The 52,500-nt window shown below is 38.9% G+C and overlaps 1 non-coding gene across 1 annotated transcript; it reads right to left on the reverse strand.

Annotated features, from left to right (window-relative positions):
• Positions 1-39,942: 39,942 nt before the first annotated feature.
• LOC128247156 (U6 spliceosomal RNA) lies at positions 39,943-40,049 on the reverse strand. The gene has a single exon (XR_008263568.2). It is a non-coding gene; the product is annotated as a U6 spliceosomal RNA (small nuclear RNA).
• Positions 40,050-52,500: the final 12,451 nt, after the last annotated feature.

Here is a 52,500-nt window from a genome sequence, read left to right on the forward strand (position 1 = left end):
CTGGGGTAAAATAAACAAAACCCAGTATACCTAACAGGAGTACCCATCTGATAAGGGCACACCAGGCACATGCATCACAACCATATGTGCACGATATGGTGAGCTCATATCAAGATAAACAGTACATGACCTCGCAAGTGGGGCCCAGTTAGAATTTTTTTCAGGTCGAGTAGTTCATCCTGCTCAAAAGGTCCCTGAATAAGGGTTATTTAAGGATGTTGAATGAAACACCCATGTTGCCAAAGGCAAATTATTCAAACCCCAAAGAATTCCTCTCAACTATGATGCTCCCCCACTACTTTTGCTCATGATCAGAGATGCACATATCGTCAGCCACCAAGGGACATGCTCAACTGGTTATGGTCAAACAATTGACAGGAAAATCTGTGGTATTAAGCAGAATATTTGCTGTAGCTCATCTTTTATACCAAAACAAAACATATACATGATAATACTTCCAATCGGTAAAATCAGAAGCCATGAGAGCCAGTGCCTGGCACTGCATCAGGGCATTATTATTATTATTATTATTATTATTATTATTGGCAACAAAACGGGAGAATTCCTGCTTTTGTTTGTCGGGGAGTGGTGGCTTTGCTAAGAAAGGACCCAAACAAGGGGGACATTATAGGGAACTTTAGGCCCATCACTCTGCTCAACACAGAGTTGAAGATCTTGGCCAAGGTGCTAGCCAAGAGATTGGCGCCTGTCGTGGGCAAACTGATCGGCAAGGCGCAGACATGCGCTGTGCCGACTAGGTCTATCCACGACAACCTCCATCTCATGCGCTACATCATAGAGAGAGTGGGTAACGAAGCTGGCGCGGGTGGGGCTTTGATCAATTTAGATCAGTCTAAAGCCTTCGATAGGGTCGACCATCGATACCTGGCAGCTGTTCTCAAGGCAGCTGGTTTCGGTCCGGTCTTCCGCGGGTGGATAGCTGCTCTATACAGCGGCATCTGCTCGGTGAACGGCCATCTATCGGAACCGTTCAACATCTCGCGTTCGGTTCGCCAAGGGTGTCCTCTCTCCTCCCTTCTGTATGTATTGACTCTCGAGCCATTACTGCGGAAGTTGGAGGCTTTGAGGGGCGTCCCCCCGTGATCTGGGATGTGGAAGGAGCGTGTCTGCCTATGCCGACGACGTCACCGTGATGGTGTCGAGCCACAGGCATATTGACCTGATTGGCGAGACACTAAACGAGTATGAAGCGGTGACAGGTGCGAAAATTAACGCGGAAAAGTCAATGGGCTTGCAACTAGGCACCTGGAGGGGCAAGTCCATGCCGTCCAACAGCGTCGTAGGGCGCTGGACAGACGGACCCGTTAAACTGCTCGGGGTCTGGTTCGGTCCGGACCTCCAGTTGGAGAAAAACTGGGAAGAAGTGACGAACAGGGTGGCCAACGAGCGGAGGTAGCGAATGCGTACATCGCATCCGTCATCTATTACCGTTTGACCGTCGTCCCTTGTCCCGACCGCTGGTTAACCAAGATGGTACGCTTGCTCTTCAACTTTTTGTGGAAGGGTCAGGTACCACTGGTCAGGCGCTCCATCTGCTGTCAACAGCCGCTGAACGGAGGCCTTGGCATGCCGTGGTTGCTGATGCGCAAACATGCGCTCAGGCTACGACATCTCAGGCGCTTCCTGGACGGTGAACAGGTGTGGTCGCCTTTCGTCAGACGCGATTTTCCGCAGCTCGTTTCTTTAACAGAGCTGCAATCCTGGATCAAACGTAGACCGAGAAAGGGCGCTTGGCACCTCGAGTGCCGCCAAGCTCTCACCGCCCTCAGTCAGGCCGGCAGTGCGATCGGTAGTAGATCCACTCTAGCTTTCTATAGAGGGTTAGTGGGAGAAAAGTGCGACGACGTTCTCGGGGAAACTCTAGGCGTCGAGGATAATCAGCTAAACAGTCTGTTCAGGAGAACTTTCGGGCCGGGGACCATGGATAATTTCCAAAGGTCCCTCGCCTGGCAGTGCTACCGAGGTGCGCTACCTGTTCGAGATAAACTCTACCGACATGGAAGTGCCGTCAACCGGGCCTGCCCGAGGTGCGCTCAGGACGACGAAACCGTTCTGCACGCACTCGTCCAGTGCCCGAGCATTGCTGACCTGTGGGTCTATATCGAACAGCTACTGTCACGTGTAGGACGGATCCGGCTATCAGCTGGATCCATCGTGAGAATTGACCCGCCGACCTCCTTTAACCAGGAGGGCAAGGCAATTTTCCTATGCCTAGTGGCTGTAGCGAAAGAGGTGATATGGTGGACCCGTTTGAAAGGGTTAAAGACAGACACTTTCCTCTTTGGCCAAGGCCTCATCAACTTTTTCAAGTTCCACTTGAAAAGGAAGATGAGAGTAGAGAGGGAAGTGCTGTCTCATAGCAAATTCGTTGAAAGATGGGTGACTGTTGGAAGAATGGCCAGTATAAACGGACCAATTCTGAGAATACACCTGTAGAAAAAAAAAAAGGTAATGTAGAAGGAGAAAGGGCTCTATACCCCTTTCTTATTTTTTCTGACCAGGCTCCCGTGGTTTTATGGGTTTTTCCACGTGTAACCTTGCCTTTTTCGAAGCGCCTCCCCCTTTGGGAGTTCTACTTATTTATTTATCTATTTATTTATTATATCTTTCTCCGTTTTCTTCCTGTTTAGACGAACTTTCCTACAAAACCTTTTGTAACCTTCGTCCTGTCTTTGTACTTATATGTTTTTTATTGATATTAGCCCTTGTGGCCAATAAAACGAATTAATTATTATTATTATTATTATTATTATTATTATTATTATTATTATTATTATTATTGTTGTTGTTGTTGTTGTTGTTGTTATTATTAATGTGAGTGTGTGAGTGAGAGAGATGAGAGAGAGAGAGAGAGAGAGAGAGAGAGAGAGAGAGAGAGAGAGAGTTACAAAAGAAAATTTAAACCATATTTTTATTCTTAGATGACTGAATTCCTTTAGTTACTCTGCTGATTCTAATCATGGAGTTATATCCCTTGTGTTACTTGTGTTGGATAATATAATGAATTACTTCCCCTCGTTGTGTGATTTGATCGTTTGAAAACTAACTTCTCTAATCCATATTATATAACTATATATATTAATTAAATTATAATCTAAGCAGTTTATTATAAGTAGTGAATATACAGGACAGAACACCATAGAAAATGAATGAAATAGCTTAAAAAATGATAAAGTATATGAAGCTTATTAACAACAATATAGAAGATTTATAGAAAATGTATAATAATTCAAAATATATTAAACTAAAAAATATATATTTACTTATTTAGCTAGTATCAATAAAGACTGATACCTGGTATTAGCTAAAGGAATATTTATGTTATAGGACATTATAATTTTACACTATTTTTTAAAAACTAGGTGTTATATTATAGGTTTAAGAAGTTATTATTGTTACTCCATACATGATATTTATAGTTACTTAGGGGTACTTAATTAGAAGGGCTACTTATATAAAGGCCCTTGTAAATACTAAGATCAGGAGGGTAGAGCTCTTTAAGAAAGGGATAAATCAAGTAATTTCTAAAGGTCATTTCAAACAATATTGTCATATTGTATAAAGTTAAACTTTAGGGTAGTCAAGAAGATTATAAAGAATGATATTATAACAAAAGGATAAAACTTCTTTGAATACTTTTGAGTATCTACCAAAATTTTACCACAATAGAGGGAGGAAAAGAAAATTACATAGAAACAGTTTAATATTTATACTTATTAGTTATCTAAATATTAACTTATTAGATGGTATCTATGGAGATTGATCAATTGGAATTTAACTGGTATCTAATAAAGGATCACTGAGGCAAAAGAACATGTTCACTATATACTAATTTAATTAAATTGAATTATTTTAAGTTGTGGAGGTACCGGTATTGTCTTATATAAGCTAAGTATGAATTAATAGGAGTACAAAGATTAGATTTATTAGAGACTATTATAAAATAATAAAATGATCAGTTAGAGTAGAGAGCACCATAGGAAAGGAATAAAGATAGCCTAATCACTAAAACCATTATAAAGTATATATACCTAATTAACTTCAATAGAGAAGATTTATAGAAAATGTATAATAATTTAAGTATTATGAACTAAAAGTTGTTTATTAACTTATTTCGCTTATTACAATCAAGACTGATACCTGGTATTGGTTAAAAGAATATTGTTGTTAAAAGGACATGCTAATTATATACTAATATTATATTAAGAGGTATAATATAGGTTTTAAAAGTTATTAGTGTTAGTCCATACATGGTATTATAGTTTCTTAGGGGTACTTAATTAGAAGGGCTGCTTGTATAAAGGCCAATATTAACACTAAGATCAGGAGGTTGGAACACCTTAAGAAAGGGATAAAAAACTTAATTACTAAAACTATTTTAAACAATATATCCATATTGTATAAAGTTAAAATTTAGGGTTATCAAGAAGATTTAGCATTGAAGTGAATGAACAAATTTACTATAAATTAATTAAATTATAATCTAAGCAGTTTAATTCTAAGTTGTGAAGATACCCATATTGTTTTATATAAGCTAAGTATGAATTTATAAGGGGTACAAAAATTTGTGTCATACATGTATATTTTTGTAGATACTATATACAGATACGTACTCATATATATATCGTCATCATCATCATCATCATCGTTTAACATCCACTTTCCATGCTGGCATGGATTGGACAGTTTGACTGGGGACTGGTGAGCCAGATGGCTGCACAAGGCTCCAATCTGATCTGGCAGAGTTTCTACAGCTGGATGCCCTTCCTAATGCCAACCACTCTGAGGGTGTAGTGGGTGCTTTTACTTGCCACAGGCATGAGGAGCAGTCAGTTGGTACTGGCAACAGCCATGCTCAAATGGTGTTTTTTACGTGTCACCTGCACAGCAGCCAGTCCAGTGGCACTGGCAATGTTCTCGCTTGAATGTTGTTTTTCGCATACCACCAGCACAAGTGCCAGTAATGTGAAGTTGGTAATGATCATGCTCGAATGGTGCTTTTTACGTGCCACCGGCATGGGGGCCAGTCAGCGGCTCTGGCAATGATCACACTCAGATGGTGCTCTTAGCACTCCACTAGCACAGATGCCAGTCATGCAGTGCTGTCATTGAATTTGATTTCAATTTCACTTGCCTCAACAGGTCTTTGCAAGCAGAGTTTAGTGTCCAATGAAAGAGAGGTATGCCTAAGTGGGCTGGTTACACCCCTGGCATAGGCCACGGGTTATGGTCTCACTTGGCTTGCTGGGTCTTCTCAAGCACAGCATATTTCCAAAGGTCCTGGTTACTAGTCATTGCTTTGGTGAGGTCTAATGTTCGAAGGTTGTGCTTCACCACATCATCCCAGGTCTTCCTGGGTCTACCTCTTCTACATTTTCCCTCAACTGCTAGGGTGTGACACTTTTTCACACAGCTATCCTCATCCATTCGCACTACACGACCATACAAGTGCAGTCATTTCTCTTGCACACCACATCTGATGCTTCTTAGGTCCAACTTTTCTCTCAAGGCACTTATACTCTGTTGAGTATGCACACTGACATTACACATCCTGTGGAGCATACTGGCTTCGTTCCTTGCAAGCTTACGCATGTCCTTAGCAGTCACAGTTGATGCTTCACTGCCATGTAGCATGGCTGTTCATACACATGCATCATACAGTCTACTTTTTACTCTGAGCGAGAAGCCCTTTGTCACCAGCAGAGCTACACTTTCAGAGCACCCACCCTTGCTACTGACTTGGTCACCCAGATAGCGGAAGCTATCAACTACATCTAGTTTTTCTCCCTGGAATGTGGCAGAAGTTGTTCTCTGCACATTTTCAGTGTTTATTGCTCCTGAGCATCTACCACATACAAAAACTATCTTCCTAGTTAGCCTTCCTTTGATATTACTGCACCTCTTATGTGTCTATAGCTTACACTGAGTACATCATATAGAGTTTCTACCTATGCCTTTTCTACAGATCGAGCAGAGCCATCTACCTGAAGGGGTTTGTGGTTTGTCTGCCTTCCTACTTATTAGAACTTTGGTTTTAGCTAGGTTGACTATAAGGCCCTTTGATTCTAATTCTTGCTTCCACACCTGAAACTTCTCCTCTAGTTCTGATAGTGCCTCAGCAATTAGAGCAAGGTTATCAACATAGAGGAGCTCCCAGGGGCATCCTGTCTTGAATTCTTCTGTTATTGCCTGGAGGACTATGATAAATAGGAGGGGGTTGAGGGCTGAACCTTGGTGGACCCCTACCTCTACCCGGAATTCTTCACTGGTCAACGAAAGCCAGGTACAGAGGTTTATCTTTGGCTAGGCATTTCTCCTGCAGCTGTCTTACCAGGAATATAGCATCAGTGGTGCTTTTCCCTAGCATGAACCCAAACTGCATCTCATCTAAACTGACTCTCTCCCTAATTAGTTGGGCTATGACCCTCTCCGTGACCTGAGTACGTATCTGTATATAGTATATACAAAAATATACATGTATGACACATGTATGTATGTATGTATCTATGTATGTATGTATCTATCTATCTATCTATCTATCTATATATATATATATATATATATATATATATATATATATATATATATATATATATATGTATGTATATATATCTTCTTATTGTTGCAGCTGTTTCTCGTATTCCAAGATATCAATTTCTCCCTGCCAAAGGATATATCGGCAAGAAGGAATATGTTTGGCCTAGATTTGTTTGCGATGAATTCCAACTTGCCAGGGGGTGACCCACTCACTTTAGTTTCAGGACAAATCTCTGTGGTGTATGTAGAATGAAGCTGACTTGGTTGTCATTTCGTGTGGCATACTCATACCCAGACCGTCTAGTGCTGTTGTTTATTTATGTGTTTGCTCCATCGTTGGGCTCCTTAAAATGGGTCGCGTTCAGTCTGGGTTCTCTTTTTCAACCTTACAGTCTCCTATCAAGGCAGCCTACATACATACATACATACATACATGCATACATGCATGTCTAGACATGGAACTATATGCATCAGAATACATACATAAAACAAAACATACAAATCTGCACATGTGCTGTCTCCAAATACTGCAAATATGCACAACTACATGCAAAATATCCCTTTGATGTTGTTGAGATTCCAATGAAGGAGTCTTGGATCTAGGTTAGAAACCAACTCTTTCGCTATTGGCAAGAAATCTTAAATAAAACTGAACAATGACATACATGCATATACATATGTATCCCTATGTATATACATCATCATCATCATCATCATCATCATTTAATGCCCGCTTTCCATGCTAGCATGGGTTGGACGATTTGACTGAGGACTGGTGAACCAGATGGCTACACCAGGCTCCAATCTGATTTGGCAGATTTTCTACAGCTGGATGCCCTTCCTAATGCCAACCACTCCAAGAGTGTAGTGGGTGCTTTTACATGCTGCACTCACATATTCATATGTGTGTGTGTGTGTGAATACACACATACAAACACACACACACACGCGCGCACACTAGTTTAATAAGATTTGGGTAAAACCCTTGTAAAATGCTATGCCAAGGTCGTCCGCAATTATTGGCTACTCGATGTCATCATACAGTGGAAATGCTATGAAATTCCTGATGTGGATATACATCAGGAATTCCATACTATCCGTAGAGTTTATATAAATAGATAAATGCATATATAGATACATAGATACATCGATACATACATATATGTGTGTATGTATAACTATCTATCTATCTATCTAATTATCCGAGTCTATCGTAAATATTGTCGCGCCTCCTTCCTTGAAACGGGAAGGAAGAGCCATTTTCATCGTACTTGTGGCTATGGCGAAAGAATGTGTATGGTGTTCGCGTCTAAAAGGTCTAGAGACAAACACTTTCCTCTCTGGTGAATCTCTCATCAACTTCTGGTACTTATTTTATCAACTCCAAAAGAATGAAAGGCAAAACCAACCTCGGCAGAATTTGAATAACCAACTAAATATTGACTTATTAACACTAATTAAGACCCTCTTCGGTCTTGAATGACCAAGGGATTGCACCTAGAAAGTTACCCTCCGAGGTACAAGTCCGAGCAAGGTTGTTTATAGAAGACCAGCAGTCGCCCATGCATACCAGCCTCCTCCCTCCACGCCACAAATGTGATCCAAGGGAAAGGCAAAGGCCGATACAGCTTGGTACTCAGCACTGGATAAACCATTAAGCAAAATAAGCACGTGCTTAGGGCGTCAAGGAAGGGAGGGTGCACCACAGAAATAGTTAAGGCGGCTAGCTGGCAGAAACGTTAGCACGCCGGGTGAAATGTTTAGTGGTATTTCGTCTGCCGTTACGTTCTGAGTTCAAATTCCGCCGAGGTCGACTTTGCCTTTCATCCTTTCGGGGTCGATAAATTAAGTACCAGTTACGCACTGGGGTCGATGCAATCGACTAGATCCCTTTGTCTGTCCTTGTTTGTCCCCTCTATGTTTAGCCCCTTGTGGGCAATAGAGAAATAAAAAATAGTAAACGGTTTACGGCACAAAAGAAATCACTTTAAACTTACGAAAATGATATTCGGGATGCCTTTATCTCTACTAAGTATAGATGCAGATGTTATCTAAGATTAACTTTGAGAATCTGATCAAAGACTTAGCGATTCAAAAAAAAAATAGGAGGAAACTTTTCAATTATAAATAAAATGGAAATATACAAAAATAAGCATTATTTTCCCTCTTACTGTTTTGTTTTGTTTTGAAAAATAAAAGTTTATTTTATGGTTTGTTATTGTTTATATTTTGAATTACTTAATCTTTTATGGGGGCAGCAACATCTTTTAAGTGCTTAGGGCCTCGATGGGTCTTAATCCGGCCCTGTTAGCATCAGTGACGTCGCAACTTATTTCTACATCCGAGTGAAATAGAGCAACGTGAAACAGAGTGTTTTGCTGAAGAACACAACACACAACCAGGTCCTGAAACCGAACTCACTTCCTCGTGATTGTGAGCCCGCTGCTTTAACTCTGGAGCCATGCGCCTTCACTGTATTAACACAACTCGTTTTATTATCGCAGTTAAGAAGGAGTCTCTTCATGGCCTCTTGAATTGCTACAAATATATAACAACCTAATCTCTCTTCAAAAATAAAACATAAACATGATCGTCAGGAAGCGATTTTTATCATAGATTCGATCGATCAAAGCTGACTTAGGATAAATGACAAAGCAATGACGATCACCACTTAGACGACATCGAGTATTCTTGAAAATTACTTGAAGATTCAAGTGTTGAGTGTAGAACAGATGATGTGAGTGTGTGTGACTCAGCAAGGTTAACGAGAGAAATATGCATCGAGTGGGTCCGAATAGAAGTGGTTTGCAAATAGCTAGTTCATAGCATCGAGTACTAACGTATAGAGATGTGACAAGATAATACCTCTTAGTTTGAGGTGCAACGTCATTCGGTACTTCGCTCCAGTTAAACTAACGAACTAGATAGCTAACTAACTAACTAACTAACTAAATAAATAAATAAATAATGGAACTGCGACAACATAAATAATTCCAACCTACGGCAAAATATCCTGATTCCTTGGATTTCACACAAATCCTTTGTCTCACCACTCTTTAACCAAAATGAACCAAGATAAAAGTTCCGGATTTGCTATAAGCTTTGGTCCCTAACTTTGTACTCCATGTATTCAACAAAACCCTTACTACCTACATGTAGTCGTCACGTACAAAAATTAACCATGGAGTCCAAATGATCAACTAGCTAGAAATATCAACGAAATTGCACTTTGCATTCTTAAATAAGGGAAACAGCATTGTTGTGTCTGATATCGAAAGACATGGCTGGAATACCTTGACAGTATGTTCTCTCAATTAGCTTCGATCATGCTGATTCAGCATGCAACCAGTCCCAATAGCACCCCTCCTATCCATCTGAAACAGTGCTCTCTACGTTTGCCCTTATCTTGGCCAAATTATTCAACTTCAGTCCCAGTTGCAAATTATCAACTACGAAATTAAAGTTAATTGGTAATTTTAATCCGAGAATGCAGTGAGTAGGGGGTTCTGGTCTTTGGTTAGTAGGCGAAACAACGCTGGACATGTTTCGGTTTTATCAGTAAAGCAAAGTTTTAATTGTATTCACCGGCCCTTGTTATGACTGTAGCAGCAACCGGTTTCTAAGACTTAATTACCGAACTGGTAACCGATGTCACAGCATCAAAAGAGTATAAAAAGAAAAGGAAATAATGAGATCTAACGGTCAATCGATGCTAAAGAGTCAAAGTTAATCTACACGAATACAGCAAACACCTAACACTCCAAACTAAACAGGCTCCTAAGATCTGACCAATAACAGGCTTCTGAAGCAGTAACAGTAGACTTGTATCAGGGACTTGGTAGTACGTATACAGTGAAAATTTCGACGCCTCATGAAAAAAATTTTAATTTAGAGTGAATTTTACAACTTCATGAGTTACTAAATGGATTTGCTTCATGTAGTTGCTTAGGTTTCAACGCGCAGTCTCAGATCAAAGTCATTTGCTAAACAAGCAAACTTCCGAAATGTAAAAAGAACAAAACCTGATAACGACACCTCCGTAGGTGTCACCTTACCGGCTAACAAAGATCAGATTTTCCGTCTCAGAACGAAAATTCTATTCTCGGTAAAATCAATTCTAAATCCGTTGATATTTTCAGTATCATCTCTATTTTTCTTCTAGAGTCGCCAACAATTGTCACACACTTTTAGTTTCTTTTCTCCAACTAAAAGTCCAAATATTAAATCATTTAATATTACTTTAGATCCAGAAGGCAGCAAGCTAGCAGGATCGTTAGTACGCTGGGCAAAATGCTTAGCGGCATTTCCTCTATCTTTACGTTCTGAGTTCAAATTCCGCCGAGATTGAATTTGCTTTTTCATCCCTTCGGGTCAATAAATTAGGTACCAGTGAAACGCTGGGATTGATGTAATCGACTTGTCCCCTCCCCTAAAAGTTCAGGCCTCGTGCCTATCGCAGAAAGGATTATTATTATTTTCATTTTCATCTTCTTTCAATTCTATTTCCATTTCTTGCCGAGAGTCTTCCTGATACCAAGGGCAGAGAAACGCATTGTATACATTGGTAGGATCCCCTAAAATTTCAGGTCGTGTGCCTATCGTAGAAAGGATTACTATCAAAGGCGGCGAGCTGGCAGAATCGTTAGCACGCCGGGCGAAATGCTTAGCGGTATTTCGTCTGCCGTTACGTTCTGAGTTAAAATTCCGCCGTGGTCGACTTTGCCTTTCATCCTTTCGGGGTCGATAAATTAAGTACCAGTTGCGTACTAGGGTCGAACTAATCGACTGGCCCCCTCCCCCCACATTTCGGGCCTTGTGCTTTAGCATCCACTCGTTAAATGTTTCAAGATATTGTGCCCATCCAGTTGTGGTGGTTTTGTAAGAGATTTCAAATAGGATCAAGCCTCGACCTCCTTGAGCTGTGGGTAGGTAAAGACGATCTGCGCCTGCGTTTGGGTGGTGTATCTTATTGCAAGTCAGCAGTTTACGGATTTTCCTGTCAATCTTCCTTATTTCGCTCATATTCCAATTCAACACATTGGAACTAAATAACAACTAGAACTGCTAAGGAATTTATAGCTAACACTTTGTTACATGCATTTTCATTGTATGTCTTTTCATCACTCCAGATATTTTTCCAAAAATTTTCAACTTCTTCCACGGGAGGAGGGGTGGGGGTCTTCAACGGTTATCTTCTCCTTCCCTATTTCTCTGTAGAATGTTTTCGCATTGGATGTGAACAGTTTATTTTGATTGTAAAACCTGTTTCTCTTCTCAAATCTCCGTGTTCTTTGAGCTTTTGCTTGCACTTTTGTTGCAGTGTTTCTTTTGCTGAAAGCAGTTCTTCTCTCTGTGAGAATCTATGTTTTCTCTTCATCTTTCTTCCTTTTCTGGATTTTATATCGTTTCCACAGATTAGTTCATTCAATATCGATATTTCACCTCTCATTATTTGAATCTCTTTTTCAACTTTACTTTTCTAGTTTGGATTTCTTCTTGGGTTTGTATTTCTTTGTTTTCAATTGTCTTAGCAGTTGCGTAAATAATTTTGTTTAGTTCAATGAGATCTGGTTTTAGTTCTTGTATAATTTCTTTTGTTACATAGGTTCCAATTTTAATTTGTTTTCTATTTTGGACTACATTTGAGAATTTATGAAGTGTTTCCCTATCATGCATATGGGCGTGCCTTACAACTGAAAGCATATTCAGTATTTTCTGCTTCATTTCTATCATGGACTCTCAATGTTCTTCAGTAAATGTCTAGTCTTCAAATATTGTTTCTTTACCACTTTTCTCGCTATCTTTATCAGGTTCATTACAATTTATTTCTTCAGACATTTCCGTGTTCTGGTCAGATGGCAGTCTTTCAGTTGAGACTTGTGTAGAGTTGCTCTCTTCGTCTGGTTTTTCATTTCCTTCTGTCTTATATTTAGGTCATTTTCCGCTACGTGCTTGATCGTGGTTATTTCACTATCTGTGAGTCTTTTATTTCTGAGGATATCTCTCCTAACATTTGCTAACTTGTTTTCGTCCAAATATAGCCTGCTGTCTTGATTTTGTATTCTCCATAGTTGATAAGAGTGTGCGGAGTGTTTCTCTTCAGTTGGTCTGCCTAATGCATAGTAATAGGCGTATATTACTTCTGTATACTCTTCTCAGGTTCATTTGATCCTCTTACATTTTCTTTCTGTGATGGGTGTGGTGGTGGACTTGGGGGCTCGAATTGGGGTATTTCCCGTTCAAGCGACCATCTAGATTCGTATCTAGAGAAAAGTTTGTGCCAGTTGATGACTTTTCGACCCCAGGCTGGCTCTCTCCTGGAGCACACGCTTCCAGATTAACCATAAGACAAGCGATTTGGTGTACTATTGTAGTTTTCCCTTTTGTTTCGTAAGACATAATTGTGCTACATTAAAATTATTAGTATTGAGCCCTGTGTGGAAGATGTAGAGACGGTTGTTGTTAGTTACCGTCAATAGTGCCTTGATCTGTACCGTTGTGGCTAACATTTGTAGCCATGGCGACAGTATAACCGTTATTTAGTTAAGCCTGCCATCTTTGCTCCTATTATTGTGTGGTATTGTTAAATGCAGTTTAGTTTCGACTTTTGCCTTGTACTTGAGATAATCATAAATATGTGAGGGCTGGAGGACATAGTGGGAGGAAGAGAAGCAGCTTGGTGAATAGACCAAATTCTACAGGTCTATAAATAACTTCGGCAGATGGTGAGAAGGAGATCAACAATGGGGGGCTTTGCATTCCTGTGCACTCAGGGAACAAAAGAAGTGTCACACACTTGCGGTCAGCTGAGGTCAAGTGTGTTTACTACAACTAGCAATCAACGAGAGCGCTAACCTTGGCCTTGGAAAAAACCATTTCACCCTGTTCTGTTTTTATTGCTGATAGTAAAAAATAATAATATATATACACTGATATTTACATCGTTGAATTTTTGAATTTTTTGAATTTTTCTCTTCTTTTTATAGGTTTTGCTGTGGTTTACAGTTTTCGTAATTGTGCAGTTTGTATATATTAGCTGGTGCTTATCTCCTTAATTTTTATCGTGCGTTTAATAGTGTTGCTGCAATAAAAGGTAGTTAGGGAGAAAAGAAGGGTAAGATTGTAACAGAAAATAGTAGATATCAAAGTGACACTGGGGTAAAATATACGAAGCCCAATACACCCATCATGACTAAGGGTGCACCAAGCACATGCATCACAACTATATGTGCGCGACATGGTGATCTCATATCAAGATAAAGAGCACATGACCTTGTAGGTGGGGGCCCAGTTAGAATTTTCTTCAGGTCAAATAGCCCATCTCTCTCAAATGGTCCTTGAATAAGGGTTGTTTAAGGATGTTGAACGAAACACGTATGTTTCCTGAGGTGAATTATTCAAACTCAAAAAACCCCCCTCTCAACACATGGCTGTGATGCTCCCCCACTACTGCTCGTGATTAGAGATGCACATCGTCAGCCGCTAAGAGACATGCTAAACTGGTTAAGGTCAAACAACTGACAAGCAAATCTGTGGTATTGAGCAGAATATTTGCTGTAGCTCATCTTTTTATACCAAAACAAAACAATGTACACGATAACACTTCCAATCAGTTAAGATCAAAAGCCATGAAAGCCACTGCCTGGTACTGCATCAGGGCATTTATTATTATTATTATTATTATTATTATTATTATTAGTAGTAGTAGTAGTAGTAGTAGTAGTAGTAGTAGTAGTAGTAGTAGTATCAGCTTAGACATTCATCCTTTCCAAGTCGCTAAAATAAGTACCATTTCAGCACTGAGGTCAATGCAATCGACTTATCCCCACCTCTGAAGTTGCTGGCCTTGTGCCAAAATTTCAATCCCATATTACTTTGCGTCCGTTCAGTCAGTAATTACCCATCTACACAGAACGTTAAGATATTTTACGATTGCTTCTGTATTTAAGTACAGTGTGACCCAACTTGTAAACTAAAGAAGAATATTAGATGAAACATAATTCAGATTATCATCTCTTGACACAGCTGACACAGCTTAAAACAAAACAAACAAAACAAGTAATGAGAAGTGATTATACCAATTTATTTCAAATTTAGATCAAACGAGTACATACAAATAGATATGATTGTGTCCTCCTCTTTTACCTCACTCTGTCCCTTTCTCTCTTTCTCGTCCCTCCCAGATTCTTCGATCCCTCTGTCCCCTACCTCTATCCTCTCCTTCTACGTGACTGGCGCTCCACTAAGCCTGACCTTTCCTTCTTGGTTCGACTACCATCCGTGAAGCATCTCTTATATTCCTTCCCATGACTTTCATTTCTTATGTTCCCGCCGTAAGGCTTTACTTCCACACACGCCAGCTTTATTTAATTCGTCCTTAGTCGAAAGACACCTGTTGTTAATGTCTTGTTGTTTGTATGTGTAATTGTGTACCATTTCTCCGTTTTTTTTTCTTTTGCGTCCTTGTTTTCGTACACATTCGCTTGCTTTCTTGCAAGGAGTCTTATGCTCTTAGCTTAAATTTCCTTGGGTCAAAATCCCTAGTGCGTACTATATACGAAGTTTAAAATGAAAAATATTTTCTAAATAATATCCGAGTCTCTATTTGCTGTCCGGCAATGTGTATTCAGACGCATTTTGTGATGTCTGGCGGGAAAATACCTTAAGCTAAGCCTGAAAGCAATGAAGTCATAAAAGAATCATTCATAACTTGCAGTAAGCAACATTTATTAGAATAAAAGTATTCAGAACACAGAATAGCATGTAACAAAAACAATTTACATTCCCATATAACAGTGAAGAACATCACCATTATTGTATTACACATGCGCGGAAGTGTTTGTACGACTAGGTGCTGCTGGCTTAATTACGTACGAATTGTGCTTAATAGTTTAGCGCTAAATAGTTCATCCTTCTGTTTGTATTGACAGTTTGCATCGTTACCGTGGCAAACAATAGACACTTAATTAAATACCGGTATTAAATGTTTGGGATCTTTTTTAAAACGGGGGCCACATTTTTCATTAATGTTTTACGTAGTGTTTTTGGTAGCGAAAGACTTTCAAACTTCGTATACTTATCTATTTTGTGTTATAGAACAGAAAAATATTTTTGTATTCGAATTTATTTCATGTAAAAAATTGTCTTATTTCGATAATTTCAACCAATCACTGACAAGTATTCAGTTGTTTACATTTACTCCTTTGGCTCACTAAGCGATGTAAAGCGTATTTAATCTCCATACCTTCGTTTTATTTGCTTTTTTCATTTTAAATTTGCTTTAACCCTAACCCTAACCCTAACCCTAACCCTAACCCTAGGGTTAGGGTTAGGGTTAGAGTTAGGGTTAGGGTTAGGGTTAATTGTTTCAGAATCGTTTGTTTATGTAGTCGGCACTTAATGTATATCGGCTGAATGGACGTCAGTGATTGGTTGAAATTACAGAAATACGACAACTTTAACATGGAATAATTCATGGATTTCTTTTTTTTTTAAGAAGACTAAGAGAAAAAGATGTTTTATATGACACATTCTACCAGTGTTCCAAGTTTCAAAGTGTTTCGTTAATGAAAAATGTGGCCCCCGTTTTAAAAAAGATCCAATGTTTGAACTACTGTGGGTCTTTACTAGGGTTTTTTTTATAAGCACAGCAATCTATGTTTCCGATTAACCTAGGAACAGAAAACCAAATTGGTTATTGTGGAAGTCGTTGCACTTTAACGATCATACAACATTTAAGTTTGCAAGCGATGCAAAATAGAGCTACTGAAGTGTTTTGGGAATAAATTACGGATAATGACTACAGTTGTTTTACATGAAAGCGAAATTTCTGGTCAGAATCAGCCACATAAATGGTGTAAAGAAATTGAAGGAAGGCATTGAAACTTTCCCTCTGCAATTTAATTTTATTCAACAGCAAAGGGAGCTATTTTTTCGGAGAGAAGTATGATTGGTACGTTCAAAAATGGCGATATAATACCTACTTAAAAAAGTAGAGTTAAAGGAATGTATTTGCTACATGCTTACAGTGTACGACCACTGTAAAATTGACTTCAGATAACGGGAAATGAAGACATGAAGCGTTTGACTTCAGTTCATGAATATTGTTTAGAATCTTTAGCAGTTCGCAGTGAAAAGATGTCGCGTTGAAAGGCAGACAGATAATTGTGAAGTTACATACTCAAAATAACCAGTATGAGTCTTATTGTGAGCAAAGTGTTTACTTAGAGTTGTCTCCCTGCATATAACGACAGTCACTAATGAACTATCATGAAGGATTGAAAAGGATCATGTCCGCCGGTAACACACAATGAAAATTGGAGAATGATTGCATTGTACTCGAGTTTTTAGCCATTCAGACCGAAGTCAGAATGTTGCCCAGCCCACAACACGAGGATGTAAACTCTTGTGGACCATCCTGCGCCGTCCCACGTTGGTGTGTCGAAACAGCTGCTAAATAGTTGGACACAACAACCTCCTAAGCAGCCCGAATGCAGATATGAGCAGCATATGGGAACCGGTATTAAGGAAGGATAGAAAAATATTAGGTTTATAAGCCCTAAAATTCACTCCATAATTGCCCACGGGCATATTGGCGTAGTGGTTAAGAGCGCGGGCTACTGATTCCAAGTTCGATTCGAAGCAGTGGCAAGACAATAATAAAAATAATAATAATAATAATAACATCGAAAAATACCTTAGGAATGAGAACCCAGTTTCGAAATTTCCCCCAAGGCATCTGAAGAAGGCTGGAGGGTATATCAGCCGAAACGTTGTGTTAACAACAAACAAGATGAGGACAAATATCCGTCGAATGTGTAAATAATGTATAATAATTTAAATGAAATAAATAGACACCTTTAATTTTCAAAATTTCTGATCTAAGTTTCTTAATATGTTTTCAGCGGTGTCTTTTTCATTCCAGGTGCTATTATATTAAACATTTGCGAAGAGTAACCATACCACGCACAAAAATTTAAACGGAACTGTCAGATTTTCAAAGAGATCGTATTGTTGGGCAATCTGAGGCTGGTTTTAATCAGCGAAAAATTGCCGAAAAACTTCAAATTCCTCTTGCTACTGTTAATAGAATTATAGTGCAATTCAAAAGCCAAGAATAAGAATCGACAGATTCTCGTCTCGGCCGACCTGGGCCCTCGGAAAGGAAGCTTCACTGTTTGAAGAGAATCGTGAAAAACGAACCCCGTTCGAAAGCTTCTGACATTTCAAAACAACTAGAAGTTAGTCCAAGAACGTGTGTTACATATCTGCATAAGCTTGGTTATTATGGACGAGCAGCTAGAAGAAAACCTCGCCTTCAGCCAATTAATATCATGAAAAGAAAGAAATGGGCTAAGGAGATGTCAGAAAAATCTAGTTCAATTTGGGATAGAGTGATTTTCTCAGATGAATCCAGATTTGCATTATTTTCAGACAGTGGACGTGTTTGGGTCCGGAGGCTTCCCAGTCAAGAATTTGATTTAAAATGACTCCAACCAACTGTGAAACATGGCGGTATCTCTGTAATGGTATGGGGAGCTGTCACCAGCAATTGTCGTTCTGAGCTGATCGAATGCGTTGGAACAATAAACTCTGTAAAATACATCGAAATACTTAAGCAAAGACTACTTTCGATGTATTCACACGGTAACATAACGAAAAATGAGTTTTTATTCATGGAAGATGGGGCTCCATGCCACACAGCGAAAAGGAATCAACAATGGCTGACTGAAAATGGGATCAAAAAGCTTCCTTGGCCGAGTCGATCTCCTGACATGAACCCAATTGAAAATCTTTGGAGCATACTAGACAGAGATATACGAAAAACTCGACAGAAACCGAAATCTAAAGATGAATCGGTCAATCAATCGATCGATTAGTTAATTGCTTAAATAGTTAACCATTAACCAGTATTATTAGTCGACAAATAATAATAAAAGAAGTGAAATGCTGTCAGTACGTGTGCTTATTAAAGACTCTCCTGTGATACAACATAACTGTTTGCAGTATTTTTAAAAATCTAACCCCGAATTGCTGGTTTGATGGAGTAATTTATCTATTGGCATAAATACTGATCATTCTTTTGTTATGAGTACATAAAATGGCCGACAGAAGTTTTTTTTTAAAAATCATCACAATCGTAATAATTAAAAATAAACTGAACGCACCTTATTTTTTCATGAAATTTCGACTATTGTATTTATAAATTTTCTTACTGTTAAAACCCCGGAACTAAAATGTTATATAGCAGGAAAATCCCAATGACATAATTATATAATTACATTTTAATCATCAATTTACAGATGCTGAAGCAAAATGGTTGGATAACGAGAAAGTCCGATGATATGTTTGTAAATTGTTTTTATGAAAAACTAGAAACTAAGATGAAATGGTTGTATGGCATAGTTATGTTTAACATATTTGTTAACAGCTGTGAATGTATTGTTTGTATACATCTCTGGTTCTCAATGATGATCGGCAATAATTCGATCAGATGTAAACCACAAGGAAATATGTAAGACGGGGGCGCTCTACTATCCAAAGAATCCGGTGGCTTCCTCAATAACAACTGCGATGGTATTTGATACCGCATAAGTTTCAACTCATGGATTTCATTTCATTTCTTCCAATCTGTCTTATGACTGCCGCATCACCACATTGCACACACACACACACATACACACACACAATGGCTCTACTGTTTGTGATTACCAGAATTAATCGATGCGTACATAAATGTGTGCGAGTTGTGTGTATGTGTGTGCATGTGTGTGCATGTGGATAAAAATGTACTCATGGTTGTGCATATCACTGTGGAGCACAAGTGTGTATGATTCATTGCTGTTTCAATCCTAAAACGTTTCACAAATTTTCACTGTTCTTTTAATTGATTGTATCTGGAGAAAGCGAATCAGTCTGCTCTTCTCTTGGAGAATTCAAGCATTTCTTGATTTCTATACAGATCTGTTGTTACGCAACCCATTGCATCTAAGATAATAGAAACAAATGAAAATGTATAGCTTGGATAAAAGAGTAGTCTTCCATAGATGCTCCTCTTTTGCCCAATTTTTTAAGAGCTTTTCGCAACCGCTGGCCATCTGATCTCTACAATGGTGGACATTTGCTCCCTGTCCCATACAGCTATATCTGGCCTGTTATGTTTATACCAGGTGGCTGTTTTTATTGAAGTACTGCACTAGAATTCTTTATTTTTTAAGATGTATATATGTATGTTTGAAATATTTTGCCCGGATTGATAATCCCTTACCTATAACTATATATGTGTGTGTGTTTGTGAGTGTGTGGAGAGAGAGAGAGAGAGAGAGAGAGAGAGAGAGAGAGAGAGAGAGAGAGAGAGAGAGAGAGAAAAGAGAGAGAAGAGAAAGAGAGAAAGTGATAGAAAGAGAGAGAGAGAAAGAGAACAGGAGAGAGAGGGAGAGAGAGAGAGGGGAGAGAGGGGAGAGAGAGAGAGAGAGAGAGAGAGAGAGAGAGAGAGAGAGAAAGAGAGGGAAAAAGAGAGAGAGATAGAGATACTACATACACATATATGAAATTGTCAAACCAGTTAGCTATTTCTTTTGTCCCGATACGAACCTGTTTATTTGTTGCCGCTAACAAATAAATAAGGGACTCTGAAATGCGAGGTATTCGGGTACGAGACCCATAAAAGAAAGTATATAGTCTAATGCTGTGTTTGATGAGACAAGTACTTTTTAAAGTGTCAAGCTCTTTTATTTGCACATGTTTCACGATTGACAACATCCTGTGACTAATCACTACACATCGTTGGATTGAAAGTCAATCCCGCCCATGCAAGAAACCCAATTGTACAACCAATAGAATCAGTTATGATGTGAATGTCTTGTAAGGAGTCATTCCTTTCAATCAGCCTTCATATCCAATTCTCTTTAACAATTAATACAGGTGCATTTCTTCCATATATAAACAATTTAGAAATAAATATTTCAATATCATTTTATTACCGATTATGTATTCGTTCACTTTCTGTATTTTTTATTTACTTTATATATCCTTGGAGGTGCAATGGCCCAGTGGTTAGGGCAGCGGACTCGCGGTCATAGGATCGCGGTTTCGATTCCCAGACCGGGCGTTGTGAGTGTTTATTGAGCGAAAACACTTAAAGCTCCACGAGGCTCCGGCAGGGGATGGTGGCGAACCCTGCTGTACTCTGTCACCACAACTTTCTCTCACTCTTACTTCCTGTTTCTGTTGTGCCTGTAATTCAAAGGGTCAGCCTTGTCACACTGTGTCACGCTGAATATCCCCAAGAACTACGTTAAGGGTACACGTGTCTGTGGAGTGCTCAGCCACTTGCACGTTAATTTCACGAGGAGGCTGTTCCGTTGATTGGATCAACTGGAACCCTCGACGTCGTAAGCGATGGAATGCCAACAACAACATATATTCATAGCGAAATAATACCCAAATTCTTTCAACTCCGCCGCGGATATAAACATATATTGCGCTATTATGAATACTATTAAGGAATTTAACAAAACAATTGGAAATGCCATAATCATGACGAAATAATCAATAAGGAAAGTTGTATCGTAGACGTAAAGAACACAGTTTTGTCTTCATAGTTTGTTTCAGGCAGTGTGATAAATCTATGTAATTAACACAGACATGTAAGGTAAAGTAGCTGCTTCAGTTACCTAGAAATTTCATACGAGGCACTAGATTTATAGAGTGAGACATGTCTAACAACCATGTATTTTCCAAAAATTTCGAAGGCATAAATGAATGGAAACTGACGTTGTGCGATCAGTTTATGAAGGATTTTATAGAAGGTAAAAGTAATCTTCTGCGGTATTTAAACAGAGAATCAAGAGGAATACGACTAAAAACATGTTAATTTGCCTCATAAACGATCTAACATGAGACATCTAAATAATTACTTGATCTGCTAGAAAGAAATAGCGGCCAAATCTCCTTCAAATCATCGATTCTTTAAAATCTTACTGTTTTAGAAATAAAATGACATATTGGGTAACACTGTTTTCTGGTAGGTAATGTTAGAAAAATTCAAATCAGAGTGGTCACTGCTGGAATACTCTGATCATGGATTGTTCGATCAGGTTTGATCTAGTAAACAATTACAATACCTTCCCTATTTATTAAGAGAAACTAGAACTGAAATCTTCGTGTTGGGGCAGAAGACATATATTTATGATGAAGTGTATAGTTGAACTGAAAAGTTCCTGGTTTTAAGGGGTGTCCCGAAAGACCTGGTTGGAGGCCCAAACCTTCCGAGTTTTACAGGGCTTAGAAAAACTGACCGCTGCAATAAGTTTGACAGGTGACTACATAAATTTCCGAGTACTAACGTCAAATCAAAGGAAAAAATCACGTAGGAAAATCTAAGTTAGGGTTTCGATTCTTGACTATGAATCCAAGAAACGATCTCTTACGCACATATGTATATAAACATGTGTGTGTGTGTATGTGTGTGTGTGTGTGTGTGTGTGTGTATGAATTTACATGTCGAAACTCGTCTGGTAAACACTACAAAGCACTTAGTCGGAACTGTATCGAATTTTAAATGACTCACGCAATAGAATAATGGAATAATCTGCTGTAGTGGAAAGTTGACTGATAAATAACTTATCAAAAATTTGAACGGTAAGGTGTTTTGAAACTGTCATTAAATGTATTGTTGTCTGTGGCATGACAGAAGTGTTAAACCCAACGTAAATTTCCAAGTGTGCTTATCATATGACGTACGTAGCTGAATGAATCGGCAGCTTAGGTTCTCCTGCTTTCACAGAATAATTCCTATTTTTCCCGTTTATCTTTTGTTACATTCACCTTCCCAGAGACACTCGAGAAACTGAGTTCTTCAAAAACCAAACAATGTGATCTCCGGATAATTATTTTATATTCAACTTAAACCGAAGAATACGTTAGCCCGTACTCCCCATCCGTTTCTCTTGTCTTTTTATTTTCATTTCTTAATTGTATTAAACTTTAAACCTGATATAGGCAACCTTTTTTCTCAAGAAGTGACCCTCATGACGACATGACTCGTCATCAGGCAAGTCGCACTCCTGAACGAAAAATCAAGGTAATTTTTCGTTAGGCGTGTCATTCAAAAACTCCCACGATAGCTTTAAACACAAATGTTTTCCCACAATAGCTTTAAACGCAAAACCAATCAGTCTAGTATATAAAGTATATAAAGTTCTCAGGTTTGCATAAACTGAAGTAGGAGAGCGAAACTATGCGAGGAAGAGAAGGAAAGAGAAATGCTTGTGTATGTGTGCGTGAATGCGTGAGTGTATGTGTGTGTGTCTGCGTGCGTATGTATGTGTGTGTGTGTGCCAGTCTTTGTGTGTTGTGTAAGTATATATTACTTTTGTGATGATGTCTGTGTTATCTGCGTATCTATTTTAGCATTCTGTAATTAGTATTCCTTCCATCATTAAACGTATGCAATAAGTTCAGTACATGTAAATAGTTGTTAGAGCAAAATGATAAACTAAACACAAATAATACACACTAATCACAAAACAAAATGCTGGATAAAAAACTTTACTGATAATGTTAAATTCAGCAGTTAAACATCGAACTCAGGCAGTAAATTCAATACCAGTTACATTGATCATTCATACTCTAAAATATCAACAATATACGAAAGTGAGGCTAGGAATGGCTATAAGCGTTGATGATGGATATTGGATAATTAGATTTCCAAATAAACTACAAGGAACGCATACAAATAGATGGAACAATCATAATAAAGATGCTAAAACTAGAACAGTTGCACGAGCCCACAACCTCTTGGTCCACAGCTTCTTCCCCAACCCAACCTCCCAACCTGGCTCGTTCCCCTGCTCCCGCCCACGCTGCCGCACTTGCCCTTACCTCTCCAACACCACCCTCCTCACCAGCACCCATCACCGACCCTATCGCATCACCGACTCCTTCACCTGCACGTCTACCAACATCATATATTGCCTCTCCTGCTCTCTCTGCCAATCCCTGTACATCGGACAAACGGGGCGCCGCCTGGCCGACCGATTCGCGGAACACCTCCGAGATATCAACGTCGGCAATGACACCCCGGTGTCACGCCACTTCCGTTCTGCCGGCCACTCCTTGCGGCAACACCTGTCTGTGTTTGGATTGTCCATGCACAGGGGCCATCCGGACTCCCGTTTGCGCCGTGAACAGGGATTAATCTTCTATCTTCGCTCCTTTGCGCCATATGGGCTCAACTCCCCTCCACTCTTCATCTAACCCCCTCCTCCTGTCTCTCTCCCCCTCCTCCTGTCTCTCTCCCCCTCCTCCTGTCTCTCTCCCCCTCCTCCTGTCTCTCTCCCCCACCCTCCCTCCTACCACCCATCTCTCCCCTCCCCCACCTCCTGCTCCGATTCCTACTTCTTTGTACGTCTCTTCACCTCTCTTCATACTTCTCTCCACTCCCACTTCTCTTCACCCCTACTCTTTCTCTCCTCTCTCTTACTCTCTCTCACTCTCTTCTCTCGTACTCCCCCTCTCTCACTCTTACTCTCTACACTCTTACTCTCCTACTCTCTACACTCTTACTCTCTTACTCTCTCACCCTTACTCTCTCACTCTCTTCCCCTCTCTCTCACTCTCTTTCTCTTCCTCCCTTTCTCCCCCCATACCCCTCTTCCCTCTCTCTCACTCTTTTTCTCTTCCTCTCTTTCTCCCCCCCATACCCACCTTCCCCTCTTTCTCTCCCCCCATACCCACCTTCCCCCTCTCTTAATCCACCTTCCCTCTCTTATACCCACCCTCTCTCCTCTCTTCCTCTCCCCTCCCATACCCATCTTCCCCCCTCTTACATCCACCTTCCCCCCTCTTACATCCACCTTCCCCTTCTCCCTCCTCGTCAACACCCTCTCATAAGCTCATCCCACCACACCCCAACACACTCCTACTCTACCTTCCCACTCCACCCCATCCAATTCCTTACACCCACCACCCACACTCCACCCATGCCTTCCCCACCTCCCAACACCCTCACATCACACCACACCAATACCCTCGCATCACACCACGCACACCACACCAATACCCTCGCATCACACCACGCACACACTACAACTGACCAACTACTAACTCCCTTTCTCCCTTTCTCCCTTTCTCCCTTCCCCATTTTCACACTACATACGTCAAAATCACCAGCATTCTACCTCCCACACACAGCCCCTCGTTCCCGATCACCGTTTGTTATCTCCCCCTTTCTTAGCTCTCCTGAAATAAGAATTTCTAACTTCCGGTCAGTCATTGTTATGATCGGCCATTATTATGATTGACCGTTGACTGAACACTATTCAATTTTTTTTCTCCGTGTTTTTCTCCTTGTCTCCGTATTCTTTCTGTTGAAGAGCGTAGCTCGAAACGTCAAAGACTTTCCGTATTCCCGAGCGTCATACTAATATATACTTTTGTTATTTACACCACCTGTCCTCGTCTGTTGTTATTATTTGTATATTCTCCCATATATATATATGTATATATATAAAATACAAAATGAGACAAGAACGCAAAATATCTAGACAGTTAGGTGATAAAAAAAAGGAACAACAAAACATCCAGATAGACGATACAAAGAAAACAAGGACGGGTCATTTGGAGTTTTCTTTCTTCAGTCGAGTTCGAGATTATCTTTGCAATTTCGGCTGGTTATACTCAAAATTGCTCCAATTTGGCCATCCCCGAGGAAAAACTAAGCTATGAGCATTAGCTTCCTTGGAAGAAAGCAGCAAATGTATGCGAGAACAAGGACGAAAAAAAAAAACGGAGAATGTTGCACAAATACAAATAATAGGACATAGCAACAGGTGTCTTTCGATTAAGGACGAATTAAATTAAGCTGGCGTGTGTGGAAATAAAGCCTTACGGCAGGGATACAAGATTTCACAGGCACAGGGAGGAATATAGATGTTGCACGTAGTATATATATATATATATATATATATACTCACACACACACACACACACACACACACACACACACACACACACACACACACATATAGTTAATTAAAAAAAGAGAGAAAAGAAAAAGAAAGAAATAAAAAAACAAAAAGAGGACGTAGCACAAGCAATATATTACTATGACGCTCAGAGAAGGTAAAGAGTAATTGCTTTAGGTTTCGAGCAAAGCTCTTCTTCGGAAACAGGAAAAGCAGGGAAGTCCAAATGGAAAAAGGAAGAACGAGGAAAAAATCGCCAATAATCTACGTGCGGTTACATTTCTAAAGTGACCGGAAGTAGAAGGACAAACAGAAAGCGCTTTCTGGGAAGGAGAGTGTGAAGATGGTCGGTATGTGTGTGTGTGTGTGTGTGTGTGTGTGGAAGCGTATGTATATATGGTAGCGTGTGTGCGTGTGGTGGTAACTGTGTGTGTTTGTGGGAGCAATGTCTGTGTGTGTGTCAGTATCTGTGTGTGTGCGTGTTAATGTCGCTCTGAGAGGTTAGCAGCTATAGTTACAGGTGTGTGAATGGGTGGTTGTGACAGTGTGTATGCGTGCATGTATGTATCCGTTGTGTGGCCAGTGTAGTCGCATCTGCTTCTCAAATGAAAGGTTACTCAGCCATAAGCGCAGTCACAGAGGTGACACCGTCTACTAATGAGATGTCCAGCATGTTTTCTCGATCACCTTGTGTAGTAGAGGGTGTGGGTTAGCCAGTAGGCTCACTCTGCATTATAGGTCTCAACATTCAGATAGTCAGGCAGCTACTGGAAGGCTGATTTGGTGGTCTTACAGGCCCTCGAAGCCATATGAAATTTCATATTCGGTGATGTTTTTTAGCGTGAAAAGAGTCTAAGAAGTAGTCATACTCAGTCACGAGTTGACTACCACTATGTATGTATGTATGTATGTATGTATGTATGTATGTATGTATGTATGTATGTATGTATGCATGCGTGCATGTATGCCTGTATGTATGTATGTATGTATGTATGTATGTATGTATGTATGTGTGTATGTGTCTTCTATTTTTTAGCCGGTTTCCAACAAAGATACAAGGCTCCATCTTTGGGATGTAGTTAACACGGACAAATTCACATTTGGAACTTGAGAAAAGTCTTGCATATTTTTACTGTTCCACTCACAGATTACACTTGTAATGTACGAATTAGCTGGTCGATTCTTCTTTCTGAAAATCACAATTTATCCAGATTCTCCTTTAAGCATTTACTAACAAAACCTAGTGATGCAATTATTATTGGTATGAATAGGAATTCATAGTCTGGATATAGAAGCTGGAGGTTTCGAAGCAGCTGTTCATAGACATCCGCTTTTTCTTTGATTTTCAAAGAGATATTTATATCTACAGGGCGTCTGACCTCTATGATGGTACATACTTTTGTCCCTCTGACCCAAACAACAATATCCGGCTTGTTATGCTTACATTTGACAGAAGTTTTGATGGGAATATTCCATCAGTATTCCTTGAGTTGGTGTTTATGAATGTATTCCATAACAGGGATTTTCTAAGTTTATTTCAGGACAATCTTTTTTGCGGATGGCATTGTAAATTGTTTTAGCGACAACATCGTGCCGCATAGGAAGGTAGTACCGTGACGACATTCAAGGGCAGCTGCTAATCACATATGTGATGTCTTCCACAGAAACATGACATAGCCTACACATGCGGTTGTACCTTGGGATTACAAGAGCGTCATTGTCTCTCTTGTTTACCAGGTACTTTGTGGCAATCTCCTGTTCCTGGATTGCAAACGCATAGCCTTCAAAGCGAGTGCTTCCTGAGGAGGTCACTGCCAACTAGTACAATGTTGCTCACTTCACTTTTCAGCACTGTACTTATATATTCATTTTTGCTGCTGCTGCATGCATGTATGTATGTATGTATGTATGTATGTATGTATGTATGTATGCATGCATGCATGCATGCATGCATGTATGTATGTATGTATGTATGTATGTACGTATGCATGTATGTATATATGTATGTATGCATGTATGTATGTATGCATGCATGCATGTATGTATGCTTCACTTCTGTTTATCCTCATTTAAATTATTCCTTTGAAGAAGGAGCTGGCTTCTAACAAAGAAACAAAGCTCTATTACTGGAATATAGATAACAAAAACAATGTCACATTTTAAACCTCAGAAAAGTCTTGCATAGTTTTACTGTTCCGCTTACAGACCGTATTTGTAATGTGCGAGTCAGTTGGGTGATTTCTTTTTCTGAAAATCCAAACTCAGCCAGACTGACAGTTGGGCATTTACTTACAAAACTAAGTGCTCCAATTGTTATTGGTATAAATGTAAATTTGTAATCCGGATATAGAAGATGGACGTTTCGAAGCAGTTGTCCATAGTTATCTTCTTTCTCTTTGATTTTCTAGGAGATATTCACATCAGTAAGACTGCTGACCTCTATGACACTACATATTTTATTCCTGTATGTAGACCACACATCGCTGTCCTTGGAATATAGATATGAATCCATATTACCAACGTAATTCAAGGACTGGAAGATATATTATGAAATTAACGACAGGAATGCTGATTGCATGTATTTCATCATCAATGCGTTTGCTTCTAGTTTTTAACTGCGTAACTGACTTCAGAAAGTTGTATAATAGCATTATATCGTGACTGTATAAAGAGTGGAGCGGGACATAGTTTGATGTTTATAGAGGAACTTGAATTTAAGAGTTACTTGAGGCAAAGCCATTTAAAATTTGTTTTAGTGTGTTCTGTTGTATAATGTAGGTTAAACTTTCTTTCAATAAAAATGATTAAATATAGGCACAGACGTAGCTGTGTGGTTAAGAGCTCGCTTTGAAACAACGTGGTTTCGGGTTTAGCCCTACGGTGCGGCACCTTGGGTGTATTTTACTATAGCCTCGGGCCGATAGATGCCTTCTGAGAGAATTTGATTGACGAAAACTGTGGAAGTCCATCGTATGTATATATATGTATGTATGTATGTATGTATGTATGTATGTATATATATTTCGTGTTTTTCCATGGTCTGTTTGGAGTCTTTGTTCGTTTTTACTGCTTAACTGGTGTTTGTTGACGTTGGATGCTTTGATAGGTAACTGTCGACCAATGAAAATGAGTGCATTGTTAGATATAATTTCTTTATTTGTGAATTAAGGCTACCATTGGTTTCATGTGAAGAAACGTAGGAAATACAAATAAAGTAATTATATATCCGCCAATGCAGTGTTGAACACTCATTTCATTGTTCGACATTTGCCAAAACTGCAACGATGATCTGGAACTCGACTGACGAAAGAAAACTCCGAATGACCCGTCCTTGTTTTTTCTTGTCCCTTCTTGTATCATCTAACTGTCTGGGTGTTTTGTTATCGCCTCTTCCATTCTTGTCCGACTTTTTGTATTCTTTGATATATATATATATATATATATATATATATATATATATATATATATATATATATATATATATATATATATGTATATATATATATATATGGACGTATGTGTGTATACGTGTGTGTGTATATATATATATATATATATATATATATATATATATATATACACACATATATATATGTATATATATGTGTATATATATGTATGTATATGTGTATATGTGTATATGTATTTATGTATGCATGTATGTTTTCACACATTTATATGTATGTGTTGTCCAACCCACTATCCGGTAGCGTCCAATTTTCTAACGGTTTGTTTCAAGTGAATCACGTCATAACCTTATCCATCTATTGTTTTCATACTCGGTCATAATGTCTCACGTTTAAGATGATTCCCATGCATTCCCTGAAGAGAAGGTTACAATTTTAATATCACAGATCCCTATGGATCACACAGGTTGTAATCCTTTGAAACATATGTAGGAATAAAGTATGCAATTATAACATGCGTTTTCTCCATTCCTTAAATTTATATATATATATATATATATATATATATATATATATATATATATATATATATATATATATATATATATATATATATAATATATATACATATATACATATATACACACATACATGTACATACCTACACACACACACACACACACACACACACACACACACACACACACACACACACATATATATATATATATATATATATATATATATATATATATATATATATATATATATATATATATATATATATACATACATGAATGTATGGGTACAGGAAGTAAAAAAAACGTGAACGAAATGAGAAACGAGAAGATAAAAAACAAAAGCATGGAAAACAAACTTTTTTCGAACAACAAAAGAAACAAATAGAGAAACGTGACAGCCAACATAAAAAACATTCCCTTCGTCAGTTGTCTCCTGTTATATCTACTCTGCGTTTCGAAGGTAGGGACAAGACGCGACTTCGTTTAATCAGTCGTTCCTGCAAAGCAAATTAAATAACATTTGGGATTTTTAAAAACAGGACAGTAAGAACAAAACAGTAAAAACAAACGGTGAGGGCTGTTAAGCTATAATGAGGTAAAGTGATGAACGCAGGAAAAACGAGCTTTGAGAAGAGACAGGCAAAAGCACGTCTTGTCTTTAAGAAGGAAGTGGAAGAAAGAAAGATAAATAGCCGTTGGTCACGTGTGAGCAAGGAGAGAGTAAAGGAGGAAGAGTGCATATCATATTATCATATGATCGAATACCACGCATCCATTCCCAAGTAAGTTATATATATATATATATATATATATGTATGTATGTATGTATGTATGTATGTATGTATGTATGTATGTATGTATGTATGCATGCATGTATGTCTGTGTATGTATGTATGTATGTATGCATGTATGTGTGTATGTATGTATGTATGTATGCATGTATGTGTGTATGTACGTATTATGTTTGTATGTATGCATGTGAGTGTGTGTGTATGTGTATTCCACCACCGCTTTACAATCAGCGTTGGCTCATGTCCCCATAACTTAGTCGTTCGACACAAGTTAGACTAAATACCGAACTTTAGAAAGTACACAAGTACTGGGATCGATTTATTCGACTAAGCCCAATGACTGCAGGAAGTATGCGGTAAAATAAAAGAACATAAACAAATACTATGAAAGAATTGTCGAAAGAAGCTAAGTTATGAGTAACTGAACGCAACATAAATATATTATTGAATGAATATAAGCTGTAAATAAACAGACTAGGTTAGTTGTGGTCATACTGGATCGGTAGGAGGTGGATTGTGGCTTATGGAAAACTCTTATAAAAAGGTTAAAAGATGTACAATAAGATACCATAAGATCGCAAATGTCACGTTAACAAACCTGAGATGTATAAAATGCAGCTTTAGGAGATTAAATACCTTAAGAACAGAACTAAAAAGCATTGTTATTTTACAGCATAGTTATTTTACAGCATAGTTATTTGCTGTTTGGGGTGGGACAGTTGTGGAAATGACACTGCGCATCTGAGTGTGTGTGTATCTGTGTGTGTTTTATATGTGTATGTGTGTGTTTATCTGTGGGGGTGTGCGTGTGTGCGTGTGTGTGTATGTGCATGTGTGTGTTGTATCTTTTTTATATGTGCATGTGTGTGTATATATGTGAGTGTATGTGTATCTGTGCGCGTGTATGAATTTTATGCGTGCATATGAGTGTATATCTGTGAGTGTGTGTGTGTCTGTGTGCGCGTGTATGTATTTTATTCGAGCATGTATGTGTATATCTGTGAGTGTGTGTGTGCGCGTATGTATTTTATATGTGCATGTGTGTGTATATTTGTGAGTGTGCATGTGTGTGTGTATGTGTGTTCGTTTTGTGCTTTATATGTGCATGTGTGTATATATATCTATGAGTGTGTACGCGTGTGTGTATATGTGTTTTCGTGCATGTTTGTGCGTATGTATATGTGTGAGTGCGTGTGCGTCTGTGTGTGTGTGTGTGTGTGCGTGAGAGAGAGAGAGAGAGAAAGAGAGAGAGAGAGAGAGAGAAAGAGAGAGAGAGAGAGAGAGAAAGAGAGAGAGAGAGAGAGAGAGAGAGAGAGAGAGAGAGAGAGAGAGAAGGCGAAAATAGTTGGGACAGAATGTAAAGTAGTAAATCAATAATAATAAAGGATGAAAGGTAAACATAGAAAGAGAACAACGAATTGAAGATAAAAAGAAACAGCTCAGAGGTCAAGCAGCAACGTTAGTAGTGGTAGTAGTAGTAGTTGTAGTAGTAGTAGTAGTAGTAGTAGTAGTAGTAGTAGTAGTAGTAGTAGTAGTAGTAGTGGTAGTGGTAGTGGTGGTGGTGGTGGTGGTAGTAGTAGTAGTAGTAGTAGTAGTAGTAGTAGTGGTAGTAGTAGTAGTGGTAGTGGTAGTGGTAGTGGTGGTGGTGGTGGTGGTAGTAGTAGTAGTAGTAGTAGTAGTGGTGGTGGTGGTGGTGGTGGTGGTGGTGGTAGTAGTAGTGGTGATGGTGGTAGTAGTAGTAGTAGTAGTAGTAGTAGTGGTGGTGGTGGTGGTGGTGGTAGTAGTAATAGTAGTAGTAGTAGTAGTGGTGGTGGTGGTGGTGGTAGTAGTAGTAGTGGTGATGGTGGTAGTAGTACTTGTAGTAGTGGTGGTGGTGGTGGTGGTGGTAGTAGTAGTAGTAGTGGTGATGGTGGTAGTAGTAGTAGTAGTAGTAGTAGTAGTAGTAGTAGTAGTAGTAGTAGTAGTAGTAGTAAGAAGAAGAAGAAGAAGAAGAATGTAACTGTCATCTGAATAGTTGGTGCACCGGGAGCATTAACAACCAAATTTGAGAAATTGGGATTGACATGAAGGTAGAACATGCTAAAAAAACTGCTTTATTTGAGACAGCGAGGATTTTGAGATTGGCACGTGGGTGTTAAACATCGTGGAAAGAGACCCTGTGAGATCCTTGACAACAGGTTGTTGTCTGCTCTTGCAGAATTAACCGGAGCTAGTGAAGTCGAGAGCTCTGAGAAGTGAAATGGACGCCTATGAATGATAGATTATAAGAAAGCCTATGACATGATTCCACACTCATGCATAAGTGCATTTTGGAGTATATTCAGTATTGCAGACAACGAAAGAGATTTAATTAGCTGTAGCATGAAGAAATGGAAAGTAGATTTGTATTCAGGTTACACAGCCTCAGGGAAAGATAATATTAAGAAACGAGTTTTCCAAGGATATTCGTTATCCCCTTTAATATTTGTGATTTGCTTAATCCTCCTCAGTTTAGTTTTAAGAAAGGCAAAAGTAGAGTATCTGTTCAGAGATAATAAGAGGAAAATTAACCATTTGCTTTAAATGGCTGATCTGAAGCCTTTTAGTAAGAATGAAAAAGAGATAGATTCCTTAATACAAAGTGTAAGACTCTTCTGCAAAAATATAGGGATCTTAATAATACTAAAACTCTAGAGATGTTTGTGTGTACCCGAAATATTTCAGAAATAGTAGATCTTATCTCCTACCACGTAACAGCTATTTGCGATAAAGGAACCGAAATGCCTGTTACGTGGGAGCGTGATTTCGTTGTCACATTCATTGAAAGCATGCAAAATAACCAGGAAAAGATTTTAAAAAAAAACCCTACGAAACAAAACTCCGTTGCTGGGAAACTCAGACTTTCTAGGCGACCCAACGGGTCACGGGTAGTCTAGTATATATATATATATATATATATATATATATATATATAAACAAAGTTTAGGTTAACTCAAATATGTTTGTGACATATTTTAACTTCTAAAGGCGACTTTACTGCAGTTTACCATAGAGAAAAATCTCTCGCGTACGGCAAGAGTGTAAACAGAACATTGCCAGCTAAGTGGCACCCTCTATCAAGTCCCTATGTGCATTTCTTGCTGGCTGTACTTCTTTTTTTTTAGTAGGGAATACCAAAGAGAGACAAACCTGAGTTGATTAGAAAGCCGTAGCTGTCAGTCAATACGATTTGCGCTCGCAGATTACCCGGCCAAGATAAATGCATATGCATAAGTGTACAGCAGAAATGAGAAATGAGCAAACTTTGGATTTCTTCAGATATGCTTGTGTCATATTTTAACTACTAAAGATCTGCTGTATAATCCTGTGTGGGCTTAGGAGGAATCCAGTGGTGGTCTGGAGGGCGGAATACTCAAAGGTTGCCCTGAGTGGCACACACACACACACATACACTAGCAACGCCAGGATGGAAATTTGTCCGTCCCTTTTCAATCTCCACAGTCCTACCGCCAATGAGAAACAGTCACACGCATACACACACACACACACATACACACACACACACACACACACATACACACACACTACACGCATACATAATTGTTTATTTTAAAGGCTTGTGTACAAATGTTCACTTTAAACTTGCATCGAATATATGACTCAGCAGTGATTAGTAGAATCCAAATAATGCGTATTGTTAATAGTAGCGACTATTTACTCTGACTTTTCGCCGATACTGGTTTCTTAGAACAATGTTTTGAAAAGGTCGAATCGGCGTCGCTTTGTAAAAAATCGCTTTTTACCTGTTTCTTTCTGGTAAATATCACATATGTATATGAATAGATTGACATGTTTGAATTTGTCTATGTTACTCAAATGAATGCCAACCACTTGGAGTTATCTCCTTTAGAGCATTTTTGTTTAAAAAGTTCCTGGCTTTGGATAAATGAAAATACAGGAGGATCAGTTAATTATGATTTTATTCAACATATTCTCTTCCCAGATTCACACACTTATTGCAGGTGTCCCTCAATTTTTCTAAGCCCTGTAAAAGAGCTCGGAATGTTGGGCTTCCAGCCGGCATTTCATAATACCCTTCAAGCTAGGAACTTTTCAGCACCCCATCATGTGTGTGTGTGTGTCTGTGTGTGTGTGTCTGTGTGTGTGTGTCTGTGTGTGTGTGTCTGTGTGTGTGTGTAAGATTTAAGGGGTGGAGCAGATGAAATCCGGGCTACATACGTTTCATAGCGAGCCGAACCTCGGAAGTGGTAAATATCTAAGCGAGGTGTATACCACTAGCTTCTCTTCAGGCCAAGAGTATCTTGATTAAATGAAGTTTATATTGTCTTTAGGAGGCATTCGATCGAACTTTCTGCGTGTTAACATGTGCATCTCAACGACAATATAAACTTCGTTTAATCATGACACCCTTACACCTCACTTGGATGTTTCCTACTTCCAAGGTTCCGCTCTTTATGAAACATATGTAGCCCGGATTTTACCTATTCCATTCCTTAACTCATAGATTTTTATTGGTATACCTGGAAATCCTGGTTGCTTACCGTAAAATATGAAATAATTTTTTCGGCTTATCGTACTTCGATAAGGAAAAAATCCACAACATTCCACACCAATAAATCATTATTTTTCCTGAAAGTTGCTTTTTATATTTTCTACAGATTGTTTGAAGCTCGCGTTCTTCCTATGCCTCGATCCTTGGATCTATCTATCTATCTATCTATCTATCTATCTATCTATCTATCTATCTATCTATCTATCTATCTGTCTGTCTGTCTGTCTGTCTGTCTGTCTGTCTGTCTGTCTGTCTGTCTGTCTCTCTCTCTCTGTGTCTCTCTGTCTCTCTCTGTCTCTCTATCTATCTAGCTAGCTAGCTATCTAGCTAGCTATCTACATATGTGTTTGTGTGTCTATGCATCTATCATGTATGTATATGTGTGCATGTGTATATATATTAGTTTATATGTATATGTTTGTGTGCGTGTGTATATGTATGCGAGTTATGTATGAATATACGTATGCATGTATATGTATACGTGGAGAGCGAGAGAGAGAGAGAGAAAGAGAGAGACGCACATATAGACAGAGATAGAAAGAGAGATAGAGTGCTACGATTGTACTAAAAATACAAATGTGTTTTATTTTTATAGTTCATCACGGTTTAAGATGGCTGACAGAATCGTTAGCGCACCGGGCAAAATGTTTGTAGTAATTTTCTCGTCTTTACGTTCTGAGTTCATATTGCACAGAGGACGACTTTATCTTTCATCCCTCTCGGGAATCGATGAGATAAGTACCACGAGCAGCCACCTCCCCAAAAATTCAAGGCCTTATCCCTATAGTAGAAAGAATATATTTTACCAAGGGTTATACTCCATATTTTTGTTTGAGCTCCAACCATTTTTTTGTGGTGGTGGCGGTGGGGAAGTAAATTTCCAAAATTCATCATCAGTGTTTCTAGATTTTCACGGTCACATGTTCTGGATAATCTTCGAATATGTTGCCGCTTTATTATTGGCCGCAAACCCGAGTATTGCCGTCTGTAACGCAAGTGAGAAAAAAGTAAATATACATAGGAGCCTAATCGACTGCCCTCAGTTTGTGCCGGCCGCCGTCGGTACCTCATGTGTTCTTGGACTCCACACTGCCAATTTCCTCCGTAAAATCAGGATAACTGCCACCCGTTTGAGAAATGAGCCCCGCAAAATGGAGTGACAGCAGCAACGAGTGTCGCTAGCCATTCTCCGTGATGACGCCATCGTGGTAATGTTTGCAGGGCGATATTGTACACGGTACTCCCTGCCCATTTAGTGTTGTTTAATTTCCCCCTTTTTTTTTTTCTTTTCTTTGTTTCCTTGTAATTGAATTATGATTCAATATTTACGTAAATAAAATTAGCATTTAAAGTGCCGGGTTATTGTGATTAATGCTGATACTATTGCCGGATTTAGAATTTTGTTGTCGCTCGATTTATGTCGATGTTTATTTTTATTTGTGACTAATGTATGTTATCGGTGTGAGCATATCGGAGTTCGTTTAGCCTTGTACTGTATTATGACTATGGATGTCATTAATCAGCTCATTTATTTATTCATTTATTTTAGAAGAATTCTGTTGTAGTGGCGCGAAATTATGGCCGCCATTAAGGAAGTACAATCTACGCATGCTCAAGGGACTTGCCTTCCCGGAAGCCCCTCGAGTGTGCATGCGTAGTAAAACCAGTACTTAAAGCGCTTCGCGCGCTTTTTATAGCGCGATGCTTTCGACATGACCACTATTTGCTCCTTTAGCATGCCTCAACGAAGCTCTTAATATCCAGATGCCGATAACAAGCTAACCAGCGGCTGCTAAGCTGAATGACACTTGACTTGTGCCGCTGGAATATTATTTTCCATGTGCATTGTATTACATTGTTGGGTATTTCCATTCTCTGTATTAACAGATTGTTTCATTTTCATTGTATATCTACAGCCGCATCATGTTTCAGGCGCCCACTACAATCCTTTCCTTGTTCGTGCTACGTACTCGGTGGTGGTGGTGGGGGGGGGGGGAGCCATTGTAGTGGCGCGAAATTATGGCCGCCATTAAGGAAGTACAATCTACACATGTGCAAGGGACTTGCCTTCCCGGAAGCCCCTCGAGTACGCATGCGTAGTAAACCAGTACTTAAAGCGCTTCGCGCGCTTTCCAAGCCTCTTTAGCGCGATGCTTTCGAAGTGATAACTACTTGCTCCTTTAGCATGCCTCAACGAAGCTCTTAATATCCAGATGCCGACTGCAAGCCAACCAGCGGCTGCTAAGCTGAATGACACAAGATTTGTAAAACCAAGCATCACCAAAATAAAACTTATTTTTATTATGTTGTTAATTGTTCTACTGTTTCTTAATATATATTTTTGTTGAAAGGTGATAGAGAGAGGCTAAAGTCTCTATTGCTACTATCAACCTTTTACACTGTATTGTTTGTTAACGTTTTCCTATCTAGTTTGGTTTTATGTATCATATTGCAATCGCTCTTTGCTGTTAGTACGGGTGAGCGTTGTACTTATATGGTCTGTATCACAATTAGTATTCCACATTTTACAACTTTGACGTCTGTAATTAAATTTATACACATCGATTATAAGTAGCTTGTAAGTGGCTTTAGAGTTCTCTGGTTTGTTATTGATAAGAAGTTTATTTATTTAGAGTTTCGTGGTCGTAAATGCGGGAACGAAATCTGCTTAGTGGGTGCATTCCCAGGTCCAATTTATATATGTACATGAACCAAATCAGATAGATCCAATAATGGAAAAATAATGTTTCAAATCAGTCCAAAAATGTTTTTACACTCGTTAGTTTTGGCGATGAAGTTATTCAGGAGAATGTTTTAAGCGTTTCCATTGCCCCACCAATAGGATTGCACTTCCTGTTCCCGAGCCTATAGTTGTGGTGTATTTTTAGTGTGTATGTTTCAATGAACTTTTTTTCATTTGCTGGATCTGGAAGAAGGAGTTATAATGCCCATATCCTTTGCAATCCCTCGAATATTGGTGAGAGTGATGCCATTCGTGTTTCTCTTGAACCTTTGTAAATCAGCATCCGCGGGAAAGATAGAAGTAGGGAGAGAGAATTCCAGAGAGCCTATGTTTTGGGAAAGAAGGACTGGGTATAGTGATTAGTGCAGGGCCTCGGGATTAGATATATATATTACGGATAATGAGAGGAGGAGAGGCGAATGGGTTCAGGTATCCCTGTGTGGATGCGGCATGAGCCCAGCCAGCTTCGGAAAGCAGAGACCATTACAGACAGTAGTGGTAGATAAAACACTATGTGCGCGCGTGCGTGTGTGTGTGTGTGCGTGAGAGAGAGAGAGAGAGAGAGAGAGAGAGAGAGATAGAGAGAGAGACAGACAGACAGACAGAGACAGACAGGAGAGACAGAAAAAGAGAGTGCTTGCGGGCAGAGGCTAGAGTATTTATTTATGGAAATTAGTTGAGTGGTTCTTTTCTGGTGCAGTCTAGGATGTTTGCATACGCATCAGCAGCAGCAGCATCACCACCACCACCACCACCACCACCACCACCACCACCACCACTATCATAGATGCGAGAGGAATGCTTTATTGAGGGCCTAACTTAATACTTCTAGAATATCAATAATTGTTGAGGGCTGGCATATCTTCTGACCCTCAAGAGAAGAAGTCAATTGTACAGAATGCTGTCGAAACTGTGTTAAGGATGTGTTTTCACCGGAAGAGATCTTCGCTGATAGCCAAGTCGTACATTTGGAGTGGTTCTAAAATTTCTAGTTGAGTGTGGAGCGATGATTTATACTTGATATGCACTTTAAATTATATTTTTCAAGATTTTAGATGTATTCATTTGTTCCACAGTTGCTATAGATTTCAGTCATGCAACTACGATCAAAAAGCAACCAAGCCGTGACCATCTCATCTTTCTTTCAGGAATTGTGTAACCCGTACTCTATTATACAGTGTATTCCTTTATTTTAGACGGTAGAGTATTGTTAGAGAGGTTTTGCTGGTATTTTTAGCAGAATGAGTGACCATGAAAACACTTCTCCGTTGATTTGTGACTTCGTGCTTTGTACATGGTTACAAAATGTCGTATTGGATGTTTTTATCGGGCTGTATTAGTATACCTAGTAGTGTTCTATGGCATGAACTATTAGTCTGTTTGAAGAGATCTGTTGTTGAGGGACAAGGGAAGATGCGCAAATGTGGCTGTGTGGTAAGTAGCTTGCTTACTGCGCATACGTCGGTCTATTCGCTGTGTTGAATTTTGACGAGTCGGACGGAATTTTTTGTGTTGCTTGTCAGTGGGTGCTATACCGGTAGAGAGAATGTATTCAGACCTTAGCGGGCCTGAGTTGTCTTCGGCGGAGGAGGAGCTCGTGAAGGCGGTGGAAAAAATGGATAAAATATTAGAAAAAACAAAGAGTTTTGTTGAGGCTGCGGAGGTGAAGAGAAGGGAAGTGGACCTGGCTAGATTGGAGGAGTATGGCAAGATGACACAGAAGGTGGGCGGCGACGTGAAGTTGTTGCCCCCTAAAAGAATCATAGAGAACATGGAGAAAAAAACCATCACCTACAAGGTGCACTCTTTGGAGAAAAGAAGGTCGAACAGGTGGAAGTGGCAAAAATTGAAAAGGCACTGAGGGAAAAATCGAGCCAAATAATGTATATAACAAGAAGAAGTGGTTGTCCAGTTTAGGACAATGGAAGAGGCGAGGAGGCTGGCGAGGACGGAGGAAGTGGTGCTTCTGCCCACGTATCTTGGTAGAAAGACTTCCAAGGTGAGTACATAAAATTATTGCATGCAAAAGACTTTAAACTTAGACCTATTATAGCTGGTCCAGCATGTCCCACTCACCGTCTAAGCAATTTTATTGACATTGTTTTGAAACGACTATGTACCTACATATCCAGTTTCATCCGAGATGACATCGACTTCCTGTCCCATCTTCCCAAAACAACTGAAACAAATTCACTTCTACTTAGTTTTGATGTAGTATACCAATATTCCACATAATTTAGGAATAAAGGCGATTAGATACTGGGTAGAAAAACACAAAGAAGTGATCCCCAACAGCTATAATAGAAAACACTTGCCCCAGGTACCATGAAGTGGTACTGAACCCAGAACCATGTGTTTGGGAAGCAAGCTTCTTACTACACAGTCAAACCTGCGCTTATTATAAAAATATGGAACGCTTCACGAATTTGCGTGTCATCCTTGTTCAGGGACCATGCCAATCTTCTCTATATCGTTCCAATCTTAGAATATGTACTGCCGTAGCGAATACTTAATGAAGCTTTAAGGTTTTGGTGGTGGATGAACACCTCTCAGTGACGGTAGAGAAGATTTTCTAGTAATGCCAGCAGAATTTGTTTATTTATTTATCTATTTATTTATTTATTTGTTTATTTATTTATTTATTTATTTATTTGCTTTTGTACAACTGAAGGATCGCAGACAGAGAACCATGTGGGAATTTCTGAAGTGAAGAATTTGGTTGAGCAACAAACCTAAAAGTACATTTCCTACCCCCAACTGCATTTAGCAGTCTCGAATTGGTTGGAGAAAAAGATTTGCGGCCAAACGTGGTCAATATAAATCTCTATCAAATTGTTAAGTTGAAATACCAGAATGTTCGGGCAGCTGATGGCACACTGAACAGTGAATTTTAGTTATTAAACAATTATCAGACATCTCTGCATATGTAGAAATTACACTGCTTGAATGTATAGATGTTTACATGTACAGAGTTATTATTTATTTTCTTTTTCTTTCATTTTCCTGAAGGATAAACACTGAAGAATTAAACCAGATTTTGTATTCGCCAATCAGTGTACAAGTCCCATTTTTTTCTAGTTTTGATATTAAGGTTATTGCAATTGGTTAATGCCTGTCTAACTATGTTTAACAGTAGGCGCATGAGTGGCTGAGTGGTAAGTAGCTTGCTTACAAACCACATGGTTCCGGGTTCATTCCCACTGCGTGGCACATTGGGCAAGTGTCTTCTGCTATAGCCTCGGGCCGACCAAAGCCCTGTGAGTGGATTTGGTAGAGGGAAACTGAAAGAAGCCCGTCGTATATATGTATATATATATATATATATATATATATATATATATATATATATATATATATATATATATATGTGTGTGTGTGTGTGTGTGTGTGTATGTATGTATATATGTGTGTATATATATATATATATGTATGTATGCATGGATGCATGTATACATGTGTGTGTATATGATTGTGTGTCAGTTTGCCCCCCCCCCCCCCCCAACATCGCTTGACAACCGATGGTGGTGAGTTTACGTTCCCGTAACTTAACGGTTCGGCAAAAGAGACCGATAGAATAAGTACTAGGCTTACAAAGAATATGTCCTGAAGTCGATTTGCTCGACTAAAGGCAGTGCTCCAGCATGGCCGCAGTCAAATGACTGAGACAAGTGAAGGAGTAAAAGAGTAGATTGCAGTTGTAAGAAACTCCCGGGGAAGCTGAACAGCCGAAGGTTTTCAGAGAAGTAACCTCTCTCAGGCAAGTATCTCAACCCTTAGCTCCTTACACTCTAAGGACGCCAGGCCGGGACTCCTGGATGCCTTCTACTAACACTTTTATCACCACTCGTATATCAGTCACTTATGCATTCAAACCGAACGGAGATTTTGCTGGCAAGATCTAACAGGAACTCCTCTCCGTTGTCTCTGCTTTCAAACTTATATTCCTTGAGTTTAGAAACAAAATATACTATCATTCCCATTTTCCATAGCCACATCAAGTTTCTGTCTAGTTTATAGCTTAATTGCCTACACATAATTTTAATTGCTGCCCAGATAATTGATACACCGTGGAAATGCAAATATTGACATATCTATATTCAGACGTAAGCTAGAAATTTGTATCTTGACAGTATGTAACCTACTTTCCTATAACATTCATTAATTAACGAAGTTATTTACTTTAATTTCTTTTTTTTCTTTTATTTTTGCTTGTGTCAGTCATTTGACTGCAGCCATACTAGGGCATCGCCTCGAAGAATTTTAGTCGAACAAATCAACCCCAGTACTTATTTCTTTAAGCTTGATACCTATTCTATCGGTTTTTGCCGAACCGCTATGTTACGGAGATGTAAACACACTAACAGCGGTTGTCAAACGATCGTGTGGACAAACACAAACAAATACACACACACACACGCACACACACACGCACACACACACGCACACACACACGCACACACACACACACACACACACACACACACACACACGCACTAACTCCACTCTCATTGCTTTGGTTGGCCCGAAGCTATAAAAGACACTTGCTCAAGATACCACGCAGTGGGGCTGAACTGGGAACCATGTGGTTGGGAAACAAATTTCTTACCATACAACCACGCCTGGCTGAAATTTAGACAGATTTTGTAATTTAGGTCTAATTTTTAACCAGATTATAGATTAATTTCATAAGGTACAGAGTTTCTTCCTTCTCATGTTTCTAGATAATGAAAAACACACACACAGTCGTGTAATTAATGTTACGTAGTGTCCTTAGCGAAGGAGGCGGTCTGCATCAGGAGATGCTTTTTTTTTGTTGTTGTTTTTACAACCGAACCAAACGTAACACTTTTGGCTCTGTTGTATCCTATATAAACGGCATTGGTCCGGAGGGTGGGGCACCGGAGCGGCAAACTTGTGGGTTGTCCCGATTGGCTCACAGACTAGCTGTACCACTGCATAGATTCTTTTATTCTTTTACTTGTTTCAGTCATTAAACTGCGGTCATGATGGGGGCACCAACTTGAATAGATTTAATCGAACGAATCAACTAATTTACGAGGATGAAAGCTCACCAACTCTGGCTGTCAAGCAGTAATGTGTCTCTCTCTCTCACACACACACACACACATTTAGAGAGAGAGAGAGAGAGAGAGAGAGAGAGAGCTACCGTGCTGTGGGACTGAACTGGGAATTGTGTGAATCGAGAGCAAACTACTTGCCACATAGCAAAGCCAATAAATTAGAGAAAAAAAACCCAAAAAACAACTAACTTCCCCAAATAGTTTTCTTTCAATTGGTATTAAGTCCGATCTGCGTCTGATTAAAATTCAGCCTTGAGAATTAAGCGATTCGCAAAGGAAACAATGAAGATTGTGAAAATCTTTATAGCAACATTTAAAGAAAGTGTTCAGCTTACGGTACATCGGATTAGTGAAACAAGTGTTAGAGATTTTAGACACTATAAATGCACGTATATCATGGGTGGCAAATACCAAATAAACTGACAGCCGACTGTATAGTGAAAAATATAAAGGACTTATTGTTCTGTGAAGTGGTTTTTCTTTATATTTGCCAGTATTTTCTTCTATTCTTTCGTATTTTTTGTCTTCTATTTATTTCAGTAATTAGACTATGACCATGCTGGGACACCACCTTCAAGAGTTTAGTCGAAAAAAATCGGCCACAGTACTTATTTTTTAAAGCTTAGTTCTTATTCTGTCGATATCTTTTGCCGAACCGCTAATGTTACGGGAACGTGAACAAACACCGGTTGTGAAGCGGTTAGGAGACTAACGCAAACACAATAACACGTACACACATATACACACATATAGGAAGAACAAATCGCTCCTTCCGTCAGTAGACTGGCATGATACCTTGGGCAAGTGCTAGCAACCCCTTAGCATTCCGTGCCAGTGAACAGGTCGGCAGTAGGACGCTGGATAACGGACAAAGCGGAGGAGTCCTAGATCAACGGCTTGAAGGTTATTGCGGTCAAGCGTAAGGTATGTACCATCAGATAACGGTTGGGTGTCAACTAGCAAACGAGCTGCTGCTACGGGGCAGCCTCGTCGTCGACTATGCTCGTTGCATCTAGTACATCACTTGGTACCAGTTGTGGAGGCCCAGAAAGGCAGTCTGATGAGGGCATGGCGTCAACAGCCTTACGCTCCGTCGAAGGCGTTTTGTTCATAGAAGTGGTCTGAACAGAACAGTTCACGTCGACCTACGACCGACAGTCGACGACGACATATATATATATATATATATATATATATATATATATATATATATATATATATATATATATATATATATATATATATATATATACTGGAGCACTGCCTTTATTCGAGCAAATCGACCCCAGGACTTATTCTTTGTAAGCCTAGTACTTATTCTATCACAGCATGGCCGCAGTCCATTGAACAGCATAGATACAGAACATTGAGGGAACTAAATTACTTGGATAATACAATACACACAAATCATAGTACAGCAGAGAGTTAGAAGTGAGTTCTTTTGGACGATCCTGTGCACTTTTCCTCCAGGATGTCACGCAAGAGCATCCAACAAAAGTCCCCCATCATACTGGGGTTCCACTTGCCTTGGTAGTTGCTCTCCATCTTAGTAATATCTTGGTGAAACCTTTCTCCATGCTCATCACTGTCTGCTCTGAGCTTCGGAGGAAAGAAGCTGAGATGGGAGTGGAGAAAGTGAATTTTGAGCGACATTCGGCATCCTATACCCTCATAAGACTGTAACAACTTCTCGATACACTCTTGGTAATCTAGTACCCGTGTGTTACCAAGGAAGCCATAGCAGACTGACTTAAATGCTTCCCATGCTCTCAGTTCCTTTAAGGTAAGAAGCTCCTCAACGTCCTTAACCATCAGCACCTCTCAGATCTGAGATCCGACAAAGATGCCCTCCTTGAGCTTAACAGAACTCAGAGCTGGGAACAGAGCGCGTAAGTGTTGGAAGGCAGCGACATTTTTGTTCATGGCTTTTAAGAAATTCTTCATTAAACCAAGCTTGATATGAGGAGGAGGAAGAAATACCTTGTTCATGTCCATCAGAGGATTTTCTTGAACACTGTGTTCACCAGGTGCGAAAGTGCTCCTAGATCCCTAGTCCTTCTGTTTGTAGTGCTTGGACACACCCCGACTGTCCCAGATACAGAGAAAGAAACAATACTTTGTGAAGCCTGTTTGCCTACCCATAAGGAGCCCAATGATCTTGAGGTTCCCACAGAGACTCCACTGGTACTGGTTGTATTTGACAGCTTTCAAAAGGAGCTCCATATTGTCATGCGACACCTTCAGATGGACTGAATTGGTAATGGGAATGCTGGGGTATTTATTCTCATTGTGCAGGAGCACAGCCTTCAGACTTCGCTTGGAAGAGTCTCTGAAAAGACGCCAGTCTGAGGGGTCGTGTGGGAAACCAAGGAAGGTGAACGAATCAGAGACATTTGTGCAGTAGCAAAACCTGTTTTCCCTGTCGAAGAATGAAGCAAAGTCTTAGTTCCGTGTCCTGAAACTGGTGATCCTTACATCTGCCTTGATCAGGTTCCACTGCTTAAACCGGGATACCAGAAGCTCTGACTACTGCTTAGATAGATACAAATCACGGGCAAGGTCATTCAAGTTTTCCTGCGTGATCCAGTGGGGCTCATTGTCACTAACTCCTGAATAAAGAGATATTACCTTAAGAAGAGATCGACTTGACGAAATCTTCCCTTGAAGGCACTTCTTCGTCTAATGAAGGAAGACGGTCTTTATTTGCTGTGAGGGTAAGGACAGGGAGATCATCTGAGTGGGGAACAGGTATCGTAAATGAGGGAAGGTTGGGATATTTGATCTTTTTCTAGAAGAAGCACTGAAACCTGTTATATTTGTAAGACAAAAATAACATTTATCTGCATGGCCTCGTGGCTCTCTCCAGACCATCGGGACACCAAAGTTGAAAGGTGCTTTCTTGCCGTTAAACCATGCTGTTAGTCCGTTGCAGCAGGGTTTACAACAGATGTATGGGGCCCAGGATTTGTCCTAATTTCCAATTTTACAGTAAAAATAATGAAAGCAAGCAGTTCTCAGGAGGGAAGTAATTATTCGGTGCTGTGCAATTGTCGTGAAATCTCTTCACACATAGCAGAATGAATTTGCCTTGTTGATGCATCCTCGCTGTTTTGACGCGCTTGAAGCCATTGTAGAGATTTGTATCATATGTATCACAAAAATCTGGAAAACAAAATAAAAATTGATCATATATATTATTGCGTGAATTGTCGAAAAATCATAATAATGTATATTTCAAAAACTAGAGGTGATGAGTGAAAACTGGTTTAGGCACAGGCGTGGCTGTGTGGTAAGCAGCTTGCTTACCAACCACATGCGTGGCACCTTGGGCACGTGTCTTCTACTATAGCCTCGGGCCGACCAAAACCTTGTGAATGGATTTGGTAGACGGAAACTGAAAGAAGCCTGTCGTATATATGTATATATATATATATATATATATCAATATATTATAAATTAACTATCAACAAAAATAATTGGTAAGCTAACTCAAAAAATCATCACCAAAATAGCAGAAAAAAACGACAGTGAAGGTATGCAGACTCTTCAAGAATCGATCCTTTTGGTTATATTAATAATAATAAAGGAGTTACGACGCAAAAACGTATAAATTCAAATGAACATATTTATCTTCTTCAATATATATTTCAGTATAAAGAATTCATTAAGAGACTTAAATCAAAATTTCTTTACACATCATTCAGGAATAAATATATTTTTTCTGATGTTATATTTATTCCTGAATGATGTGTAAAGAAATTTTGATTTAAGTCTCTTAATGAATTCTTTATACTGAAATATATATTGAAGAAGATAAATATGTTCATTTGAATTTATACGTTTTTGCGTCGTAACTCCTTTATCATTATTAATATATATATATATATATATATATATATATATATATATATATATATATATATATATATATATATATATATATATATGTATGTATTATGTATGTATGTATGTATGTATGTATGTATGTATGTATGTATGTATGTATGTATATGTTTGTGTGTCTGTGTTTGTCCCTTCCCCCAACGTCCCCGTAACTTAGTGGTTCGGCAAAAGAGACCGATAGAATAAGTACTAAGCTTACAAAGAATAAGTCCTGGCGTCGATTTGCTCGACTAAAGGTGGTGCTCCAGCATGGCCGCAGTCAAATGACTGAAACAAGTAAAAGAGTTAAAAAGTAAAAGAGTATATGAAATCAGCACCCCAAAATTAGGTTAGAACAACTATTGTGTTTGCCTCAATTTCTCTGTAAGCCAGTGGTATCTGAGGGTTTCAACAGCGGACATTAGATTAGACAATTTAGGCACAACTGCTAGCGGTGAATTGGCAGAATCGTTAGCACACCGGGCGAAATGTTTAGCGGTATTTCGTCTGCCGCTACGTTCTGAGTTCAAATTCCGCCGAGGTCGACTTCTTTTCGGGGTCGATTAAATAGGTACCAGTTACACACTGGGGTCGATGTAATCGATTTAATTCCTTTGTCTGTCCTGGTTTGTCCCCCCTATGTTTAGCCCTCCGTGGGCAATAAACAAATAAACTACATGATTAAACGACAGGATAAAAGCTTGAATCTTGAAGATAAGGTCCTTTGTTTCGTGGCAAAACACTGAAAGTTGAGAATTGCTAGTGAACAGTTTGAATTGCTGTAATTTGTAATCGATCTTTACATGTTTCCTGTTTGTATACTGCAAATTGTTAAAAGTTTGGAAAATGACATAATCATAACAGCCATTCAACATACATTTTGTACTGGGAAAATTGATGAATACATCTTCAGTACCGGTTCATTGTGGAAGACTATTTGTACTATGCAAACTTTGACTGTATTTATATTTTACTTTAACAATATTTACAACAACGACGACAGACAAACTTGATGTTAATGCCTTGTCCCGACTGTTACAAAAGCGAGCGTTGCCTCTGTTCAAAAGGCAAATTAGCGTCTTCCACGTAAATGGAGACTTCTCAATCTGAACACCCTCAGATAGCATATTAATGAGCTAGACAGTTCAGTAAACAATGCTTTGGGGAGCTCATTGACAACATGCAATTAGCTGCAACCATTTGGTGCTTGCATTTCAGAAATGAAACACCGGAAATGTCAAGATTTCTCAAGCATTAACATCAAGTTTATTTGTCGCCTTTGTTGAAAATATTGCCGAAGTAAAAAATAAATGCAGTCATAGTTAGCACTGTGCAAATAGTCTTCCACGATGAACCGCTGCTGAAGATTGTTCATCAGTTTTCCCAGTACAAATGTATGCTGAGTGGCTGCTATGATGATGTAGTCATCCAAACTTTTAACAGTTTGCCATATATTATCTTCAAATTATCAAATTATTATATCAATAAATATACTCATAGGGTGCAAAACAACGTAACTTGTTGAGTATTAAAATAATAAATTTGTATACGTATGTATTTATGTGTTTGCATTTATAAAATATATATACACTTATGTATGTATGTATGTATGTATGTATGCATGAATATATATATGTGTGTGTGTGTGTGTGTGTGTGTGTGTGTGTGTGTGTGGAGGCGCGTGGCTTGGTGGTTAGGGTATCAGCATCATGATCGTAAGATTGTGGTTTCGATTCCTGGACCGGGCGACGCGTTGTGTTCTTGAGCAAAAATTTTATTTCACGTTGCTCCAGTCCACTCAGCTGGCAAAAATGAGTAACGCTGCGATGGACTGGCGTGCCGTCCTGCTGGGGAACACATACGCCATTGAAACCGGTAAACCGGGCCCATGAGCCTGGCTAGGCTTTAAGAGGGCGAAGAAAAAGATTTTTATATATATATATATATATATATATATATATATATATATATATATATATATATATATATATATATATATATATATATATATATATATTGTTGTTTGTTCCTTCTCGAACCATAACTGGCTCATAAGGGCCAGTTTCCCGGTTTCATTGGCGTATAGGTTCCCCACCTGGATGGGACGCCCCTCCATTGCATGTGAGCTGCTAGATGCAGGAGAAAATAGTGAGAGAAAGTTGTGGCAAAAGAGGCAGCAGAAGTTCGCCATTACCTTCTGCCGGAGCTGCGGTGTTTCGCTCATAAACATCGCGCGGTCTGTGATTCAAACTTGCGATCCCTCGACTGCGAGTCCACTGCTCTAACCACTAGACCAAGTGCCTCCACACTCACGCACGTAAACACAAGCTCGCATATATTAACGGTTGTTTTTGTATTGAGATACAATAAATACAATTTAGCATTGAACCGAAGTATCACTCAAAACTTTTTCTGGAGTTGTTTATTATACTTTTACAACTGGTGCAACAGTGATTCAGAAGTTTCGGTATGTTCGCTGAATGTATGTATATTTATATTATATGCATATATGCTTATGAATGTGTATGTATTTTATTTATTTGAGTAGTCTACCATGGTGTTTGACCTCTATTGTTAACGAAACAATTCTTATATAATAATATCAACAACAACGTTGGCGACGACCGCAACAATGACAACAAAATAAAATGAAGTGAGAAATACGGTATGAAAAAAAAGTCGTACAGCATAATATCATTCGGTTTTTTCGCTATTATTACCAAATGAAGGATATCCGCTAGTTGCTGAAAATTTGCAGTAAAACGCTACTGTAATTACTCGTCGTGCCATTTTCAACATGTAAGTAGACTTGGCTCTCAGCAACTGGTCATGTAAATTGAACCTTTACAATACATGAATATGATGCTGCATTGCATGTTCTGAGATATTAAATGAAGGTGTTTAACTCAGTTAAAAGCTATTTAAATTCATGTGAAATGACTTTTAATCTATTCAACATTTTCCTCACAAATCGCGTATATCTACTTAGCATCTGTAAAAAAATTAATTTACTTTGCTTCACAAAATTTACTGCTGTAAATTACGTAATTTGGTTTTACTTTAAAAAAAATCTTACGATAAATCGTGTTCTGCTTGTCATCCTTATTATTTAGAAAAGGTCAGTGTTTTGTAATAACATGGACAATTAACCTTGTTTTTTTCTGCTGTAAATTTACCGATGTCAAGACAAAGGCAATCGTCCTAAAAATGCAATGTAAATGTGAATGTACAAATTATAACAAAGAATAATGATTTTCCTTGAATTATAAAACAATACACAACACAATGTTTATATTTTTTTCTAACCATTGTTTGTTATCATATGTAATACAATTGATTTAAATTTTAGAGGGACGACGAGCCGATTACATCGACCCCAGTACGTGACTGGTACTTTATTTTATTGACCTCGAAAGGATGAAAGGCGAAGCTGATCTTCGTAGGATTGGAACTCAGAACGTAAAGAGGTGGAAGAAATGCCATCAAGTAATTTTGCGAGGAGCTAGCGAGTCTGTCACTCACCGTCTTCTGTCCTGTGTAATATAATACCGTGTAGTTGTTACGTAACCATACACGTCAAATTTTGATTTGTTGCAAGACGGATATTTAAGAATGTTAGAACGAATAATTCGAGACACGCAATAAAGTATGACTTGGTAGAATGTATCATGCTTTCGCCTATTGTTATAGGTATCTACTGTAATAGTAGACATAGACAACCTCTCGGACTCGCCACCTCATTTTCACAGAGGAACATCGAGGATATGACAGATGGAAAGTAAATAGATGTGCCAACACTCGGTTTGTAAATGTGTATCATACATATATGTATGTGTAGACACGCATGCATGCACTCAGGTGCGCATACCCACCTACCTAGAGCTTAGGGTGTTGCGCTCACGATCGCTATATCGTGAGTACAATTCCAAGACCGAGTGGTTCGTTGTGTTCTTGAGCAAAACACTTCATCTCACGTTGCCTTGCGGTCACTTCGACATATGACGCGTGGCACACTGTACATCTGTTCAGACAACGTCAATTTGATGGAAGGAGTGAGCTAATGTGCGGCGCCAACATTTCATTACTATAACCAAATCATTTGTGCTATATATATATACATACATCTTTACAAACAAACATAAACACACATATTTACGTATGCGAGTGTATTGTGCACCTATCTGAGTGCATATATATACATATTTACATACATATTTACATACATATTTACATATATTTTTTTTAAGACATCAAAATCGGTTGTTCTGTAAGGTAAGTGCTGGGGATACTTAGAGCATCTGGTCGCAAGATCCTGCCTCAAGTATGTACACGATCGGCCCATACAAGCGTGGAAAAAAGAATATTATTGAAAGAACAAAGATATCTAACACAGATGTGGGTATTTATGTAATAATGCTCATACAATCGAACTTTGGTTAAGTTTAAAATTCATTTGACCTTACAAACACAACTTTTATGATGCATAATAACATAAGAGATAGACGATAAATTTTTGAGAAACCCAAATCTATTCTATTTCAGTAATGTCGTCTCGATATCGTCTGTTCGTGATCTTGCATAATACATCCCACTCGCAACAATACTCACTTTTGTTGTCCTCGTGACAATTCTATCCTTTTGGGATTGTACGTATTTCTGCAACCTTAAAATGACAACCGTCTTAAGGATTTTAACATCTCAATAATTTGTATAGTATTCATGCGCTACTTCATCTGACCTTGTTTTAAACTGCAGACTGATGCTCCTTACTCAAGCTAGAGTAAACATCATACTTTATTGCTTGATTTATCTGTACTCTCTTCTTTTCTTATTCTTAGACATAAATCACATTACATGTTTTTGTTTTTATATTTTTTTTTGTGTCCAAGTGTAAAATCTAATTGCTGATATTCTCTTTCAAATCATTGGCAGTATGTATGGGTTTTTTCCCCCTTTACTTTCTCTAAACTTCTAATGCCTATTGTTAAATAGTCAGTCACATTATAACCAAAGGCTAGCTACGTATCTTTTAGAGCTTTGTTTGTAACCAACACTCACGTGACATCTTAACCCAGTTTAAGTTATGTGCACATACTACTGTAACACCCTCTTTCGCCTTAAGCATACACACACGCACGCTCGCACGCGCACATATATACGACTTTATATACGTATATATGTATATATATACTGTGCATTTTTATATATACGTGTTTATGCATACATATATACTGTATATATATATATATATATATGTATGTGTGTGTATGTGTTTGTGTCTGTGTTTGTCTCCCAACATCGCTTGACAACCGATGCTGGTGTGTTTATGTCCCTGTAACTTAGAGGTTCGACAAAAGAGACCGATAGAATAAGTACTAGGCTTCCAAAGTATAAGTCCTGGGGTCGATTTGCTCGACTAGAGGCGGTGCTCCAGCATGGCCACAGTTATATATATATATATATATATATATATATATATATATAAATATATATATATACTGTGTATATATACGTATATAGATATATGTATATATTTATGTATTTGTATATATATATCCGAGTGCATTTGTGCGTGTATCTATCTATCTGTGTATGTATGTATGTATGTATGTATGTATGTATGTATGTATGTATGCATGTATGTGTGTATGTATGTATGCATGTATATATATATATATATATATATATATATATATATATATATATTATACTCATTTACTATTTGTTTTTACATGACTGAACGCAGCGTCTCCAATTTGTAAGTAGTTTTCGTAACTTCATATTTTCCGACGCTACTCTATCTCTTTCTCTTTCTCTTCCTCTATCATTTTTCCCCCTCTCGCTCTTCCTCTTTACTACTACGTATCTCTTTTTTCCCCCTCGTACTTCCTCTCTTTCTCTTTTCCTCTCGTTGCTCACCTATTCTTCTACTTCCTCCCTTTGTTTCTCCCTCTACCACTCTCTCTCTCTCTTCCCCTTACACCGGCATGGTCACAT

Source organism: Octopus bimaculoides, chromosome 2 (genome assembly GCF_046866305.1).
Source record: "Octopus bimaculoides isolate indiv1 chromosome 2, ASM4686630v1, whole genome shotgun sequence".
In the NCBI taxonomy this organism is placed as follows: domain Eukaryota; kingdom Metazoa; phylum Mollusca; class Cephalopoda; order Octopoda; family Octopodidae; genus Octopus; species Octopus bimaculoides.